Source organism: Hyaena hyaena, unplaced genomic scaffold, assembly GCF_003009895.1.
Source record: "Hyaena hyaena isolate Hyena2069 unplaced genomic scaffold, ASM300989v1 scaffold_1455, whole genome shotgun sequence".
Lineage (NCBI taxonomy): Eukaryota > Metazoa > Chordata > Mammalia > Carnivora > Hyaenidae > Hyaena > Hyaena hyaena.
Window position 1 is genome coordinate 1 of NW_024082087.1, and position 71,857 is coordinate 71,857.

General features: G+C 42.0%; 2 protein-coding genes across 5 annotated transcripts; both read right to left on the bottom strand.

The window, feature by feature from the left end:
• Nucleotides 1-626: 626 nt before the first annotated feature.
• LOC120225624 (acyl-coenzyme A synthetase ACSM1, mitochondrial-like) lies at nucleotides 627-27,269 on the bottom strand. 4 transcript variants are annotated; one of them, XM_039223809.1, is made up of 11 exons: nucleotides 27,211-27,266; nucleotides 22,624-22,862; nucleotides 19,771-19,981; nucleotides 17,420-17,627; nucleotides 15,276-15,416; nucleotides 12,866-13,025; nucleotides 9,079-9,158; nucleotides 6,141-6,264; nucleotides 3,887-3,967; nucleotides 3,240-3,341; nucleotides 627-766 (listed from the first exon to the last, which is right to left on the bottom strand). In XM_039223809.1, the coding sequence occupies exons 2-11, from the start codon at nucleotides 22,813-22,815 to the stop codon at nucleotides 635-637; spliced, it is 1,431 nt and encodes a 476-aa protein (XP_039079740.1). In that variant the 5' UTR covers nucleotides 22,816-22,862; nucleotides 27,211-27,266; the 3' UTR covers nucleotides 627-634. The 4 variants fall into 4 exon arrangements, 3 of the variants coding, with proteins under 3 accessions (XP_039079740.1, XP_039079738.1, XP_039079739.1); XR_005526843.1 differs by lacking the exon at nucleotides 627-766 and having other exon boundaries at nucleotides 3,312-3,341; nucleotides 3,553-3,967; nucleotides 27,211-27,269; XM_039223807.1 differs by lacking the exons at nucleotides 3,240-3,341; nucleotides 3,887-3,967.
• Nucleotides 27,270-46,669: 19,400 nt separating this feature from the next.
• On the bottom strand, nucleotides 46,670-70,872 carry ACSM5 (acyl-CoA synthetase medium chain family member 5). Its single transcript, XM_039223813.1, has 14 exons — nucleotides 70,574-70,872; nucleotides 68,238-68,456; nucleotides 65,427-65,637; nucleotides 62,638-62,845; nucleotides 60,494-60,637; nucleotides 57,521-57,674; nucleotides 55,070-55,149; nucleotides 53,233-53,356; nucleotides 52,557-52,637; nucleotides 52,310-52,411; nucleotides 49,369-49,496; nucleotides 49,184-49,283; nucleotides 47,187-47,306; nucleotides 46,670-46,813 (listed from the first exon to the last, which is right to left on the bottom strand). Exons 2-14 carry the CDS (start codon nucleotides 68,439-68,441, stop codon nucleotides 46,703-46,705), a joined length of 1,767 nt encoding a protein of 588 aa, XP_039079744.1. The 5' UTR covers nucleotides 68,442-68,456; nucleotides 70,574-70,872; the 3' UTR covers nucleotides 46,670-46,702.
• Between the last annotated feature and the right edge of the window lie 985 nt (nucleotides 70,873-71,857).

A 71,857-nucleotide genomic window follows, 5' to 3' on the forward strand; every position in this document is an offset into this window, starting at 1 on the left:
ATGGGCATGGAGGAGGGCACTTTGGGGATGAGCATTGAGTGTTATGTAGAAACTAATTTGACAATAAACTATTTGTAAAAAATAAATAAATAAATAAATAAACATTAAAAAAAAAAAAAGAATAAGCTTCTTCAACCAGTAGATGCCAAAGTAAAGTCTACCTGCCAAATCCTTTAAATTGTATAATGACTTTTTTTAATGCTCTATTTATTTCTGAGAGAGAGACAGAGAACAAGATAGGGAGAGAGAAGAGAGAGGAAGACACAGATTCTGGAGCAGGCTACAGGCTTCAAGCTGTCAGCACAGCACCTGACATAGGGCTCAAACTCAAAGACTGCGAGATCATGACCCAAGCAGAAGTCAGATGCTTAACCGACTGAGATACCCTGGCGTCTCTAAATTGTGTAATGTCTTATGTTCCCCATGAAGACTTTGCTGAACTTCACTTAGATTGATTCTTCTGGATGCAGGGCTTGGGGAAGATACACAGATATCCCCAGAAGAGGACCTCTTGACAAAGCTTTGTTCAGAATTAGCTTGAAGGTCAAATCACCAATGCATGGACAAACGTCTGGATAAGCTGGATGCATTCAGGCATGTGAGGGTGATGCTTCCAGGCACAGGTCAGCGATACCTACCCAGAGGCATGGATGATGTCGTCATTCCTCCCAAGGAACCAGATGTAGCCCTCTTCATCCATAGTTGCTCTATCCCCGGTGTTGTAAAAGTCCCCACACTCCACTTCGGCAGTCTTTTCTGGGTTGTCCTGAAAAGATAACGGCACCCCTTTGTAGAAGACAATTAGTTTAAATTAAAAAAAATTTTTCTTTTAATGTTTATTTTTGATAGAGAGCGTGAGGGGGGGATGGGCAGAGAGAGAGACAGACACACAGTGTCCGAGGCAGGCTCGAGGCTCTGCCTGATTCGGGGCTTGAACTCACAAGCTGTGAGATCCTGACCTGGCCAAAGTCAGATGCCCAACGGACTGAACCACCCAGGCATCCATAAATAGGCAAATTCTTGAAGATAAAAAGTACATTACAGGTTACCAACTTCTAGGAATATGAAGAAGAGCAAGATGTCTAATGAAAACAGAGTTTCTGGTTGGGTTGAAAAAAATTTTCTTCAGATGCATGGTGGTCACTGCTATACAATATCGTGAATTTACTCAATGCCACTGAATTGGGTGCTTAAAAATGGAGGAATGGGTAACTTCTGTGTTATATATATTTTATCTCAATAAATGAAAAAAAAAGGAAAAGAGCAAACAAAACTCAGTGGCTAGATGACAACCTATATCGTAAGAGCATGTGAAAAGAGGTACATACATAGGTGTTGGCATTGACTCTAGACACCTTCATAAACAAAATATGTTATTTCCAATTAAGAAAAAAAATGTCATTGATCTGGACATTTAATTTAAACAGAATCTCTGTGGTTGGATCCCAAAATTAATATTTTTTTAAAGTATTTTTTTTTAATTTTTTTTTTAATGTTTTATTTATTTCTAGGAGAGAGAGAGACAGCGTGAGCAGGGGAGGGTCAGAGAGAGAGGGAATCACAGACTGAAACAGGCTCCAGGCTCTGAGCTGGCAGTCAGCACAGAGCCCGACGCGGGGCTCGAACCCACGAACCGCGAGATCATGACCTAAGCGAAAGTCGGACGCCCAACCGACTAAGCCACCCAGGCGCCCCCCAAAATTAATATTTTTAAATCTCCTGAAATGATTCTAAAGTGCAAGACGGGCTGAGAACCACTGAACTATATATGTGTTACTCTCTGTTTCGAGTTTCCTCTTTTATACACAGTTAAAATTGTGCTACAATGAATAAAGACTAGGGTCTGCATATTTGCTTTTGGTCAATAATATCACAAAAGGAGCAGTGCCCCACTTCCCCCGCCACATTCATAGAGTGACAACAGTGACATGAATGGTTGCTACTGTGGAGAAAGGACATGGGTCTGAGATCAATTTCAAGGTCTGCCACTCTCCCTTGGCCAATCGTGGAAGCTGAGCTATTCTTCTTAGTGGTCACAACTAATCAGGCCAGGGTTTGCCGGGGTAAGAGTTTCAGGTATTCTTAGAGCTATCACAGTTTTATGTAATCCCTGGAATTCTTATATAGGGTTTGGGGACCAAATAGATGTGGAGCTGAATCCTAGAGCTGCCATTTATTTGACATGGGGAAGATATACAACTCTTCCAAAATGCAGATTCTTTCTTTGTGAAGTATAGACAAAGGTGCCCCCTGGAGGCTCAGCAATATTCACAGATGTGCACACCACGTTGGTAAGTGGGACTGTTAGGATGTGAATCCAGTTAAAGCTTACACTGTCAACTGTAAAAGATCATTGGAACCCAAGTATGGTACTTCTGGAACCAGACTTCTATTCTCCCCCATCAGCACTGAAATGGCAGACGGCTTAGGACAGGAAGGGATGTGGGAACACTAGAGATTAATTATAAGAGGCTTCACTGGAGCACTTGGGTGGCTCAGTTGGTTACGCTTCTGACCTATTCATAAGCTCAATTGGTTAAGCTTCTGACCAATTCATAAGCTCAAGTCATGAGTTCACGATATATGGGTTCAAGCCCCTTTCTGTGGCTCTGTGTGGACAGCTCACAGCCTACAGCCTGTTTTGGAATCCCTGTCTCCCTGCTCTCTGTCCCTTCCTTCCTTCTCCTTCTCAAATAAACATTAAAAAAATGTTATTTTAAGAAGAAGCCTCACTGAGAATACTACATGGCAATGAGAAAGAATGAAATCTGGCCATGTGTAGCAACATGGATGGACCTTGAGGGTGTTATGCGGAGCAAAATAAGTCAGGCAGAGAAGGACAAATATCATATGTTTGCACGTATAGGAGGATTAGGAGGAACTTAACGGAGGAACAAGGGGGAGAAGAAGGGAGGAAAAGGTGGGGGAAAGGGAGAGAGGCAAACCATGAGTGACTCTTGAATGCTGACAAAAACTGAGGACTGATGGGCACAGAGGAGGACACTTATGGGGATGAGCACTGAGTGTTATGTGGAAACTAATTTGACAATAAACTATTTGTAAAAAAAAAAAAAAAAAAGAAGAAGAAGCAGCAGCCTCACTGAATTGGAGTGAATGACAGAAGGTACGAAGAAGGCTCAGGGTGCAGAGTTGAATTGTCCCCACTCACTCAGCACCCACACCACTCCCTGCAGGGATTTTCAGGGCCTGGAAGGGGCCAGGTGAGGGTCACCACTTACTTCATAGCACATAAAGAGGCCTATGGGCTTGGTGGGCTTGATCCTGATGCCAACGTTGCCTTCAGTGTTGAGCGGCAGGATGTTGCCCTTGTCATCAATGATCTGGAGCAAGAGGTCTGTGAATCCCACCCAGCAGGGCCACCCCAACACACCTGCCCCACCCAAAAAATAGCTGACTATTCATGTGAACCTGGTGAGAATAAGTGGGGGGAGGAGCCCTGTCAGAAATTAAATTACAACTGTCAAAAGTCTTTGAAATCAGCGAATGGTGAAGCCAACATTATTGGTCTATTTGTTTCATGGATATACAAACATTGCAAATGTGTCAGCAAACTGGAAGGCTCAGGTGAGGAAAAACTAGAAGCACCAGCTGATGGAGAGAGTAGCCAGGTGCTCCAGGTGCTCTGGTCCCAGCTGTTGTGTGTGAAGCTTCCAGCTGCCAGGCTCAGCTGCATTTGTGCCCAGGATACTGCAGTTCTCAAAAGAAGTCTCCCGAGGAAATCAGAGGGAAAATAGGAGGAGAGGAGAATGGATGGCAACTGGGGCGGGGGAGTGGGGTGGGAACAGCTGGTTTGGTCACCTGGTGTCACAACTTCTGATCCCAGCTGAACCCTAACTATTCCCAGCCAATGCCTTTAGGACCAAACCTGGATATCGAAGGGGAGGATGCTTTTCCCCATGGAACCTGGCTTGATCTTCATTCCCCGTAAAGTGCCACAACTTATTCCCTGTTTACAACAGAAGAAAATGGTGTTGAACAAAGAGTCCAGACTGAATACAAAGCATCAAGAAATATCCACAGAATCATTGCTCACCAAGGTCATTTGAGGCTGTGCAAAGAGCCCTTGTGGGGAAGCTAGAAGGCCCAGATTCAAGGTAAGGTGCAAGGCATTGACCCAACTCTGGTCAGCAGATGTTCACTGCACCTGTGGGCATGTAATGTGAGGTGTGGAGTGCCCACTGTATGTCAGATATGTGTCCGTTTGCTAGTGTAAGGCCATGAAACCATTAGCATTTATTGGGGCTGTTGAACAGTGACATGAACCTTGTCTCAATCACTCAGCGCTGTGTTGAAGGTATTCTGATTATTTGTGTTGGTCCTTTGGTAAAAGAACTGCCCCATCCCATTTATTTTCCTGATGACCAACATTCCTCCTTTATGGTACTCTAAAATATCTTTTTTTCTAAAGTTAAGTAGGCTAGGATTTGTTTCATGGATATGAATCTTCACTCCAGTTGTGTGCCAATTAATCTTCTTTGATTTCTCCTCCTAAAGGTGGGTAATTATAACACTTATCTCTCACAGTACCTGGGTGTGTGGAAAACTCTTCACCCAGCGCCAGGCACATCAGGTTAATTCAATAAACAACCACTACTAGCTATTATTCAGCCCCCAGAAAAGTCTGTTGGGAGATTCTCCTTCTGCAGTATTTCCCCCCATCCTTCCATTACAGTCATCAGAGCATTATACTTACTTTGCTTGTGTGTTTCTTTCAGTGGATAACAAGCATCCTGATAATAGAGATTGCCCCATTCATTTCTATACTCCATCCCCCTAGCATTCTAGTTCAACACCTGCTTAAACACAAGAGTAACTGCAAGGTGAGCATATACTAGTAGTTGGACATTGTAGCCAGAGCCTCATATACATCCTTTCATTTCCCTTAATACAACCCAGCAAGATTGGGTTATACGCCCATTCTGGAGATGGAGAAGCAGAGACTCTAGAAGGTTCAATGCTATGCATATGGTCTTGAAGCCTGTGATTGGCAAGGCTGATATTTGAACTCTTGTCTGAGTTCCTAGGAAGGGAAGCTTTTCCCCCTTTGCTATGCTGCTGCTCACAGTACAGGCATATGTAAAATGTTCCTTAGCAGAGTCAGTAGGTATAAAAGTACTTTGAGATATAAAGCACCACTCAGATATAAGGGGGTGTTCCGTCTGTTGTTGCAAATAATTGATGTCATAGGTGTAGGTACTTCCCATTCTACCACCCTCCTCTTTGTCCAAATATAAACTATGAACCTTACAGGACAAGGGTGGAATCTAAATATTTCTCAGGCCTGGAGGCAGAACAATTAACTGATTATTTCACATGAATTTTTTTCCCAAAAAAAAGTCAGTGAAGTATGTGCACTGAGGCTAAAACAGCCATTTTGCTGCAGCTCCTGAGATGGCAGTCATCCTTCTGTCAGCCTTGGGGATAATAAGGAAGTTGGGGAAGTGGCCCTGTCCAGCAATAGAAATGGCTTGAGAATGTGTAGGAAGAGAGACATGTGCCTCTGCTGTCATTGATAAAGTTTTTATAGTTTATGACATGCATGATACTGAGTGCCCTACCACATGTCTGCTCAGTGATGCCTTTGAGAATCATATTCTGTGTGTGTGTGTGTGTGTGTGTGTGTGTTTGGTATATACAGAAAGTCTCTGCTCCCTCCTCCACTCCAGCTAGTGTGCCATGATCAAACCTGTGTGCTGTCCACCTAAACACCCAGAAATGAAATACTGGGGCTGACTCTTGGTGTTGTGGTTGCCTCCCTAGGAAGGGATGGTGAAGTGGGCAGAACTTGAGGTTAGTGGCCTCCCTGTTACTGGAGAGAACCTCCCATCCCACCACCCTTGATGATCTCCATAGAGCTTAATGATCACACACACAGTGGCATCATGTCCTTAGACCCCTTTGAAAGTCTTCATCCAATAGTTTCCAGCACATTGGCCTCTTGACAAACTGATTAGCTGTGAAATGTCTTTGTACAAATTGATTTGGGGCAAATTAGTAAAACTCTGAAGCCTCCCATTGTCTTCAGGCAATGCTGTGAACGGGGTGGGGCCTCTGCACACACATGCTGGGCTCCATGGCTCAGCACACACTGATAGGCCCAGAAAGGACTGTCTACTTACTGTTTCTGACTGTCCGTAGGCCTGGTAGAGCAGAAGGCCCGTGCGTCTTTTCCACTCCTCTTGCTTCTCTGGCAGCAGAGCCTCCCCACCAGTAGCGCAGTGCTCCAGGGCAGGAAACCTGAGACTAAGGGAAGGCAAGGTATCAACAGAGCTTGCATTCAGGTCTTGGATGCTCTACCCCAAGCCCAGAGTGTTAAGAGCTCACTCATAGCCTTGTCATCTGGATCATTTATCCTTTTGCTACCTCGTGCTCTTACTTGCCTTCAGAGCAATTTACTGGAGGCCAAAGACAAGGGAAAGTCATTCATTTCCTGCTGGTTCATGTTAACTCTTCTGGCAAGGGGTGGGTGGTGGTGGTGAGGCTAATGGATTTGATTAAAGGTTTGAATCAAATGTGGAAGTTGATATAAAGAGATATCAAAGACGTATTTATCAGACCTTGTCTTAACATCTTCTGTGGCTAAGAAGAATATGTTATAAAGTATAATGGATGGTTGATAAGACCCCCCCATAAGCATGTTAGGATAATAATCGAACTGCACTGCCTTCTATGAAGAGTGGGGTCATGTGAACTAAAGGGCTTTTGTATTTCTGAGCAGAAATTGCACGTTAAGGGGTGGAAATGATTGCTCAGGACATCAAGAGAGACCAGAATGAGTGTAGGAAAAGAGAGAAGGGTTGTGGGTAATAGCCCTGAGAGAAGGAATTTCAGACAGAGCAGAAAAGTTGGCTGTGAACATTTCTAGTAGGTACATTGTGTGACATAAATCCTCTTTTTCATTTTCCTCATAAAATTTTCCATAAATAAGAAAAAACAGCCACAAAATAATGATTGATTCCCTGAAAGGCAAGGGGAGAAGCAATTGAAATCTGAGTACCAGCTGGCCGGGGGCTGAGCCAGGTCAGCTCTTGAGGATCAGAGAGGCAGCAGTCACCTAGTCCTCCTTTCCATCCTCATCACCCTGCCCTGGTACATACAGAGTCAGGGGAGATAGATGGACAAGAGGGTGGGTTTACTGAGGTGTCTTTTTCATTCTTCTGCAACTTTATTCCAAACAGATCACATGGGCAGAGTCTGATGCAGTCATTAGTTATGACTTGGGGGAGTTATTGGATTTGGACAAAGATACTTATCTGAGAAATATTTCAAAAAGTTGCTTCTTATGAACTTTGAAACACAAATGGAGTCCAACCAGCATGAGACTTCATGAAAAACTCAAGTTATGTTTCAGAATTAGCTTCATAAGGGTAGTCATTAAACACTTTAATATTTTAATTCTATATTTAAAACTTGGTTCCTCTGATTTTTGGAGCAGCCATCTTAATTTCAGAGTCTTTAAAAGATTCGTAAATGTTCATACATTTCAAAGAGCAGATTCCAGTTTAGCTAAAATGAGCTCACAAACATGGGAAAACGCAAAAAGAAAACTATAGTAGAGAACACTATACATCAGATTGACAAAAATTAAAAACTGACAATAACAAATATTGCCAATGTTATGGAACAATGGGAATTCCCCTACCCTGTTAGTGGGAGCACAGCTCAATATTTTTAAAAAATCGGGTGGTAGAATGTAGTGTCAGAGTGACCTAGAAATTCCTCTTCAGAAAAATGTTACAGAAATTCGTACTTATATGCAGCAGGGTACGTGTATAAGCATTCAATGTAGCATTAATCATCAATAACCCCAAAATAAAAACTACCCAAGTGTCCATTAATGGTAGAATTGATAAAAAAAATGCAAATTTTTAATACAATGAAGTATTACACAGCAAAGGAAATGAACTACAGCAATATATAGCAACAAAGAGACTTCTTAAAAACATAATGTTGAAAAAAGCAGCCAGATATTACAGAATAATGTATATTTACATGTATAAAGTTCAAAGCCAAGTAAAATGTAATAATTTGTTTAGAGTTATTTACTTAGGGGCGCCTGGGTGGCTTAGTCGGTTAAGCGTCCGACTTTCGCTTAGGTCATGATCTCGCGGTTCGTGGGTTCGAGCCCCGCGTCGGGCTCTGTGCTGACTGCCAGCTCAGAGCCTGGAGCCTGTTTCAGTCTGTNAATAATTAATAGTACTTTACCTTTTTATAATCAAAAAATTATAAAGGCAATAATTGTTTGGTATTCACAGAAGATAGGATACTTTTATAATGAATGAGAATTAAATTACCTTCATATAACATTACCAGAAATTATGCTAATAAGAACTCTAGGGGCGCCTGGGTGGCTTAGTCGGTTAGGCGTCCGACTTTCGCTTGGGTCATGATCTTGCGGTTCTGGGTTTGAGCCCCGCGTCGGGCTCTGTGCTGACTGCCAGCTCAGAGCCTGGAGCCTGTTTCAGTCTGTGACTCCCTCTCTCTCTGACCCTTCCCTGCTCACGCTGTCTCCTCTCTCTCTCTCTCTCCTAGAAATAAATAAAACATTAAAAAAAAATTACATTTAGAGTTATTTACTTAGGAGGTTTTCTACAACAGAAAATAAGGAAATTAACCCCAAAAAAGTCAAGATATGAGTTTCTTTTGGGAAGATAGAGAGCCATGCAGGTATCTCTGGGGTGTGGGCAATGTTCTATTTTTGTAACTCATGTGAGTGGTGACATAGGTATTTTATTTTCAACATTTCATTAATCTATACATTTATGTGTTATATCTTTTTCCGTATGTTTGTTCTTTCATAAGAAAAATGTTCACAAAATAATAAACCTACAATAATGCACGGCCCACTGAGCATTTCATTTGGATCTCTGAGTCCCACTTTAATTAATTAATTAGACTGACTAGTGATAATTATCAACACCAACACTTAACTTACCAGTCACACACTCACACAACCCCTCAAAGAACCACAGTTAAAAAGTCAGACTGCAGTACACTGGATTCCTTAAATTCCTAACCAAAGATTGTTATGACCAGCTCCCACCACTTCTACCATACCTGGTAGAAATCTGCTGTAGAGTCATCCGATACACAGCTGGAGCAGCAACGCACTGGGTGATGGGGTATTTGCACAATGTCTAGAAAGTGAGGAAAGAAGGAATTCTAATAGTAAAGATTTAACATATCAGTTATTACCACTTTAATTCTGATCTCCTCTGTAGGAGAGCCCTATTCATTTGTTAGTTCTTTCAATATGCCTATATCGAGCATGGATTTTCTATGTGGCACGGATCAGGCACTGTTGGGGGAAATACAAGAGTTAGACAACATCGCAACTGGGAGTGTCTACTAATACAGGAGATAAAACAGGACTCAACTGGTAAGGCAGAAACTGGGAGATTTCTCTCATAGAGTCTCATAGGAGAGACTGGAAGGAGAACTTATCAGAGGGAAATACTCCTTCTGATTGGGTGATCCAGGAACCTCATGGAACAGGTGGCATTTATCTAGCTGAGGTATTTAAGAAATGGATATGGTCTCCACAGGCAGAGGAATGGAGGAGGTTCTTGCAGATAGAAGAAGTAACAGGAGCAAAGTCTCCGGAGTTGAAGAAATATTGAAGGATAGTCGAAATATGGTTTATTTAGACAGGAGAGGAACAAGAAATAACTTTAGGAAGACTGAAGTTAGATACAGACAGGAGAAGTTCAGAAAGACTGAGGTTCATTAGAGATCAGATAGAGTCTAAACTGTCTGGTAGTCACCCTTGTTTTGCTAGAGGTGGGAGTCTTTCAGCTTAGGATCAGGCTGGAGATACCCTGGGAGAGCAACGAAGACTCAAGAGACAGAATGTGGGTTTGGGGTCTGCCTGCCTGACTTCAATCCTGTTATTTGATTCCTCTGCGACTCTGTTCCCTCATTTGTAAAATGGGAATTATCTATAGCTTCCATACATAACCATAGGGAAGAGTAATGGGCACATGGGGGAAATCTGCCTACTCTCTCTGTCGCTCTTTTTATTTTTTTGAGAGAGAGACAGGGAGAGAGAATCTCAAGCAGCTTCTATGCTCAATGTGGAGCCTCAAAGAGGGCTTGACCCCAGAACGCTGCAATCATGACGTGAGCCAAAGTCAAGAGTTGGTCACTCGGCTGACTGAGGCACCTAGGTAACCCAGCCCCTCTCTTTATGAGTCCAATCAACTTCCTATTCCATCCTTCTCTCCTTCTTTCCTTCCCTTCTCTCTTTTTATTTCCAGTATAATTAACATAGAATGTTATATTAGTTTCAGATTTAAAATATAGTGTTTCAACAATTCTATGTACGACTCTTGCTCATCATTATAAGTGTATTCTTAATCCCCTTCACCTATTCCACCCATTACCCCCACCTCCCCTGTGGTAACCATCAGTTTGTTTTCTATAGTTAAGAGTCTGTTCTTGGGTTTGTCTCTTTCTTTGTTTCTACTGTTTCTTAATTTCCGTATGAGTAAAGACATATGGTATTAGTCCTTCTCTGACTGATTTAGCATTATACCCTGTAGATCCATCCAAGTTGTCGAAAATGGCAAGAGTTCATTAGTTTTTATGGCTGAGAAATATTATACACACACAGACACACATTATACACACATATGCATATACCACATCTTCTTTAATCATTCATCTATGAATGAACACTTGATCTGCTCCATAATTTGGCAATTGTAAATAATATTAAAATAAACACAGGGGTGCATATACCCTTCTGAAATAGTGTTTTTGTATTATTTGAGAAGTAACTCAGTAGTACAATTAATGAGTCATGTGGTAATTTTATTTTTAATTTTTTGAGGAATCTCATGCTGTTTTTCACAGTGGCTGTACCAGCTTGCACTCCTACCAAACAGTATATGATGGTTCCTTTTATTCCACTCCTCGCCAACACTTGTTATTTGTTGTTTTTTGGATTTTAGCCATGCTGAAAGGTGTGGGGTTACATCTCATTGTGGTTTTGATTTATATTTCACTGATGGGGAGTGATGTGGAGCATCTTTTCACATGCCTATTGGCCATGAGGATGTCTTCATTAGATAAATGTCTGCTCATGTCTTCAGCTCATTTTTTTAAAGTAGGTTCACTCCCAGCATGGAGCCCAATGTAGGGCTTGAACTCACAACCCTGAGATCAAGACGGGAGACCAACACTTAACTAACTGAGCCACCAACGGCCCCACAAGTGAAAAATAATTAAAATAATTAAACTTTTAAATGCTAGTGTTTGTGTGTGTCTATGTACATATGTATGTAAATATGTAGAATTAATAATTTGAAATAATTCAAGCTTAAAATACACTGAGACTTTGGAGACACCCATGTACTTAGTGGAGGGGGGAGAGGAAAGGTAGATTCTGTGTTCTTTGTGCAGCGTTAAGCCTCAGGGACTGGCAGGATGTGAGCAGTGAACAATGATGGAGAGGGAGATATTGACAGGTGGGGAATGAGAAGTGGGAAATGTAGTCTGATGTGCTGGAGGGATCATCAGATGGACTTGGGGTAGATAACCAAGGGGGAATTTGCATGGAGGGTGACTAGACCCAAAGTACAGTTTTGAGAGCCCTTTGACTGGATGCCCATGCTGGTGAAATGGAAGTAGAAGAGACTGTTTACAAGGAAGAGGAACGGTGAGGATAGGCTGTTGGAGGACTGCAGTGTTCAGGGGTAAGAAGGGTGATGAGGATGTGTCTTCAGCAAGTAGAGAATGTTCTATAGAGAAATTTGATATTAAAGGAGGAAAGACTGCGTTGGTCCACTGTCTACCAGGGTAAACTGAAGGTAATATTTAGGATGAGGAACTATGAATATGTTTATGGACTAAGGGTGAATACAGCTAATGACGAGGAAGAGGTTGAAACATGGGAGAAAAGATTTAATAGACAAAAGATTAGTGGGCAGGGGGAACGTGAGAGGTTGAAAATACAGGAGAAAAGGTTTCATGGATGGAAGATGAATGAGAAGGGTTCCTAAGAGAAGGACACAGAAAAGAACAGGATCTGCAGGGACAGTGAGGGAGGGGCTGGACTTGGAGAGGGGGGGAGGCAGGTCTACCTCTGAGATGGAAAGCAAAGATGAGCGTGGAGAGCATTTTCAGGTGAATGGAAGTACAATGAGAGGGTTCACATGGGTGCCTTGAGTTATAACCATGAAATACACCTAACAATACCAGCCTCCACCACTGCTTCCTGGGTACCTCTCATGTGCCAACTCAGGGTTAAGCACTTCACCCACTTCTCCTGTACCATCTCATGTATATTTCAATGATTTTGTGACATATGAGTTTGTAAAACTCCCATTTTTACAGATGAGGAACCTGAAGCTCAGAGTAGGAGGTAAACAACAAATAAATGTCACACATGGGATAAGAAGCTAGATTTGCATTTTCTAAGAGCTCTGTTTTGAAACTTCATTAAACTGAACAGCAACCATAACAACAAAAACAACAACAACAACACACACACACCAGCCACCTGTCTCTAGCAGATCCAGGATCCAGGATCCTAGAGACCTGAGCTTGCTCTCATTGGGTTAATTTCTGATAATGTTTATTCAGGGTCTCAAGCCCATGAGGTCTGTTTCACAGGGCTGGAGGAGGGCTTGGAATATGCATTTTCTTCAAGGTTTCATGTAACGTGATTCTCATACAGTAACTAATTCAGTGCTCCAAACTTTGAGAAACCCAGAACCAGGTTTATATTATGCTAATGAGACTTTCTGCTAAATAAAATATTTCTCAGCAGGCCCAGCTTTTGAGTTTGAAACGTTGAGTGTCTTCTAGGAGTTTGTTAGTACTGGAAGGTTTATCTTCTTACCTGTTGAATGACCTTTGGGTCAAACTTGGGCAGATGATGAACGAAGGCTGTAGATCCTGCTGTCCATGGTTCAAACATGCACGCCCAGATAGCCAGAATCCAGCCTGGGTCCGAAAGGCACCAGAGGACATCAGATGTCTTCAGTTGCAGTAATTGCCTGCTAACTCCAAAACACAGTGGCCTCAGCTAGGTGAACATGAGAGGATGTGATCGAGGCCTAGGGACTCTGATTTTCAGGGTAGACCCAACTCTCATTCTCAGTGCATGTGGTTTGAGGGGGATCCAGACACACTCTTGCCCCAGGTCCCTAAAACATGCCAAATTCTATTTTCTGGTCATGTGTGATTTCAACTGGTTTCATTATAATGATCCTTAAGCCTGGGAATTGACTCTGTTACTTACACAGTCCTAGGTTATGCTGGCAGCCATTTGGGTTAACAAGGGATACGCCTTTCTGAGAAGTGCATCAAAACACAGCAGATGGAGATTTGAAAATCTGACCCAAAGACTAGCTATGTCAGAAGCCAAACCCTGAAGTGCCCTGTCTCACGATCCAAAAAAATTCCTTTTTTCATGCTTAGGCCTAAGGAGGGTTAGATTGGGCTTTCTGTCATTTGTGATGGAGAAAGATAAAGGGAAAGAGAGAGGAGCACAAGGAGAGAGATACAAAGAGAGGGAGAGAGAAAGAGAGAGCATGCACTAACTAATATCCCATCTTGGCGAAGGACTGGAAACAATTATTCACTAGGGCAATAATGAAAAGCAGGGTGGGAAAGGTTTCTCATTTCTCTATCCTATCTTACTGCTTTTGAGGGATGTCTGTGTGTAACTCCTTGAGAAAACACAATCCTCCCATTAGCAGACTATGGCTCTGAGGAGCTTTACTGTGAGCAGGAAAGGGATTGGATAAACAATCCACCCTCCCTCATCACAGCCCTCTTAGGATTGTGGCTCACCCACAGAATATTACTAGCTAGGAAGACCTGTCTTCTCAGCTTCACACCCAAGTACCCACTGAACATCTCTTCTGCAGTGTCCCTCAGGAACCTCAAACCCAGCCGATCCTAATCCGTCCTGCCTCCCTTCATCTTGCAGCCACAGTGATCTTTTGAAACACAAATCTGATCAGGTCTTTCCCTAGCTGAAATACATCCCATTGCTCCAATACCTCCCCATCATTTGCCTAAAAGACTCTAAATTCTATACTAAGGCCACTAGATCCTGGGCCCTGCTCACTGGTTCCCAACTCCTTCCATATGTCCCTTATCACTTAGGCTGAGCACGAGATATCCCAGAGTCTTTGTAGTTTATAATACCAATTTTATTTTATTTTATTTTTTTTTTAAATTTTTTAATGTTTTATTTATTTCTAGGAGAGAGAGAGAGACAGCGTGAGCAGGGGAGGGTCAGAGAGAGAGGGAGTCACAGACTGAAACAGGCTCCAGGCTCTGAGCTGGCAGTCAGCACAGAGCCCGACGCGGGGCTCGAACCCACGAACCGCGAGATCATGACCCAAGCGAAAGTCGGAGGCTTAGCCGACTAAGCCACCCAGGCGCCCCTATAATACCAATTTTAATAACTTTGTCCCTCTGCTGTAACTAATCAGACTGCACAGAAAGCCCTTGCCTTCCTTCCACCCCCATTCCTCCAGGGTTTTCCTATTCAACTGCTACCACTGCGTAACGCTACATGTGTACAGAGAGCCACTGTCAATTAAAAGCCTGGTCTGCCCTCTGGTCTGATAATAAGTTAGAAAGTATATAGAACTTTTAGGTCTGAATATTATTACCTGGGGTAGGGACAGAGAGGAGAAGAGGCTCGGTTGAAAATGGATTAAATGATTAACCCAAGGCTACAGCTTCAGCCTCTATGATTGATTTTCTAGATTAGGAGCAGTGGCATGTTGTTGCCTGGTTCCATTACCCTTTTTCCCAAGAGCTCATGACTAAGTAACTCCACGTTTCATTTGTTCATAATTGGGAAATGGAAAGGACCGGTCACTTCAGGTGACATTGTTAAAACATTCTGTCTTTTGCCACCAAACCCTGAGTCAATTGACAAGGACACAATGGCTTGTCATTTTTGTGGTTTGCTGAATGCCTGCTGTCCCCACCCACAATTCCTATACACCTCTTGTAAAGGTGCTCAGGCAGGACCTAAATGGGCCTCCTTTGTGTCCAGAGGCCTCTGTCAGCAAACCATTAGGATTCCCAGTGTCTACCTCTCAAGATTCTCAGGAGTCTAAATTAAAGAGCCCAGACAGAAGAAACAGGTTGGAGTCAATTCTACTTAGAGCTCTTTTACCATCCCACACATGCGTTCACATCCATGTACACACACATGTACACACATATACACACACCACCCCTGGTCTGTGGCCCAGCAGCTAAGTCAATGCCTTCTTTCCTACCATGAAGGCAAAGAAGATCGCAAGGCAAGCCCATGACTGTGTTTTGCCATCTTGGGAAGGCCTGTTGTCCCACTGGTGAAGAAGATGGCCATTGGGTCCAGCGTCTTTGACTTAATACAGGTGTGATCTGGGGATGCTGATCTGCAAAGGGATTCAATACAAAAGGAGACATGTCACATTTCCTTCTTTTGGATCCCAAGGGATCCAATGTGAGGGGTTTGGAGTCAGAAAAATGGAAGTTTACAACACTGGAGGAAAAACTAGTTCTCTTTGTATGAGGAATCAAATGGAATTTGTGAGTACTTGGATAAACAGACTGACATTTCTTGATTTAAATAAGGGAGAAAATATAGTGGACTACTTTTTAATGTAATAAACATTGAAAGTGATAGTAAGTGATAGCACTTACTATCAGGCAGTGCTCTACGTGATTTTCAAGTAGAACTCATTCAAACTTCAGAGCAACCCTAAAAGAGGAAGGAGTTCTAGTGTGCCCATTCTGCAGTAAGAAACTGAGGTTCAGAAAGTATACATTAGTTACCTGAAGACATATAGCCAGCAAGTGGCAGAACCAGGACTCAAATTCAGTCCGATCCTCAGACTGTGCTTTTAAACACACTTCTAAACTTGTTTTTTGTTTTTTTCAATTACGAGCTTTATAGGATTTCACCCTATAACCTTGGCCATGAGGAGTGGAGAAGAGAAAATGAGGGAGAGTAAAATAAACATAAATGCACACCTGCCCTGGAGTAAACTTGAGATGGTAGGTATAGCCTGGAGTCCCCCCAATGTACCTTGATTCTTGGGGGCTTCCAGACTGACAGACAGTTTGTCCCTTGGGTCTGCTTACAAAATGCCAACTCCCTATGGTGTTCAATCAGAGAAACTGCAAATGATCCCCAGGCTGTAGGTAACACCAACTCTTGCTGAGAAATGGTACCATGTTGATTTTGGTGATGTAAGTGAGTCTAAAGAATATTCTTTTTTTAAATACTATTTTAAAGAGAGACAGAGAGAGAGACAGACAGACAGAGTCAGAAAGCCCGAGAATCTTAAGCAGGATCCACGCTCAGCAGAGAGTCCGATGCGGGGAGTGGTCCCACAACCCTGGGATGATAATCTGGGCTGAAATCAAGAGTTAGATGCTCAACTGGCTGTGCCACCCAGGCACCCAAAGAATATTCTTAATTGAAGCCATTTTCTTTTAGTTCTCTGACTTTAAAATCCAGCAAAGATGTGACTTCAGTGTAATATTTGCCTTTTGAGGCTGAAGTAAAGAACTTTAAATACTAGAGGTTACTTTAAGAAAACAAACACTGCATGCTTTGCAGGTGATAAAAAAATGCCTGAAGGTTTACAGAGTCAGAGTGATTGAGGTGGAAGGGGTCTTTCCTACTTTCAACATTTCCCTAACTTTCCCTGAAGGTGTCGCTAAAGGTACACAGCACCTAAGAGATGGAAAGTGTTTACTCCTCCAGCTGCCTACCAGCCCCAGCCTCAATTTTTCTTGCAGTCTCTAGTTTTCCCTTAAACACTCATCTTAAGAGAGCCTGGGTTGCTCAGTTGGTTTAGCCTCTGACTTCAGCTCAGGTCATGATCTTGTGGTCCATGAGTTCAAGCCTCGCATCAGGCTCTGTGCTGCCAGCTCAAAGCCTGGAGCCTGATTCAGATTCTGTGTCTCCCTCTCTCTGTGCCTCTCCCCCGCTCATGCCCTGTCTTTCTCTGTCTCTCAAAAATACACAAACATAAAATTTTTTTTAAAAAACTCATCTTAATCTTTCACTCAACCTCTCCATATATTTGTTTGTTATGTAAAAATAATATTTCAGATTCCCTACCTACAAGGAAGATTCAACACAATAACCCTCTAACTCCTCTCCATTGTACTAAAGTGCTTATACTTTAGTGACAGAGCACAGAAGTTCAATACTTTTATTTTACAAAGAAAGCAACTGTATCCAAGGAAGGGGAAGGAACCAGCTCAGGATCACACAACAAATCAGTGGCATAGCTGGGAAAGGAAGGCTTCTGGCATCAGTCCACGATATTTTACTCCGACGGAATGTCTGTCTACCAACACTTGGGAGTGAATGGTCTTCACCTGCCCTTCCTTAGAAAACACATTCATCAGAACAGAAACTCACTTAATCAGTGATCGGAAGTCTAGCCATCCTTGATGGCTATGGTCAGACACCAGGAGCTTTGTTTTGAGAGCAGGGCATTCCGAAACTAGAGCATCCACCTCTGGGGCAAGTGTATCTATGGTCATGATGCCTTGGGCTTTAGACATTTGTAATCGGTAGAGAATGTCCTTGGCCTTCATCTGGGTGGTTCCTGGCATGAAGATTATACCTGCGGATAAAAAAGGAACCTTTGGGTTTCAAGTCTGGCTTACCTGCATCGAAAGCTGCTAGCTTCTTCCTGTGCCATGTATGGTCTGTGGACCAGTACCATCAGCACCACCCAGGACACAAAATCTCATGCCCCATCCCAATCCTACTGAATCAGAATTTGTACTTTAAGAAGCTCTCCAAGGGTTTCCATGCACACTGAAATTTGAAAAGCCTGTCCTAACCTCTTCTCTGCTAGATGGATCAAGCCAGTAGACAGTCAAGTCCTACTTTACACGGTATCTGGGAATATCGACATAAGTAGGATAGTGTCTTTGACATCAGGATTAGCTGCATCCTTACCTCCATTTTTCTCCTCTCACTTCCTCCTCTTCCAGTCCCTTGTGTCATCTTGAATCTCCTCTCTTTTCTTCACTCCTCAATCCAAATTTAAGTACATTATCCTCTTAACTTTTCTATATTCCCTTCCATCGTCCATCCCCAACAGTTAGTTCAATTATTTGTGTGCCCCTGTTGGGTTCTAATCTTTCCACCAGATGCCTCGTCCTGAACCTTGCTACTACCCTCTTCCATATTATTACCTGTTCAGGTTCCACAGAACACTGACTTTCCCCCCTCCACTTTTCTGCTCTTCACCAGCACCTGGGCCCTCTCTCCAGGAAAGCATCATACTCTCCACCCAACACTGAAGGCACTGCCCACCTTCCACCTTTTTCTCTTACAAATCTATTCCCTATTTCAATATGGCTATTCTCCACACAGGCTTCTCTTGACTCTAAGTCTTTGCATGTGCTATGCCCATTGTTGGAATTCCCTTCCTTTGCTCCTATTCTTCTTTTATGCTACCTATCCCAGAGGGCTCAGTTCATATCTTGGATTTCCATTGTACCATCTCTTAGCTCTACAGATGATACGGCTTCTCTATACTCTCTCTGTTGTTGCTACTAATTCCTGATTCCACATGACCTGATGGATTAATGGAGTATTTTGTTTGTGTGGAAATATATGCATTATAAAGCATTTCAAAAAAGAATTCAAGAGTCCCACACCAATTCTAAATTATAGAGATGAATAGATAGGCAATTAAAAGGGAATTGGAAATCTCCACAGAAGAATGCTAATAAGGGTAGAGGGAATAACATAATTAGAAAATTCTCATATAAAACCACCATAATAATATCCAAATCAATCAAGAATCATCAATGGATTCTCAAGTCATAGGGAGAAAGACAGTTGGGGGACAGGATATTCACACAGTCTCATAAGTATTAGAGCCCAGGTTACTTACTAATTCCAAAGGGAAACGGTGCCTTGTAAGGCAAAGTGTTTATCAATAATATCACCAATGATAGGACAAACTGACTTCAGGTATCTCCTGATGTAGAGCACTGAGATAGGCACGTTGTCCTTCTAGAGCTCCTACTAAAAATGCTTATCTGAATATAATCCTGAAGAATGAGTCGGAAATACAAATTTTGTGGGAGCTTCTGCAAAACAACTGGTTTAGACATTTCCAAGATGTTGTCATGCAGAAAAGCCTAGATTAATGGAGACTGAGGAGACCTGACAACACAATGCAATGCATGATCCTCTATCGGATTTTGGATTTCAACAAAAAAAAATTGCTACAAAAGACACTATTGGGACAATTACAGAATTTTGGCTATGGCTATGGATGTATATTATATCAAAGTTACGCGTCTTGTGTGATAACTCTGTTCTGGTTATGTGAGGAGAATGTCATGGATCAAAGCAGATACATGCTCCAGGTCTTAGGTGTTTATCTGGTGTTTATGGATGTCACAATGTCTGCAACTGATACTTAAATGAGTCAGTGCGGGAGGGGGGCAAAATGTTAGCAAATAGATTGATTTTTAAAAGCAAAAAATGAGACTGCAAGAGAAAGTGTGTGTATGTGTGTATGTGTGCGTGTGTCTGTGTGAATTAGAGAGTTATGACATTGTGTTTAAGGGTGTATAAGTATGAGGGACAGAGTGAGAAGGAGTAGAAGAATATTTGAAGGAGTCTGTGAAAGAGAAAGAATATGAAGGATAAGAAAAAAAGGTCAGGGAAGATTATTATTTCAGGACCCATCAGCTCTAGGTGAGACCTAAAACCTGTTAGGGTCTCTTTGAGTTACCTACCTGCTCGGATGCAGCCTATGACCGCCAGCCACCACTCAGGCACTCGAGGCAGGATCAAGGCTAGGCGGTCTCCTTGTTGCAGGCCACAGGTCTGGGTGAAGACGTTGGCTGCACAGCAGGATAAGTCTGTCATCTCTCTGAAACTCCACTTCACTTCATCCCCTTGGTTATTCACCCACCACAGGGCTGGGTTTGGACCTCTCTTTCCTTCCTGGTCAAGATCAAATACCATGTGTTACTTCCTAGGTTAAAGGAAAAGGGCACTTATCTGGCCAGTCTACCACAGTTACATGAAAATGTAGCTCAAGAACTGAGATCTAATTTAGAAGCATTTCTAGAACCAAGAGAAGTGGGTAGGGTATGATCCAGCCTACTTCTTCTGGTCTACTGAGCCACCTCCTCTCAAGTCACATAAAACCAAGAAGAGCTCCATGTCACCTGTTAAAGCCTTAAAATTTCATTCCTCCATGTGTCTGTCTTAGTTCCATATGGACAGTATGTTCTCCTCTGTGCCTCAGTTTTATCATCTATGAAACAGGTATATTTCTCATCTATGAAATGGGTACAGTACTACCTAGAAATTAGTAAAGTTTAAATGAGTTATTTAAACAGGTAAAGTGTATATGATAATGCCTGGGCACATGGTAGGCACTGAATGAAATTATTAAATAACATTATTGGGGCACATGGGTGGCTCACTCAGTTGAGCACCTGACTTTGTATCAGGCCATGATCTCATGGTTCATGAGTTTGAGCCCTGCACTGGGCTTGCTGCTTTCAGTACAGATCCTGCTTGGGATCTTGTCCCCATCCCTCTTTGGCCCTCCCCTGCTTGTGCTCTCTTAAAAATAATAAACACAAAAATTTTTAAAAAGATTATTTTATAACTAATTCACACACATATATAATAAATATATAATAATAATGTAATATATACTTATAATATATAATAATGAAATAATATATATAATATAACACACACAAACATAGACACACATACACACACAAACACAGACACATTTTGAAGATTTCACATAAAAATACTGGCTTTCTAACTTATATCTTATAAATAAAATATATTGAAATGTGGATTAAAATAAATTCTATCACTCTATTATGGTTTGTGTGGCATTGCATCTTAGGCCATGGATCAGTGCTTGGATGGTGCATGTTAAGTTGTATAGGGAGGTCCAGGAAGACACAGTGGACTACAGTCGACTCTATGGAGGGTCTTTCAAAGGAACAATGTCAAACCCTGTGGGGCTTGTAAGGCAGGTTTCAACACTGTATTCCATCAGTGTGTACTGAGCATCAGCTCGGTGATAGGCCCCATGCAAGTTGGGGCTAAGTGGAAACAGACAAGTGAGAAGCGTTGGGAGAATAAATATTATTGGCATGAGGATGCTGGGGACAGGGAGAATTTGGATACATGAAGAAATGGACAAGGATCAACTATGGTGATATAAAACACAACAAAGATGAGGCACCCCTGGGGTAATACTTATCTGGAGATTATCTCCATGAGTTGATGCATTAACTACCTATTAGGACTAGAAACAGGGGGAATGTGATGGTATCACTTCTTGCTCTCTACCTCTTCCCTCTCCAGCTCATCTCATGGTTCAAAAGTTCTTAACTACATTACTGGTCAGGTCATGATGAAAGTCAGTTTAGAGTCTGAAGGAAGAGAGGTTTGGTATCATCAAATTGTGAGACCAGGCAAAATAATGTATTGCAGAATCAGATAGCCTGGACCCAAATCCTGTCCTTTCCCTTATTAGGTATGTGCTGGTTTCTGTGTGTTATTTAAACGCTTGGCTCCTCAGTTCCTTCTTCTAGAAAGTGGGGATGATGAAAATGCTCATCTAATCATTGTAGTAAATGCAAAGTGCATTTTAAAAAGTACATATTAAAAAATGCCCTCCCTTGGTATTATTATGGGAATTCAGAGAAAGGAAAAAGAAGGAGATGGGGAGGAACCCCCACATTAGTTTAATACTAACATATCAATGCAGGTTCATGGGAAATTTAAAAATTATATGAACTCTCTGGCTGTATCGCAGGTAACTTCTGGCCACAGACAGTGTTGGGTGAGTTTTCTCACTGTGGACGTCACCAGCTGGGACCCAGTAGCTGGGGCACCATGGACTGTCTACTCAACTCCTAATGGCCCTGTTGCACCTCTCTTGGTCTGTCTCTAGGAGAAAGCTAAACTGAGCACTTGGGTTTTTCTGTAGACATGCATAATCTCTAGAGACCATAGGAGCAATTTTCTCTGGATATACCCTGAAGTTACACTCAAGTATGTAGTTGAATGGGAGGAATCCAGCAGTACAGGCCATCCTCACAGAATGACAGATGACATGATTTACCTACATGTGTCATATGCTCATGTGTACAATCAGGTGATCTGTCCCTTCCCTCTGAGGGTAGCCTGAAGTTAAGTCCAAGAGTAATGAAACATATTCTAGTTAGGCTCATAGTCTCATTGAACCTATGAGCTCAAGGTAAGAATTGAATGAGTTGAAGGTAAGAATTCCGACTGAGGCCAACTTGCAGACCTTGTCATTAGAAAATTTGGTCACAATTATATGACTGTGTAACAGATATTTTCACCTGCTATCTTGTCTCTGAAATGAGACTATCACCATTTCATAGATAAAACCACTGAGGCTCAGAGGACTGAGAAAGTGACTAGGCTGAGAACTGAACCCCCAAACATTAGGTTTTCCCACAACACTGCTAAGCTGAGGCAGAAGCCATTACTAGTTCTGTGCCCCTCAGTCTATTAAGATCATGATAAGGTCAGTAAGGCCAATCCTGTTCTCACATCCATCATGAGTGCCTCCTTACCTGCTCCATTTGAGTCCAATAGTCCAGGACATCACTTGCAAAGTTAAATTCCTCAGGTCTATCATGGTCATTCCATCTCAGGGCTCCAGCTCCTGGTGAAGACTGGCAGCAAAGATACCACAGGGCAGGGTGAAAGTCATTGTAGGATTGGCGGTTGCCCCTGGGGTCTTGGAACCTCATCAGCCTCTCCATGGTGGCGCAGGCGTCAAGAAGCAGGCACAGAATTCTCAGGTCACCACCTGCCTTGGGAAGAGATGGCCACTAGATTGGTCATGGAATAGTAATTTCCTCCATAAAATGAATAGAGTAATAGCTTTGTTTCAGCTCACTAGAATAGGAACAACACAAGACCCATCAGCATCTCTCCCCCCCTCTTGTTAATATCCTCTCCTGGATTCCATGAGCCAATAATTTTTCCTGCCTGAGGTTGGTTTTCTGTCACTTGAGACTATAAGGATATTGATAAATATACAGCACCATACTCAGGACCGATGAGGGTAATATCACAACACCTGTGCTAGAGGACTGAGCTCTGGCCAGGCCGGGGCAGGAATCATTCCCAGGACAACATTCCAGGCAGCTATCACCAACCCATCAGAGTCGACCCATGAAATGAAACTGTTTGCCACTCCAGATCCCAACAAAGACCTCTTACATGGGAGCACAAAGTTCACTTGTTATTATTGATGATTGTGAAAATTGGCTTAAGCTAGAACTATCTATCCAAGAGAATGCGGACTGAAGGAAACCATTTCACAAACAAGCTTTGTGATCTCAGCACTATATGTCTATAAACAATAGTCTCCTCGCCCTTGATTTCAGCAGTCAGATAATACCTGCATGATGAAAGTCCACAGACTAGATCAATAAAACCAGGCTCAATTTACTTTCAGGCACTTTAGACAAATAATCTAACCCCAATTTTGATGGTGTCCCTAGAACCCTAGTAGGGGAGGCACTGCTAAATACGCGGTTGAATGACTGTCTGCAGAAAAGAGGATAATTGAAAAATTTATTCCCTAGAGTTTGCTTGTATGCGCGGATCCTTGGGCCACATGAACTAAGTAAAGTATGCCCCATTTGTTTTTAGCTTCTGTCAATCAACAGTACCATCTTTTGTTTTATCAGAGCACTTTTGGACTAGAAAGGCTCTAAGAGACCAGCTGGTGTAGACCTGGCCCTTAGACATACTCCTGTTGGCTCTTGGTTTTGTAGGGAAATTTTAAAAGATTTTTAAAAAATTAATGTATATATGTATGTATGTATGTATGTATTTATGAGAGACTGCGGGGGAGATAATGAATGAGCTTGAGTGGGGAAGGAGCAAAGAGAGAGAGAATTCCAAGCAGGCTCCTCACTATCAGCACAGAGCCCGACCCCAACGTGGGGCTTAAACTCACAAGCTGTGAGATCATGTCCAGAGCTGAAAACAAGAGCTAGATGCTTAAGTGACAAAGTGTCCCTGGAGGGAAACTTTAAATGCTCAACATTTAAATCTTGGGAGGTTTCATTTAGAAGCCTTGAAGGTTTCTCTTGAAAATGTAGGAGGTCTGGCAATACGGGGTCTTTATTTCAAACTGGCACCACCTGACTGAAGCTGAAAATTGTATGCTTCAGTTAAATGGAATGTTCTCCCATTTGAATCAGTTTCTGCCACACATTATTTGATCACACCTGCTTGCTTCTCCACTGACTGTACCTGTCAAGCCTGTGCATTTTGAGCTTAAAATTGTGAATTTAGTCTAACATCTGCAAAGGGATAGGAATTTCCCCAAAAGTGCACGGCAAGTATAGTGGCAGAGCTGGGTCTAGAAGCCTGCCTTCCCTGTTCTTTCATCCAATACATACCTGCCTCCACAAATAATTGATTAAGAACAAGAATACCAGACTCATTTGAGGTTTTCATGCACAGGTATAAATGACCTCAAGAACTTCCTTAAAATACTCAAGGTCAGTGCAAACAACCCCTGAATAAGTGGCTGAAGACAGAAACACAAGGAAGAGAAATGATGAGGAAAATAGCTAAGCCTTTATTAGGGGCTGGATTGCATCCCCTCAAAATTCATATGCTGTGGCTAAAATGAGCAAATCAGAGCACCCTAGATGCTGGTGATGATGTGGAGAAATGGGCACCGTCCTACACTGTGGGCATGCAAACTGGTGCAGCCCCTGTGGAAAACAGTGTGGTGATTCCTCAAAAAATGAACAATAAAACTCCCCTAGGACCCAGTAATAGCACTGCTGGGAATTTACCCAAGGGATACAGGAGTGCTGATGCATAGGGGCACATGTACCCCAATGTTCATAGCAGCACTCTCCACAATAGCTAAAACATGGAAAGAGCCTAAGTGTCCATCAACAGATGAATGGATCAAGAAGATGTGGTTTATCTATACCATGGAATACTACATGGCAATGAGAAACAATGAAATCTGGCCATGTGTAGCAACATGGATGGACCTTGAGGGTGTTATGCTGAGCGAAATAAGTCAGGCAGAGAAGGACAAATATCATATGTTTGCACGTATAGGAGGATTAGGAGGAACTTGACGAAGGACCATGGGGGAGAAGAAGGGGAAAAATAGTGGGGTGGAGGGAGGCAAACCATGAGAGATTCTTGAATGCCAAGAAGAAACTGAAGGCAGATGGTGGGGGGAGGGGCAGGGGAGTGATGGGCATGGAGGAGGGCACTTGTGGGGATGAGGACTGGGTGTTATATGGAAACAAACTTGACAATAAACTATTTAAAAAAATTAATATGTTGAAGTCCTAACCCCCCAGTACCTCAGAATGTAACTCTGTTTGGAGACTGAATCTTTACAGAGGTGATTAAGTTAAAATGAGGCCATTAGATGGACCCAAACCAAATATGACTGGTGTCCTTACAAGAGGAGGAGGTTAGGACACTGACCCACATAGGGGGGAAATGACATGCACATGTGATAAAAGGTATCCACAAGCCATGGAGTGAGGCCTCAGAAGAAACCAACACTGCTGACAGCGTCATCTCACGCTTCTCACCTCCAGAACTGAGAAAAGACATTTCTGTGTTGGAGCCCCCACAGTCTGTGGTACTTTGTTATGGTATTTCCTAGTAAACAAATATATCTCTTGTAATCAAATAAGAAAGAAATGACTTTGGCATCACCTTAGAAACGTGTTTGGAATTCTAATTTAATCTCCACATGGGAAGACCAAACACAGTGCCCAGCTGAGGACTGTGGTAGCTGAGAGTGTGTCCTTAGGACTCAAACATCATAACTTCGCATTCCAGCCCATTCACTCACCACCTAAGTAAGTGGGCAATTTTCCTAACCTCTTTCTAAAATATGGAAATATTGGCAGCTCCTGTTTCCCACAGGTGTGGTGATAAATAAATCACATACCACCGAAAGCAGTTAGGCAGGACTCAGTGCAGATGAGAGCTCCAGAAACAGAAGCTTATTATTAGCTGTCACTTTCTCTGGGGGAAACTCACTTGCTTAATCTTTGGAATTGGTCTAAAGACAAGGAACAGGAATAAATTAATGAAACACTTTTGGAAGTGCTTTCAAGTGTATCTTGAAGTCACTATGGAGTTGTGGTGTTGAGAGGTGGCTAAGCTCACTATTATTTGCCCAAGAGTTCTTGCTATAGAGCTGATTTCACAAGTCTTTGGACTGAAAAAGCTATTTAGCTTATGAGGCAATACACTTAGTGTGGCAAAGGGGATCCTAGAGGTACAGAGCCAACGTTAGTTGCACTGCCTACCAGCTTAGTACCCTTGGTCACTGTTTTTGTATCTCTGGAATCAACAGCACACTAATAATACCTACTATGGGGCTTCCTACAAGGATTAGTGAGATAATCTATAAGTTAAACTGCTGCCAGCAGTGTTTCTTTTTTCTTTTCTTTTTTTTTAAATGTTTTTATTTATTTCTAGGAGAGAGAGAGAGAGACAGCGTGAGCAGGGGAGGGTCAGAGAGAGAGGGAGCCACAGACTGAAACAGGCTCCAGGCTCTGAGCTGGCAGTCAGCACAGAGCCCGACGCGGGGCTCGAACCCACAAACCGCGAGATCATGACCTAAGCGAAAGTCGGACGCTCAACCGACTAAGCCACCCAGGCGCCCCATGCCAGCAGTGTTTCTAATATACAATAAGGGCCAAATAAATATTGACATGCTAACTCTCAGCAAATTCTGAAGCCAACTGCCCGTTAGATATTAAAAATATTTTTTTTAATGAAAGACATTCCCTTTATATAATATGAACTAACTTCTCCATAGTGGAGTTTTCTTTCAAGGGTTCGCTTTCTGGGTCATTCTTACTTCCCTCTGTACCCTCTTCCACAGCCCATCACATTCAGAGTTGCCTAAGATGACACAGATCACCATCTATGCTGGCTACTGCACTTGGTGTATCACAGATATATTCTCATTTATCCTTTTCCTCCATATCACCATTCTCCTTTTGCACTTAAGGAAATGAAGAGTCAAAAGAGTTACGAGCCTTGCCCAACGTCTGCCAACCCTTAAGTGACATAGTCAGAACTTGAAATTGGGTAGACACACACACACAAACACACTTCACAAAGAAGCTGTCACTCACCTGTCTTACCTGGTACTGTCTAGGCAAGAGCTGGGCTTAGTCTTGGATGGGTAGAGAAATGGGAACTTGGCATATTCAGTTCTCTCTGATCAGAAAAGTCCCCAGAACTATATACACAAAAAAACTTCCCACCCCTTGGGGCGGAGAACTTGGCAAGATTTGGACAGTTTAGAAGTAGGAGGAGATGCTCAGAAAGAAAAGGGCAGAACACAATCACAGCCCTCCATGGAGAGATAATCAGTTGGATAAACAAACTATACAACACCAACCAAGTTCTTGTGGGATGATGACCTGTGGTGGGAGTAAATACATAAAGTCAAATGGAGAACTCTCACTAGCTCTCTGTGGCTAACCTGCTCTCTTTCCCAGCCCTGTGTCTCCAATGTTCACATTTAAGTGACAGCCAAGTGGCAGTGTAGGCTGAGTTACAGCCTTGCTCTGGAAGCAGAAAGGTCTGAGTTTAACTCTCCAATCTGCCATCTACCAACTATCTCTTTGACTTTCACTACCTCCTTTAGCTACCCTTGTTTCCTGACCCAAACTGAGGCTTTCTCTTTTTAAAATTAATTAATTAATTAATTTTTAAGCATCTTATGTCTTTTATTTACTTATTTTTATTCTCAAGGTAGTTAACATACAGTGTAGTCTTGGCTTTAGTAGTAGAAATCAATGATTCTTCACTTACATTTAATACCCAAGTGCCCTTCTTAATGCCCATCACACATGCCCCTTCCCCATCAACCCTAGGTTGTTCTCTGTATTTAAGAGTCTTTGTGGTTTGCCTCCCTCTCTGTTTTTATCTTATTTTTTCTTGCCTTCCCCTAAGATTATCTGTTAAGTTTCTCAAATTCCACATGAGTGACATCACATAATGTTCTTCTCTGACTTGTTTTAATTAGCATATAACCCTCTAGTTCCATCCACTTTATTGCAAGTAGCAAGTAGAAGATTTTTCATTCTTTTTCATTGCCAAGTAGTATTCCATTGTATATGTACATCACTTCTTCTTTATTCATGTATCAGTTGATGGACATTTGAGCTCTTTCCATAATTTGGCTATTGTTGATAGTGCTGCTGTAAACATTGGAATGCATGTGCTGCTTCAAATCAGAGTTTTTGCATCCTTTGGATAAATTCCTAGTAGCAGAATTGCTGGGTCATAGGGCAGTTCGAGTTTTAGTTTTTAGTTTTTTGAGGAACCTCCACAGTTTTCCAGAGCAGCTGCACCAATTTGCATTCCCACCAAGAGTGCAATCCTCACCAGCATCTATTGTTTCCGGAGTTGTTCATTTTAGCCATTCTGACCAGCGTGAAGTGGTATCTCATTGTGGTTTTGATTTGTATTTCCCTTTTGATGAGTGATGTTGAACATCTTTTCATGTGTGTGGCAAACTGAGACCCTCGAGTTGACTTAAATGAAGAGAAACAGAAAGGGTGACCTCACTCTGGTTCTGGACAAAAACAGGATTCCTTTAGCAAGGAACAGGGTGGTGTAGAGGTGACTATCTAGAAGGCCTCTGAGTAGGTGTATTGGTCCACTAGGGCTGCTAAACAAAACACTGCACACTTGCTGATTTAAACAAAAGACATTTATTTTCTCACAATTCTGGAGGCTGAAGTCCAAGATCATGGTACTGGCAGAGTTGGCTTCGGCTTGCAGATGACCAGCCTCTTGCTACTTCTTCACATGGTCATTAGTCTATGCGAGCACCTCTGGTATCTTTCTGTGTGTCCTTCTCTGCTCTTCTTTTGAAGATACCAATCAAGTTGGATGAAGGCCCTCTCTAATGCCCTCCTTTTAACTTAATTGCCTCTCTGATTTTTTTTTTAATTTGAGACACAAACACACACACACACACAGAGAGAGAGAGAGAGAGAGAGAGAGAGAGAGAGAGAGAGAGAGCATGAGCCAGGGAGAAGGGCAGATGAAGAGAGAATCTTAAGTAGGTTCCATGCTCAGCACAGTTTCATGCATGGCTCGATCCCAAGACCCTGGGATTGTAACCTGAGCTGAAATCAGGAGTCAGACACAACCGACTGAGCCAACTAGGCACCCCTTAATTGCCTCTTTTTTTTTTTTTAAGTTTTATAATGCCATTGTAAGAGCTGTAGCTTTTATTTATTTTTTTATTTTTTTACAAATAGTTTATTGTCAAATTAGTTTCTACATAACACTCAGTGCTCATCCCCAAAGTGCCCTCCTCCATGCCCATCCCCCCTTCCCCCCCACATCCATCAGTCCTCAGTTTTTGTCAGCATTCAAGAGTCTCTCATGGTTTGCCTCTCTCCCTTTCCCCCACCATTTCTGCCCTTCTTCTCCCCCTTGTTCCTCCGTCAAGTTCCTCCTAATCCTCCTATACGTGCAAACATATGATATTTGTCCTTCTCTGCCTGACTTATTTCGCTCAGCATAACACCCTCAAGGTCCATCCATGTTGCTACACATGGCCAGATTTCATTGTTTCTCATTGCCATGTAGTATTCCATGGTATAGATAAACCACATCTTCTTGATCCATTCATCTGTTGATGGACACTTAGGCTCTTTCCATGTTTTAGCTATTGTGGAGAGTGCTGCTATGAACATTGGGGTACATGTGCTCCTATGCCTCAGCATTTCTGTATCCCTTGGGTAAATTCCTAGCAGTGCTATTGCTGGGTCATAGGGGAGTTCTATTGTTAGTTTCCTGAGGAACCTCCACACTGTTTTCCAGAGGGGCTGTACCAGTTTACATTCCCACCAACAGTGTAGGAGGGTGCCCGTTTCTCCACATCCTCGCCAGCATCTAGAGTTCTCTGATTTGCTCATTTTAGCCACTCTGACTGGCGTGAGGTGGTATCTCAGTGTGGTTTTGATTTGTATTTCCCTGATGAGGAGGGATGCTGAGCATCGTTTCATGTGTCTGTTGGCCATCTGGATGTCCTCTTTGGAGAAGTGTCTGTTCATGTCTTCTGCCCATTTCTTCACTGGGTTGTTTGTTTTTCGGGCGTGTAGTTTGGTGAGTTCCTTATAGATTCTGGATATTAACCCTTTATCTGATATGTCATTTGCAACTATCTTTTCCCATTCCGTTGGTTGCCTATTAATTTTCTGGGTTGTTTCCTTGGCTGTGCAGAAGCTTTTAATCTTGATGAGGTCCCAACAGTTTATTTTTGCTCTTGATTCCCTTGCTTTTGGGGATGTGTCAAGTAAGAAGTTGCTGCGGTGGAGGTCAAGGAGGTTGTTTCCTGCTTTCTCCTCTAGGGTGTTGATAGTTTCCTGTCTCACGTTCAGGTCCTTTATCCATTTTGAGTTGATTTTTGTGCATGGTGTGAGAAAATGATCTAGTTTCATTCTTCTGCATGTTGCTGTCCAGTTCTCCCAACACCATCTGTTAAAAAGGCTGTCTTTTTTCCATTGGATATTCTTTCCTGCTTTGTCAAAGATCAGTTGGCTGTATACTTTTGGGTCCACTTCTGAGTTCTCAATTCTGTTCCATTGGTCTATGTGTCTGTTTTTGTGCCAATACCATACTGTCTTGAGGATGACAGCTTTGTAGTAGAGGCTGAAGTCTGGGATGGTGATACCTCCCGTTTTGGTTTTATTTTTCAGTATTACTTTGGCTATTCGGGGTCTTTTGTGGTTCCATACAAATTTTTGGATAGTTTGTTCTAGTTTTGAGAAGTATGCTGGTGCAATTTTGATTGGAATTGCATTGAATGTGTAGAGTGCTTTAGGTAGTAATGACATCTTAACTATATTTATTCTTCCTATCCATGAGCATGGAATGTTTTTCCATTTCTTTGTGTCTTCTTCAATTTCCTTCATAAGTTTTCTATAGTTTTCATCATACAGATCTCTTGTATCCTTGGTTAGGTTTATTCCGAGGTATTTTATGGTTTTTTGTGCAATTGTGAATGGGATCAGTTTCTTGATTTCTCTTTCTGTTGCTTCATTATTGGTGTATAAAAATGCAACCGATTTCTGTACGTTGATTTTGTACCCTGCAACTTGGCTGAATTCTTGGATCAGTTCTAGTAGGCTTCTGGTGGAGTCTGTCGGGTTTTCTATGTAGAGTATCATGTCATCTGCGAAGAGTGAAAGTTTGACTTCCTCTTTGCCAATTCTGATGCAATTAATTGCCTCTTTAAATGCCTTTTCTCCAAATACAGTCACATCCTGAGGTACTGGGGGTTAGGGCTTCAGCATACCAAATTTGAGGGACACAATTCAGCCCATAACAGTAGGAGAAAAGTGATGTTGCCACACCGGTTCAAGTCCCTCCCTCCTCCAAACGTTGCTTCCTGGATTCCGTATCTTTTCTTCTGTTCCTTCCCCTTCCAATTAATGTCTATTGGATAGAGTAGACTACATTAGCTGTTCGTATCTTTTCTGTTACTGATAACCCAAAGCTCATTTTTTATCCCCTTAATCACTCAAGGAAACTGTCTGGGTTCTGTTTGTTTGTTTTCTGGAAACATGTTTTCTAATGTTCTTGCTACCAGATGCAATAGGTTCTTTTCAGTTCTGATGCATGGCCATTCTGGGTGATGTCAATAAACTCCTCAACTGCTCTCTTCTTTATGTTATCATATCCCGTCTTTTCTGGGTCTTCTTTCTCAATATTGTCCACAGGATCCCTTTTCTATTTCTTCTCTTTAGATATTCTTGTTCTCCAAGAACCCATCCTTAGCAAATAGCTCTTCTCATTCCTTATGAACTTTCCATCTCACTCTTTCTTTCTCTATCTGGATAATTTCCTAAACCACATTTAAAATCATTAACTTTTCCTCTGAATTAAAACTTAAATATTCAATTGATTACCAAATGTATACCAACCTCAGTATGACCTATATTAACATGACCACAACTGAATTCAATGTCCCCACCTCCAAACCTGTTCCTCTCAGAAAGTGTTAACAATCAACGACCCCAGGATAACTAATAAAAAACCTAGACATCATCCTTAAGTGCCTCTTTTCCCTTAACCCCATTTGCCTTATTTCATCACAAAGTCACCAAATTCCAAGATGAAATTCTTCAGAGAATTTGTCAAATTGGGGTGCCAGGCCTGGCTCGGTTGGAAGAGTGTGCAGCTCTTGATTTTGGGGTTGTGAGTTCAAGTCCCATATTGGGTATAGATATTATTAATAAATAATATTTTAAAAAAACAGCTTCTCAAATTTACCTTTAACACATTCAGCTCTCAGATACCAAGGTAATCATTTAGATTTGCATTGCTGACTAAATTCATTATTCTTCAGACGAAATCCAAACCTTTTATCATGTGTTCAGTCTCCCCTCCTGTCATTCAAAACTTCAACCTGATGTTGAAATAATATTGGGTGCACTTTCCCCAGGCTTAATTCCTCCTTATAAGTACAAATAATGGCATCAATCCTGGGACATCTTATGTCACAAATATACACACACACAAATTGGTTAGTCTGGGAATCCCATAGCACTAATAATTGCCCCAGGAAATTATAGACATCCCATTCTGGGCCACTGGGATGCAGCAATCCTTACTTCTTCATTCTTGGGGTTACTGGTGAATCGTGCAGGCTTTTACTAGATAAGGACAGGACAGGATGAGGTTATCTAGCTTTATCTCATCCTGAAAAAGACCCTATTTAGTGATTTCATTCTAATCACAGGAAGCCAATCTTTGTGAATAGGACTGGCTAAATATTATGATTACTTTTTATAAGCCATACAAAGAAGGGGGTGGAATGAAGGGAGGAGAGGCAGACTGTTGATTTTGCGTAGGTCAGATATTTCTCCTAAAGATATGGGTCCCCATCATCAATCATTCCTGAGCCTAGAGAAGGTAAGGAGATCCTGGGCTGGACACTGAGGAAGGGGATATGATAAAGAATGATAAAGACAGGAGTGAGAGTGTCAAAATGAACAACCTTCCAGATTTTAAATTTTTGGAAGCTGTCAATTAAATGATACTCCCTTAAACATGGATAAATCCAGATTAAGAAAGACGAAGTTTTGTTACTTGATTAACAGACTGTGCTTCTCTACTTGCTAAACGTAAACTCTATTATCTTTCAGTGGATTGCAGGATATCACAGTATGTACACATAGGAGTGGGTATTTTAAGATGACTGCAAGAGAAGTGCTTTGTCAGGGGTTGGAAGAGAAGGCAAGTGAAACAAAAGGGTACATAGGCGTTGTAGGCATGTTTGAACCTGCTGCTGTCATTACCAGCTATGTGGCTTTGGGAAATGTCACTTAATCTCTCCAAGTCTCAGCCTTCTCCTATGTAAAATGGGGAAAATAACAGTACCTGACTCAGGGGTTCAGGCCCTGGGATAGGCAGGTTTCTTTGTCTGCAGCACTCCTCTAAGAGGGCCAGCAGTGGGAGGTGGCAGAGTTAACTCATGTTTACAGGGGTGTGTGGGCAGGACATTAAAGAGTCCACCACAGACTTTGAGCTGCAAATACATAGTGAGGCAGTCAGTATAGTACAGCCTCTGGAATAAGACAGTTGCATCCAAAATTCATTTCTATCACTTACTTAACAATCTTACTGTGCCTCAGTTCCCTTATCTGTGAAATGGGGATAATGATGTTACCTCTTCACAGGTTGTTAAGAAGAGCTAATATTTGTGAGACATAAGGCACTTAGAAGACAAGCACATAATAAGCATTTAGTATTTTAAAAGGACTAGAAATCTAATCATGCCCAATATATATTGAATTTTGAATTTTAAATGAATAACTTGGATGATCCAGTGGATCCACAATCATATGATTCAATAGATGTGTGTTTTTACAAGTCTTTTCTCTTGAATGCTTATACAGCATTCTTTCTACCTCTTCCCTCCTTCCAGGGCCCAAACACTCCCTGGATCTCCTTTAAGGCTACTTTCTACCCTCTATCTACATCCCAAGGATCAATTAGTAAATATTTCAGCAATTTAACCCAGCCCTTTTAGTGCTAAAACATCCAGAGACCATTGGAAATGAATGGGTGTAGCTGTGTTTCAATAAAACTTTATTTACAAACACAGGTGGAGGGCTGGATTTTGCCCACAGGCTATAGTTTGCTAATCTCTGCTCCACCCCATTGTGATTTTAACAAACCCCTTCATCAACAAAGTCTGTCTTGGTTGATTCTCACATCAGCTGTTAAGAAGGTACCTTCTTCCATATCTATATTTCTATTGTTATTTTTCAAGCCTAAGACCATCTGACTCCAAGACCAAAGTTCTGGCAAAGCTGAGCCTTGTCACAGAAAGTCTCTGTGAGCTGTCTTCATCACCCCTATGGTAGGATTCAGAAATATTAGAGATGGAAGTGTCCTTCACAGCAAACAATTTTTTCCCCTACAGGTAAGAGAAATGGAATTGGAGAGATTTTTATAGTTCTGCCAAATGCACACCAAGAAATGGCTGACCTGGAATTCAAAGTCAGGTTTCCTAACCCTTAAATGTCTGGGGTCTCTAGTCCAGGTTAATAACCACAGCTGATATTTATAGTGTTTACTCATGCCAAGAACTTAGCCTGTGTAATTTTATTTTCTCCTCACAACAACCCAACAAAATTGTGGCTATCCTCCAGGTAACTCAGTGGGGAAACTGTCTCAGAAAAGCCAAGTGACCTGTCTAAAGCCAGGTGGTTTTTAGGGGAGAGACTGCAGCCCCGAGAGTCTGGGGTCAAGTCTCAGGTGTCTGAGGACTGTGTAGTGTTGTGTTTGCTGTGCTGCTTCTCCCGTGTCCTAGAGTATGTCAGATACCATTGAGTAGACATTTCTTTCCCGCTCCAGTCATTCTCTTCTTGTCACAGGACTATATCTGGCAAGAGAAAAGCCTTGGCCCAGGATGGAGAGGGATACCATCTCTAATTGCAGGGCTTTCTTTGGACTGGGGCCAGATGCCCTGGTCATGCACCTGGGTAACTACCTCCGGGTTCGGTGGTAGGTCAGGGGTGCAGTCTGCAGCAGGAGAAACTGGTCCTCTCCCCTGAAGTGCTTTGGCACAGGACAAAAGCACATATTTGGGGACATAGGGAAGCGCTTCCCCAGTGCCAGGGCATATGGAGTGAGGGTTTAAATACCAGCCAAGTGGTGGGGCACAGGAGTCAGTGAACCCAGGAAGACCCCCCAGTCTGTCCCCGAGGCACAGTGAAGAGGCCTAAGGAGTCCACCAGTCTGTGAAGAAAAGACTGGGGGATTGCCATTTCCCCACCACCACCACTACCACTACGGCAGGGACTCAGAAATCAGTCCAGGGGCTCACAGTGGAGGTGGGACCCACCTACACCAAGCCACATGCCTCCACCCAGGACTGCATATCTACTGGAGTGAGACAAATTCTGAGGAACCAAACAGTCCCCTCCTCCAGACCAGTACTGCGGCATTGTCTGGATTATTTCTAGGACAATTCCTGTTATTTAGATATAGTCTCTCTTTTCTCCTTCCTATCTCTTCCCGCCTTCTAGGCTGGTTACTCTAGTTACTGACTTGCTTAAACAGACATATCTAATCCATCCTCTTGATACATGTTCTACACGTTCTTCTTTCCTTTCCTTTCTCTTTCTCTGGCATAATCAAACCATATATTTTCTCTCTCTGGGTAACTTTGATCTTCATTTCTTTTTCCTTGCCTTCTGTCTTACTGTCCTTTCTCTCTCTCTGAATTAAGCCTTTTAGTCTCTCTGCCTGGCCAATGTTTATTTTCTCTTTTCCCCACCCCTGTCATTTCTCTCTTTGTATGTACTCTCCCATCAGCACCACCTTCACCCTGTTCTTTACTTGTAGCTGGTGTTGCTGGTTTTTTGCTTGTGGATAGTTTTTTTTTGTTTCTCTTGTTTTCATTTGTTTGATTGTTTGTTGGGTTTATCTGTTTGTGTGTTTTTGTTTCCTGTATGTTTGTCTGTTTTTTTTTTTTTTTCCTTTCCAGGGCTACATCAAAAACAAATCAAAGCACACCTGGTGGAGAGTCCATAACATCACTACGAGTAGGGAAACAAAATAACCAAAGTCACAACAACAGAGAGCAACTAACACTCTCCAAAAAGCAACTCCTGAGTGGCCAGGCCCTAGACAGTGTATGACCCCCACTTAATATACTGGTGCTTGCAGGTACAGAACACATAACAAGCTTTTAAAACTCATAAGGGACAGGGGCGCCTGGGTGGCTTAGTCGGTTAAGCGTCCGGACTTTCGCTTAGGTCATGATCTCGCGGTTCGTGGGTTCGAGCCCCGCATCGGGCTCTGTGCTGACTGCCAGCTCAGAGCCTGGAGCCTGTTTCAGTCTGTGACTCCCTCTCTCTCTGACCCTCCCCTGCTCACGCTGTCTCTCTCTCTCTCTCTCCTAGAAATAAATAAAACATTAAAAAAAAAAAACAACTCATAAGGGACAGAAAACTACCCAAAATGATAAAAAGGAAGAATTCTCCTCCAAAGAAATTTCAGGAAGAAGTGACAGCTAAAGAATTGATCAAAAGAGATATAAGTAATATAACTAAGAATTTAGAATAATAATCATAAAATTAATCACTAGGCCTGAATAAAGCATAGAAGACAGCAGAGACTCTATTGCTGCAGAGATCAAGGATTTTAAAAATAGTCAGAATTAACTAAAAATGCTATAAATGGGGTGTAAAATAAAAATGGAGGTGGCCACAGCACGGACTGAAGAGGCAGAGGGGAGAATAGGTGAATTAGAAGATAAAATGATGGAAAAAGAAGATGCTGAGAAAAAACAGAGAGAAAAAAAATCCAGGAGTATGAAGGAAGAATCAAATGGAAAAATATCCGAATCATAGGAATTCAATAAGAAGAAGAGAGAGAAAGGGGCTGAAGAGGTACTTGAACATATCATAGCTGAGAACTTCCCCAATCTGGGGAAGGAAAGAGGCACAGAAAACCCCATCAGACATAACTTGAATCTATCTTCTTCATGACATTCATAGTGAAACTGGCAAAACATAAGGACAAAGACGGAATTCTGAAAGTAGCTAGGGATAAAAGGGCCCTGACATACAAAGGGAGACCTATCAGAGTAGTTGCAGACCTATTGACTGAAACTTGGCAGGCCAGAAAGGAATGGCAGGAAATCTTCAATGTGATGAACAGCAGAAATATGCAGCTAAGAATCAATTACCCAGAAAGCCTGCCATTCAGACTAGAAGGAAAGATAAAGGTTTTCCCAAATAAACAAGAACTGAAGGAAGGAATTCGTCACCACTAAACCAGCCCTACAAGAGATCCTACGGGGGGCTCTGTGAGTGAAATGTTCTAAGGACCGAAAAGTACCAGAGACATAGCTACAATCATGAAACCGACTAATAACAGTCACTTTAAACCCATATTTATCAATAATAACACTGAATGTAAATGGACTAAATGCTCAATTAAAAGACAGAGAGTATAAGAATGAATTAAAAAACAAGACCCATCCACTTGCTGTCTGTAAGAGATTCATTTCTCAATCTGAGAACACCTTCAGATTGAACGTGAGGGATGGAGAAATATCTATTATTCTACTGTAACTCAAAAGAAAGCTGGAGTAGCCATACTTATATCAGACAAACTGGACTTTAAATTAAAGGTCATAACAAGAGATGAAGAAGGGCATCTTCTACAATAATTACAGGGTCCATCAATCAGGAAGAGCTAACAATTATAAATGTCTATGCACCAAATTCAGGGACACCCAAATACATAAAACAATTAACCACAAACATAAGCAATCTTATTAATAAGAATGTGGTAATTGCTGGGGACTTTAATACTCCACTTACAGCAATGTACACATCATCTAGACAGATGATAAATAAAGAAACAATGGCTCTGAATGATACATTGGACCAGATGGACGTGACAGTATATATGCGAAAGTAGAGGAATTTGTTTCCTTCTCAAGTGCACATGGTACATTCTCTAAGATAGATCACATACTGGGTCACAAAATAGCCCTCAATAAATATAAAAGAATTGAGATCATACCATGCACACTTTCAGATCACAATGCTATGAACGCGAAATCAACCACAGGAAAAAGTCTGGAAAATCTCCAAAAAGATGGAGGTTAAAGAATATCCTACTAAAGAATGAATGAGTCAACCAAACAATTAGAGAAGAAATTAAAAAATATATGGAAACAAACGAAAATGAAAATACAACAATCCAAACTCTTTGGGATGCAGCAAAGGCAGTCCTAAGAGGAAAGTACATTGTAATCCAAGCCTATATCAAGAAACAAGAAAAATCCCAAATACAGAATCTAACAGCACACTTAAAGGAACTAGAAACAGAGCAGCAAGAATACCTCAAACCCAGCAGCAGAACAGAAATAATAAAGATTGGAGCAGAAATAAATAATTTGGAATCCAAAAAAAGAATTGAACAGATCAATGAAACCAAGAATTGGGTTTTTGAAAAAATTAACGAAATTGATAAACCTCTAGCCAGGTTTCTAAAAAAGAAAAGAGAGAGGACCCAAATAATAAAATCATAAATGGAAATGGATTTATTACAACTAATCCCTCAGAAATACAAGCAATTATGAGGGACTACTTTGAAAAATTATATGCCAACAAACTGGACAACCTGAAAGAAATGGACAAATTTCTAAACACTCCCACAGTACCAAAACTCAAATAGGGAGAAACAGAAAATTTGAACAGACCCATAAAAAGTGAAGAAACTGAATCAGTTATCAAAAATCTCCCAACAAATAAGAGTCCTGGACCAGATAGCTCCCCTGGGAAATTCTACCAGATATTTAAAGCAGAGTTAATACCTATCCTTCTCAAGCTGTTCCAAAAAAAGAAATGGAAGAAAAACAGACATTTTCAAGTGTGTGTTCTTTTAATAATAACAGTAACAAATCATTCTATTTCACCACAAATAAAATGTTTTAATAAAGAGGTTAAGTATACTATCTTTAAAAAATAAAAGAAAGAAAGAGAGGCTTCATTTTACATTTCTGCAAATCTCTTTCATACTATCCTTAATAGAGGACAGTTAATTTTTATTTGTATCTGTCACTTAGTTGCACAGTCACCTGCCATGTAGCCTCTGAAATAACCGCTGTCCTTGTGAGAGCATGAGAGTGAAAAAGGCAAATGTTCTCTTACATTTGTTTGTTTCCCACTCTCTCTTTATCTATTTTTGTTTTTCTTTTTTATTATGGTCAAATATATATACCATAAAATTTATCATTTTAACCATTTTTAAGTGTACACTTTAGTGGCATTAAGACCATCTACATTGTTATACAGCAATCACCACAATCCATCTACAGAACCTTCTCATCTTTCTACACTGAAACTCTGTCCCCATTATGCAAGAACTCCCCAGTTCCCCCTCATCCCAGTAGCTGGCAACCAGCTTCTAATTTCCGTCTCTATGAATCTGACTGCTCCAAGAACCTCCTATAAATGGAAACACACAGCATTTGTCTTTCTGTGAGTGGCTTATTTCACTTAACACAATTATCTTCAAGGTTCATCCTTGTTATAGCATACAACAGAATTTCATTTTTTAAAAGGCTAAACAACATTCCTTCATATGGATATACTGTATTTTGTTTATCCATTCATCCATTGTTCCTACCTTCTGGCTATTGTGAATAATCCTGTTATCAGCATGGGTGCACAAATCTCTTCAAGACCAGGCTTTTTGGGGCACCTGGGTGGCTCAGTCGGTTGGGCATCTGACTTTGGCTTAGGTCATGATCTCACAATTCGTGGGTTTGAGCCCTGCATCGGGCTCTGTGCTGACAGCTAGCTCAGAGCCTTGAGCCTGCTTCAGATTCTATATCTCCCCCTCTTTTTCTGACCCTCCCCTACTCATGCTCTCTCTCTCTCTCTCTCTCTCTCTCTCAGAAATAAGTAAAACATTAAATTATTTTTAAAGACCAGGCTTTTCATTTTCACTTTTTTCCATGTATTTTTTAAATTTCTTCTTTGATTTCCTGGTTGACACATTCTTTGTTTAGTAGCATGTTGTTTAAACTTCATGTATTTGTGGTTATTCCAAATTTTTTCTTGTGGTTGACTTATAGTTTCACAATGTTGTGGTCAGAAAATATGCATGGTATGATCTCAATCTTTTTGTACCTGTTGAGGGCTGATTTGTGACCCAGTATGGAGAATTTCCCATGTGCCCTGAGATGAATGTGTATTTTACTGCTTTAGGATGGAATGTTCTGAATATATCTGTTAAGTCCACCTGGTCCAGCGTGTCATTCAAAGTCATTGTTTCCTTGTCGTTCCTCTACTTAGGCGATCTTTCCATTACTTTAAAGTGGTGTTAAAGTCCCCTACTAGTATTGTATTATTATCAATGAGTTCCTTTATGTTTGTTATTAAGTGTTTTATATATTTTGGTTCTTCATATTAGGTGCATCAATATTTACAACTGTTACATCTTCTTACTGGATAGTCCCCTATGTTAAGATATAGTTCCCTTCTTTAGCTCTTGTTATAGTCTTTGGTTTAAAATCTGGTTTCTCTCATATAAGTAAGGCTACTCTAGCTTTCTTTTGTTATCCATTTGCATGATAAATGTTTCTACATCCCCTCACTTTCATCTGCAGGTGTCATTAGGTCTAAATTGAGTCTTTTGAGGAAACCATCAAAATCCTAGAGGAGAAAGCAAGAAACAGCCTCTCTGACCTCAACCACAGTAATTTCTTACTCAATGGATCTCCAAAGGCAAGGGAATGAAGAGCAAAATGAACTATGGGGACCTCATCAAGATAAAAAGCTTCTGCACGGCAAAGGAAACAATAAAACTAATAAGCAACCAATGAAATGGGAAAAGACAGTTGCAAAGGACATATCAGATAAAGGGCTAGTATCCAAAATCTATAAGGAACTCACCAAACTCCACACCCAAAAAACAAATAATCCAGTGAAGAAATGGGCGGAAGACATGAACAGACACTTCTCCAAAGAGGACATTCAGATGGCCAACAGACACATGAAACGATGCTCAGCGTCACTCATCATTAGGGAAACACAAATCAAAACCACACTCATGCCAGTCTCAGTGGCTAAAATGAACAAATCAGGAGACTATAGGTGCTGGCGAGGATGTGGAGAAACAGGCACCCTCCTACACTGTTGCTGGGAATGTAAACTGGTGCAGCCCCTCTGGAAAACAGTGTGGAGGCTCCTCAAAAAATTAACAATAAAACTCCCCTATGGCCCAGTAATAGTACTGCTAGGAATTTACCCAAGGTATACAGGAGAATCCCATAAGAGGCAAACCATAAGAGACTCTTAAATCCTGAGATCAAACTGAGGGTTGGTGGGTGTGGGGGAGAGGGGCAAACGGGAGGAGAGCATGAAGGAGGGGACTTGTTGGGATGAGCACTGGGTGCTATATGTAAACCAAATTACAATAAACTATAAAATAAAATAAACTATAAACTATAAACTATAAAATAAAATAAATTGAGTCTATTGTAGGCAGCATATAGATGGGTCTTGTTTTTTTATCCATTCTGGTGGACTATGTCCTTTGATTGGGGCACTTAGTTCATTTATATCCACAGTAATTACTGGTTGATATATACTTATTGCCATTTAATTACCTGCTTTTTTTCCAGAGATTTTCTCTGTTCCTTTCTTGTCTTTGTCTTCTCTGATCTTTCCTTTCCACTCAAAGAATCCCCCTTTAGTAATTCTTTCAGGGCTGGGTTTGTGGTCATGAAATCCTTTAGATTTTGTTCATCTGGGAAACTTTTGATTTCTCCCTCTATTCTGAATAACCTTGCTGGATAGAGAATTCTTGACTGCAGATTTTTCCAATTCAAGACATTAAATATATCATGTCAGTCTCTTCTGGCTTACCAAGTTTCTTTTGAGAGATCTGCAGCTAGCCTTATGGGTCTTCCCTTATAAGTTAGGGACTCTTTTGTCTTACTGCTTCTAGGATTTTTCCTTTATCACTATATTTTGCAAAATTAATTACAATATGTCTTGGTGTTGGGCTGCATTTGTTTATTTTGATCAGAGTTTGTGCCTCCTGGATTTGGATGTCTGTTCCTTCTCCAGAATAGGGAAGTTCTCAGCTATGATATCCTCACACAAATTTTCTGCCCCCTTTTCTCTCTCTTCTTTTTCTGAGACTCCTATGATACAAATGTTATTATGTTTGATAGAGTTGCTGAGTTTCCTAAGCAAGACTCTGCTTTTCATTCTTTGGCGTATATACCCAAGAGTGAAACTGCTAGTAATTCTATTTGATTTAATTAATTAATTTTTCTTAGAGAGGCAGAGAGACAGTGAGTGCACAGGTTGGGAGAGGGGCCGAGGGAGTGGGAGAGACAGATTCTCATGCCGATTCCACGCCCAGTGCAGAGCTCAATGTGGGGCTTGATCTTATGACCCTGGGATCATGACCTGAGCTAATATCAAGAGTCAGATGCATAACGGACTGAGCCACATGGGTGTCCCATATAGTTATTCTATTTTAAATAGTTTTGAGGAGCTGCCATAGTGTTTTTCATAGAAGCTTTGCCTTTTTAAAAAAATATTTTATTTATTTCTGAGAGAGAGAGTCAGCGTAAGCAGGGGAGGGTCAGAGAGAGAGGCAGACACAGAATCTGAAACAGGCTCCAGGCTCTGAGCTGGCTGTCAGCACAGAGACAGACATGGGGCTTGAACCCACGAACATGACATCATGACCTGAGCCGAAGTTGGACGCTTAACCGACTGAGCCACCCAGGCACCCCTACTTTGCCTTTTACATACCCACCAGTGTGCACAAGGATTCCAGTTTGTCTTAGTTTTATTTTGAAATAGTTTTAATTTCACAGATTACCCTGAAAGAGTCCCAGGAACCTCAGGGGTTTCCATATCATAGTTTGGGATCAGTAACACAAAGTCGAAGAAAAAATCCATTCCTGCTCCCTGCTACTCTCCCTGCCTTATACATCTCTCTTCTAAAGTCTGGATTAAACATCTGTCTTCTGAAGTCTGGATTTGTGCTTTGTCCCGCACCAGTTACCTCCTCTTCCCTCTGGTTCTTCAGCCCCAGTGGTTAGGAACATTAATCCATGACGGTAAAGCTCAGCTATATAGGAACAATACATATAGAGGAGCTATATATGGTTAAGGACTGAGGACCTGAGTCTGTCTGGATTTGAATTTGGCTTCCACTCCCACTGCATTGTGTGCTTTTGAAGAAGCTGTTACTCTTGCCCATGTCTCATTCTCATTTGTAAATGAGGGATAGTCCTAGAAAACCATTTAGATGAGTGAGGATTGAACTTTTAGTGCATATCAAGCACCTGGCCACAATAAAATATTTAGAATACCTCTGGTAGGGAGCACTATAAACTGGTTACCTCAGTTCTCCTGGAGAGGGAAGCTAGTTTGACTTCAAAATGGGTCCAAGTGAGCTTTTTTATTAATTCATTCAAATTAAAGTTTTATTTATGAAAGAGGACTTCAACCATCTCCACTTTGACCCTCTGTACTTGCTAACTGATAAACTTCTTTCAAAGTTACCTAACTCAGGTTAATGACCCTGTGGACAAAGCGTCCCTTGCAAGAAATGAAACTACTGCCTCAAGCAAAAATGACTGCTCTGATTTAGCAAGACCTGGGGGACTGACCCCAAGGCAAAGACCCCACCTGACCTTTACTGCCCTGCTGCCTATACTCACCAAGCTTTGTCCTATATTTTCCTTACAAAAGCCTGGAAATATTTTCAACACTTTGGAGACAGTGTCTGAGATGCTAGTCTGCTGTCTTCCCCATGTTGACCTCACTGAAATACATTCCTTTCTTATTTGTCACCACTTGCCTCTCTGCCTTTGAATTTTGTCAGTGCTGAGTGGCCAAATCTGCTCTGCTTGGGACCCCAGAGCCAGGTGCTCTTGCATCCCTTCATACCAGCTACATTTCCTTTTTCAAAGAGTAAACAAGTAAAAGTTTTTCTTAAAAAATAGATTCTCATATAGGAAACTGTAAATTATAGCAAAACTAGAATAGAATGGGAGACTTGGAGAATAGTCTTTGGACTCGAATTCACACACCTGCATGGACAGAGAGGGTTTGGGAGTGATTGATCTTTCTTGTTGATCACCTGGATGCAAGAGATCTGGGGAGTGAGGGTTGTGGTCCTGGAACAGCAGTTGAGGCCTCACAAATAGAAGGAAATTCAGGAAAAAGTAATTCTTCTTCCCTGAAAAAGGGGCGAGAGAACCCCCAGACCTGTGTGGTTGGGATGTTCTGAGGCAGGTTCCTCTAGATAAGCCATGGAATACAGTTCCCCCCTGGAAATATCTGGTTTGGCTATTAGTCAAAAAATATTTATTGACTGCTTCCCTCAGATGGACACAAAGATGATTAAGAGAGATCTCTTCCAGTTTGGAGTCAAGACAGCTAAAAGTACGGAAAATGATTCAGTTCATTTTAGATTCTGTTAAGGGTGGTCAGAGGTCAAATCATGTCACAGCTCTGCTCAGTGCCCACCACTGAATCCCAATTTCATGCAAAAGAAACTTCCAAGTATTTACCACATTATCCAAGTTCCTGCATGGCTTTCACTCACATTTCTGTCCTCTGTGGTTTGATGTCCTGCCCATTTACCACATACTCACTGCCCATTCAGATCCACTGGCACACCCTGCCAGGACCATTGACTTTGCTGTTTCTTTTCAGACCACTTTCCCCCACATGTCTATGGATAACCCCTTCTCCTCCTTCAAATCTTTGACACATATTTTCCTTACCTTCTCAGTGAAGCTTACCTTCATCACCTACTCCAAATGGTAATCCACCTCCAAAATGGTTCCACCTTCCATCCCCTTTATGCGGGACTACTTTTTCCTTAGTACTCAATACTTCCTAACATGTTAAAGAATTTACTTATGCATATTTTTTTGCCTCTGTCTCCTTCCATTAGAATCTAAAGTGTATGAGGGAAGAAATCTTTGCCTGTTTTGGAGGTGATTTAGCTTGAGAACTTATAACAGTATGTAGCACACAGTAGGTTCTCAGTAAACATTACTGTGAATGAATAATGTCTATGAAGAAAAACAAAGATTGCAGAAGTAAGAAAAAACACCACACGCACCCTGGGTAAGGCTGGGCTGCAGAAGTAGGAGCAGCTTTAAGCTGGTTAAGTTTAGATTTAGATTGTTAGACTAAACATTTTAGTGCCTGAAAATGATGTGTGAGAAGGAATAAAAAGATAAAGAATCTGTCCCGGGGTATATACAGTCCTTAGGGTGAGGCAGAGAGGGTGGACATAGTGGGTCTGGGTATCAGGAGCAAGAGGAAAAAATCTACACACCCATTGTCTGACTGAAGACCATCAAGCCCAGCCCACTCACTATCTCTATTATTTCTGCACTATATTGTTAGGGGGTGTCCTGGGATACCCCCCAAAAGATCCTTAACATCAGAGAAAGCTTTTCAAATAAATGACTTAAGAGCTAAGCCTCAGTAGAGTTGAGCCCCCCAGCCAGGGAGAAGTTAAGTGGGTGAACAAAGATACTATTTTCTCACAGCATGCACAAAAAGAAATTCAAAATGGATTAAAGACCTAAATGTGAGACGTGAAACCACAAATATCCTAGAAGAGAACACAGGCAGTAATTTCTTTACACTGGCCACAGAAACTTTTTTCTAGATATGTCTCTAGAGGCAAAGAAAACAAAAGCAAAAATAAACTACTGGGACTTCATCAAATTAAAAGGCTTCTGGGGTACCTGGGTGGCTCAGTGGGTTAAGTGTCCAACTCTGGGTCAGGTCATGATCTTATGGTTCAGGAGTTCGAGCCCTGCATCAAGCTCTGTGTTGACAGCTCAGAGTCTGGAGCCTGCCTTGGATTCTGTGTGTGTGTGTCTCCCTCTCCCCCTTCCCCACTCATGCTACATCTCTATCAAAAATAAACAAACATTAAAAAAATAATAAATAAATAAAAATTAAAAGTTTCTACACAGTGAAGGCAACAATCAACAAAGTGGGCTTTGAGCAGTCAGCGCAGAGCCCAGCACGGGTCTCTATCTCATGAATAGTGAGATCATGACCTAGTGAAACCAAGAGTTGGATGCTTAACTGAGCCACCCAGGCCCCCCTTATTCCTTTCTTTTGTAGTGATTGCCAAAGACAGAATTTCTGAGCTAAAGGATGTGATGAACTTTTCACGGCCCTGGATATAATTACAAAATGGATTTATCAAAAGCATCGAGTGGTTATACTCCCACGGGCAGTGAATGAGATCACAGGTGCCCTGACTCTGTGATGACCTGTCCTTCAGAGAGCCAGATGGCAGTAAGACCAGTGGGCAGCTGCTGAGAATGTCTTCAGACAGAGGAAGGGGAAGTAAAGCCATCAAATAGAATGTGCCAGTCTAGAATGTAGACTGTCAGTGGATGTGCACTCTGAGTTAGTGATGTTCTTCTGCTCTCCTTCCAGGGTCCTCCAATGATTTTGGAGATGCCCATTTGGACGGAAAGCCTCTGATGTTGTAAGGTGGAAGGACTAACCAGTGATCGCACCAGTTCCTCTTAGAAGCTTCAGAGGCCTATGGGACATTTAGGGGGCTGCCTCTTGTCTCCTTCCACTCTTGGCTTCTCAATTTACTTCTTTGGATCTTCCCAGAAACCGTCTTGGGCAGTTCTGAAACAAAGGCCACCTAGTAGACATAAAACAAAAACATTTTGAAATCATTATTTCCCAGAAAGACCTTCTGCCACTTCACTGGAAAATCTCCATGATTCATAGTTTTCTCCAAATGGCAAAGACCAAAATGGCTAGGGCCTGGGGCTTATGACCTTGCTAGCAGCGATTCAGCACCATCCCCCCCAAATCTGGTTTATGCCACTTTTTAGGGTAGGAACAAAATGTGGTTTGAGGTGAGCCCAGTGCAGAAACAGGGAGAAAAGGCTGAAGCAGCATCTAGAGTTATTTGTATCTTCATCCCCCAGCACCTGACCCTGAGAGAGCCCACATAGTGTGCACTCAGGTGATTTCCCAGGTCGTCATGTCCTAGAACCCCTGATGTTTACCTTCCTGGGGTACTTGTAAGGAGCAGTCACCCTCTTCACGTGCTTTTGGAGCTCATGAGTTAGTTTCTCTGGATCTTGAGAGGAGTAAGTTGGAGAAAGGACTATAAAGGCCTTCACTACCTGGCAGAAACAAAACAAAACAACACAAAACCCCCCCAAACCACAAAGAATCAGGCCCTGTATACCAACTCTTTTCTCCTAACCTAGCCTTGCCAGCCCAGCATGAAAATCCTACCAGCTCCTTGAAGTCAGCCAGCAACATGGATGACACCATTTTTTTTTCCCCTGTTGCCTCCTTTCCAGGAACAACTATTGGAAGCACTGGCTTTTGTGGAATGATTCCAGGATCCTACCTATTGCCCAAACTGCTCTCCTTTCCTGAAACGACACCATTAGCAGTCAATGCACTTCCCTTTCAATAGAAATACTTTGGAGTGAAGAGCTTCACAAACTCCTTGGGGTCCATTACTTCCAGGTCTTCCTGACTGGAAAGGTAACCTGCCTGGAAAGGCAATGGCTCAGAGGGGCGGGAATGGGGAAAATGCTGACCATTCCCAAGGGGAGGTAGGTCTTTTTGAGCCTGCATATGTGACTGTTTGCAATCAGCAAAGGTTTTCCTGCACAGCTTCCATGCCAGGGACAAAATGCACCTCAGTTGTTTCTGCCTGAGTCTTTCTTTGCAGGCTTCTTCCTGCCAAGGAGGAGAAGCCCTGAATTCAGGCACAACGGGACATGGTTTCTGACAGGAATGGAAGAGTTCAAAGGCCAGTAGGTTGCTTATCCACCCCAGCATATAGCTCAGTCAACAACGTTAGGTGGTAAGTTCACCTTCCTTGCATACTTCCCAAAGGCAGGTATCTCACTACCATTTCACGTTCAAACATCTGGTTATTAGGAAGGGCTTTCTCTGACTGTTAAAGCCACCATTTATTGAGTACTTTCTAAATGTCAGCCTGTTCTGAGTACTATATGAGGATTAACTGTGCACACAGCCATTTGTCAAAACCCCAGTTAATTTGTGGCATACAAAATTAGATTTACTTTTCCAGGTATGATTTCTCTAATACATACATAGGACTCCGACCTCCTTATTCTAAATTAATGGCTTCAAAGGTTTTTTTATGTTAATTAATATAATTTAAGATGGGGGAGGGGCAGAGAGAGATGGAGACAGAGAATCCCAAGTAGGCTCTGTGCTGACAGCACAGGGGCCGACTCTGGCCAATCTCATGAACCATGAGATCATGACCTGAGCTGAAATCAGAAGTCAGATGCTTAACCAACTGAGCCACCCCGGTGCCCCAGGCCTCAAAGATTAATGGGCTTCAGGATTACCTGGATAGGGGCTTCTGGTTAAAATGAAGATGCCTTGGGCTGCATCCCCAATCACTCTGATTCAGCAAGACTGACTTGAGGTTTAAAAATTTGTATTAAACATTTTTAATGTTTATTTACTTTTGAGAGGGATAGAAAGACAAAGCATGAGTGGGAGAGGGGCAGGGAGGGAGTAAGACACAAAATCTGAAGCAGCACAGAGGCTGACGTGGGACTTGAACTTACAGACCACCAGATCATGACTTGAGCTGAACTTGGATTCTTAACTGACTGAGCTATCCAGGCACCCCATAGAAATTTAAATTTTAAACAAAATGATGCAGCTGTGACTAGTCTAGGGCCCAGACGAGAATCACTCTTCTGGCCCTGATGCTTCTAAGAACAGAGGCTGATTTTGCACTAACTTTCATAAGGTAATTACACGATACTGTAGGACTATGTTGGATTTACAGCCAGTGAAAAACACATAGGTCTGCCTGAGAGTATGTCTCTAAAGACATGAGGGTAATACTTAGCCAAAAAGAATATGTGCCTGATGGTGGCATTTCAGACTTTGTAATATCTGGAGTTGGCAGGGGAGATATGGGGGAACTTCTCTCTTACTCTGCTGGGTGCTAACAGGTACAGAACCAGGAGGAAATGTTCTTGGATGGACTAGTTACCTCCCCTCTGATGGGGTCCGGGCTGCTGACCACAGCAGCCTCCAGAACAGCTGGGTGCTCGGCAAGGGCACTTTCCACTTCAACAGGCCCAATCCGGTAGCTGGAAGAGAAAAGCAAACTCTTCCAAGTAACCCACCCGCCCGCACCAACCTTCAAAGAGAGATGGAAAGGGTAGACAGCTTTACCTTGAGGAATTGATCACATCATCATTTCTTCCCAGGAACCAAAAGTAGCCATCCTTGTCCCTGTGGGCTCGGTCCCCTGTGATGTAAAAGTCCCCTCGTTCTGAAGCCTCTGTCTTCTCAGGATTGTCCTGGAAGACAAAATAAGTCTGTGAAGGACCATCTCAGCACAGCCACTAAAGCCAGTTATGGCCTTAGCAGCCCCATGCTGGAGAGCAGGGACTCCTAAAAGGAAGTCTAGAAGTTCCCAAAGACCAAGTTGGCCAGAATTTACCACTGGACAAGGAGCTATGAAATGTGTGTATTTTCTCTCTTTTAAATGGAAGGGAAATGTCAGGAAATGATTAAGGACAGCCCCTCACTACCATTTTTAATAGGGTCCAAGGTAGTATAGTTGGAACACAGGAGGGTGGTCAAAGGGTCACTGGCTCTGGGGTTTTTTTGTTTGTTTGTGTTGATCTGTTTTGTTGTTGGTTTTGGTTTTTTGGATAAAAGAACACTCTTTGTACTCAGGAATTACTGAAGGTACAAAGTGACGGTGTGGCCAAAAAGCAAGGGTAGAGGAAAAAGGAAAACTAAAAATCAAACTCTGATTTTCAAAGATTTAAAGAAGCTACTACTCAACAAGAAAATAAACAAATTACTGTTGTATGCAACTATCTAGATAAATCTCAAAAACATTATGCTGAGTGAAAGGAACCAGACACACAAAAATTAGTACTTTATGATTCCAATGATATACAGTTCTTCAAAAAAAAAAAAAAAAAAAAAGGGCAAGGCGCTTAGGTGGCTCAGTCGGTTAAGCATTCGACTTCTGCCTAGGTTATGATCTCATGACATATGGGTTTGGGCCCCGCATCGAGTTCTGCACTGACAGCTCAGGGCCTGGAGCCTGCTTTAGATTCTGTGCCTCCCTCTCTCTCTCTGCCTCTCCCCTGCTCACACTCTTTCACAAAAATAAATAAACAGTAAAAAAGAAAATTTTAAAAAGATAGGCAAAATTATTCTATTAGCAACAAATAATTTAGCAATTGCCTATGGCTTGGGAACTGACTGCAAAAGGGCAAAGGGAATTTTCTGGGGTGATAAAAATGTTCTATATCTTGATTGTGGTGGTAGTTACATAAGTGTATACATTTGTCAAAAGTTATTGACCTGTACACATAACATAGATTACATACATTTTACTGTATGTAAATTATGCCTCAATTTAAACAGAGCATTCTGAAAATAAAGAATAAAGCTAAACTGTCAATACCTAAAAATAAATCTCACACAAAACCTGAAAGAAGTATATGGAGAAAAAAACTACAGAACGTTAAAGAAGATATATAAGTAAATGGAAAGACAGAAAGACTGAATTTCATAAATATGTTCTCTCCCAAATTGATCTAGAGCTGTAATGACATACATTAGAAACTAACAAACATTTCCCATGGAATTTGACAAGTTGGTTCTACAATGTATATGAGAGAGCAAAGAGCTAAGAGTAGGTAAAACATGTCTAAAGAAGCTGAAGAAGAAAGAGAGCTTTACTCTACTAGATAGTAAGACTTTGGAAATGTTTTCCTGGATAAGGCTCTATGGTATCAGCACAGGGATGAAACAAACGACCAATTAAATAGATGAATCTGCTAAAACTTAGCTATCGATATATCAAACTTTTATTTCTGACCAAGCTGACATGACAGACCACTTCTTTCTGAGATTTAACTTTTTCTTCCTTAGTTAAAAAGGACTCAAGAAGAAAACTAACAGTTGGTGCTAGAAAGAAAAAGTTGAAAAAGGTAAAGATTCTTAGGCAGCAAGTAACTTTACAAATTACTTGACTCTCTCAATGGGATGATCACAGACCCAAAAAGGTCCTGCATGTGAGCTCTGTGAGGACCAGGGTCTTGTCTTTCCTGCCCACTGTTGGATATTTAGTGGCATGAAGTAGCCATGCAATAAATAATGAATGAATAAATTATTCAGAAAAGTCAAGGATTTGCTATTGCTTACAAAAACGATTAGAGAAATACATTAAAAATTTAAATTATCTCTGTTTCGTGTATTACTATTTTATTGTTTGGGGGCTTTTTAAAAATTTATTCTGGTAGGTAAGTTTCTGTGATTTTAAATGAAATACCACCAAAGACTATTTCTCTTGTAGTCACAGAAAAGCCACTAAAATACATATACACCACTCTAAAAACAAATGGACTGATTTTTATCTGTTCCTTCCAGTGTTATAGCTGACTGATGGCTTTGCATACACCCCAGATGGAATTCCTAATAAAGCCATGGTTCTCAACCTTGGCTGCACATTTGAATCACGAGGGGAGCTGATCTACATCCTCAAAAAGTTTGATCTCACTGAGTGGGGCTTGGGTATCAATAGTGTTTTGAAGCTTCCAAGGTGTTTCTAATGTGCAGCCAAGGTTGAGAACCATGTCAACAGAGCTTTATAGAGAAGAGTCTGGCAAAAAGAAAGCCCGTAACAAACACCAACAAAAGTGGGCACAAGGGAGAGGTAATTACTGGATTATCATAGAAACTTAGACTAGAATTCTTAGGCACAAGCCCTGCCTGCAAACCCCTGTCTACACAAGACTCAAGACAAAAAGAATCCTGAAAATTAGGCTCTTGACACAAATTGCAGTTTGACTCTTGGGAAGTCCCTTCCTTTTTCTTGAACCACAATTTTCTCATCATTGAAATTATGGGGTCTCCCCAGTGTTATAAATTTACACTCTCAGACATACCCATGTTCAAATCCATGTCCTGCACATGCTAGTTGCTTGAAATTAAAGATGCCACTTTATCATTCTAACCTCTTAATAATAATACCAACCTACCTCATGCAGTTATTGCAAGGGTTAAACAAACAGGTGTTGATAAATCTTGGAACACAATGCTCGGCACATAGAAATCATTGTGAAAATGGTGATTCCCTGCCACTTACCAAATAGCAACTGAAGAAACAGAAGGGCCGGGTGGGCCTGACTCGGACAGCAACATTTCCCTCTTCTCCCGGAGGCAGGATGTTGCCCTCATCATCCACAATCTGGCAGAGAGATCATAAGGCAGTGTCTGGATATCTGCACAGCAGGGCCACTCTGCCAGCTAAGCCTGCTGTCGCTAACCCAGAACATGCATTTTGTTCTCCTCGTTGAACCACGCCTCAACAACAGTTATGGGAAGCTGCCTACCTGCACATCGTAAGGTGGGGACGCTTTCCCCATGGATCCAGATTTGATTTTCATGCCTTTTGGATTGGCACAGATTACAACCTGGAGAGAAAGTAGTATCAATAAGGAGGAGACTTATTCCCTTAGCTTCCTTCCTGGTACCCATCTTTTCTCCTATTTTGCCTTCTAACTCTTCTCCCCTCTCTCCTATTCCTCCCTGTCTTCCTTTCTGTCTCTTCCTCATCCCTTCCATCCTTCTATCCTTTCCATAGTCAACAAAGATTTATTGAATGGCTACTGGGCACTCACACATAAAGAATCAAATGTGTCGCTAAGCCAAAAGACTCAATTGACCACCAATCTCTGCTGCCCAGGTGGCTGTGGGGAATACTGTCTAAGATCCCGGGCGCTGACCAGAAACAGAGGTAGGCTGTCCTAGTGGACACAAACAGCACCCTTGGCCATGAGAGTTGGTTTGCTGGCTGTGGTGTCATTGTGAAGTCACTTTAAATTGTCTTTAAACAAAAAGGAAGAAAAGATAATGGGATTTTGTTATCAGCTTCTCCCAGTGGGCAGGGGAGTCCCTGTCAGGTATCTGGAAAGCAGGAGGCTCGGTGGGTCGGCCATCTCCATCTAGTGGCTGAGGGCCCCGGTGGAGGTGACCTGTGGCAGGAAGCCAGGCTCCAGCAGCACTCACTGTTTCAGACTGGCCATAGCCTTCGTGCAGCTCCAGACCCACTTGGCTCTTCCATTTCTCTCTCACGTCAGGATTCAGGGCTTCTCCTCCCGTCAAGCAGTGCCTCAGGCTCTGAAACTGGTACCTTTCTCATTTGGAAAACAAGGCCACCTATGTCAGGATTCCCCTATCCCCCACCTCACCCTCCAGTACTGCTGCTCAGGTCTAGACATCTAAAGGTACTGGAAGGTACAATGAAGGCTTTATAATCTGTTCCAAGTACCCTATTCTCTGGCTTTGCAGGCATGTTCCTCATGGGTAGATAAGCTTATAAAAAATCAATCCTGTCTGATTCTGAAAATCAGAACCTCATATAGCAGGTTTTGGCATAACATGGTGAATTGGCCAAAATAACTTTGTTGAAAACAAACTGATAGTAAATTGGTTAGGAAAGCCATCTGGTTGTAAATTGATTACAAATTTAAAAGGTAGAAAGTAACCTTCTAGGACTCTGAAAATTCAGAAGAATGGGCCAAAAATTCTTATAGATATTAAATATGTTGCAAATCTACCCCTCCATTTAACAAATTATTCAAAATGTGAAAAACTAGTGGTTTCAAATACATTTTCAACTATTGTTTCCCCTTTGCATCAACTTGGTTTGACTAATAATTAGTATTACCTAGTATCTTTCAACCAAATTGTTCCTGAACAAACCATTCAGAGTCTGCTTTCTGTTAAAATCAAGATACAGAGATATACACAATGGGTCAATGAATGGGATGAATTCTTACATTAGAGAAGTCCCCAGGAGAATCATGCAAGAGTTCCCTCTTAGGTGCTTTGTGGACAGATACACAGGATGAGGGAAGATGTGGCAAGGGTGGGAACAGCTCCCCATGATTTGGGAGAGAAGAGAGGAGGCAGATCAGAGTCAGTAAGAAGGGTAACAGGTCTCCCTCCACATACCCTGGCACTAGACTTGTCCTGCCAGCAGATGTTGCTTTGGCTTCACCCAGGATGGGAGCCATAGGCACACAGTCACCTTCTGTGGGATACACAAGGCATTCGCTCAGAGGGCAACTGAATGGGGTTAATGGGGCTGAGGGATGGAACATCTATCGTGGCAGGCTTGCTAGTCCTACCTCAGTAAAGGCCCTGGCCACAAACCCCATTCTACAGGTGGCTAACAATTATCCAATAATTTCTCCAACCTCACAGAAGTAGCCGCGGGAATAGCCTATGGGTATATGATGGATAGACAGCCCATCTCAAGTGCTAAAATTCCAGACTATCTTAAATCTATCCAATTCCATCTGGATGCAAATTCCTGGGTGGGGGATGGGCAAGAATTTCATTTATGTGAGGCATCTGCAAAGGATATAGATGCTTATGTGCTTGAGTATGTGTGTGTGAGACAGAGAAACACAGAACTATATAAAATTCTAGACATATATTCTATACATAGAGAATCACAGATGTGTGTGTGTATATATGCATATAAACGTATACATATTTTTACACATATATGTATAAATGTATGTATACATAAATGTTCACACATATATCTGTGATATATATATATATATACATCTGTGCACATATATATACTTACATGTGTATATATACGTGTGTGTCTATATACATTTTACAAATATCTGTGTATATATACACATTTATATGTATATGTGTGTACATATATATATATGAGAGAGACAGAGACAGAGACAGAGATAATAAAGAGGGCAGAGACAAGACAGAGCCAGAGGTGGTATGAGACGGTAGGTGTGCATGTGTACATATACTGCTGTATATTCACATACAAAGGTCCCCAAAGCACCAAACATTAGGGCTGTACCTGGTCAGATCCTCCTGTACAAGCAGCCGGAAGATGGTGGGAACACAGCAGAGGGTGGTGATTGGGAAACTGGAGAGAGTCTAAACAAAAAATCAGAGGTACTAGAATGGGGCTTTGTAGAGATGGAGCAGGTGAACTGGGTCTTCATACTCTCATTACCAGAACGGAGAAGTTGAAAACTACATGTGGCATCCAACCTCCAAGGTGGCTCCAATGGCTTCACTTCCTGCTATTTGCACTCTTGTGCGGACCCTTCCCACGTTGAACCAAGTTTGGTCCATGTGACCAACAGCGTTCAGCAGAGGTGACAGATGCTACTTTCGAGATTAGATTATACAAATACTACAGCTTCTGTTTTGGGTGCATCCCTCTCTCTCCCCATCCTAAGTCATTTGCTCTGGGAAAACAGGCCACCATGCTGTGAGTATACTCCAGTGTATATAGTCAGAAACTGAAACTTTTGGTCAATAGCCAGTGAGAAACTAAAGTCCTCTAAAAACCACATGAGTGGGTTTTAAAATAGATTCTCTAGTCCCAGTCAAGTTTTAAGGTAATTGCAGTAATTGCAGATGTTTTTTTCTTATTATGGTAACATACACATCACATAAAATTTATCATTTTAACCATTTTAAAATGTACAGTCTAATAGTATTACATATATTCACACTGTTGTGCAACCATCACAACCATCCATCTCCAGAACTTTAAAAATCTTCCCAAACTGAAACTCTGTACCCATTACACAATAATGCCCCATTTCTCCTCTTCCCCAGGTCCTGACCATTCTACTTTCTGTCCCCATGAGTTTAGCTACTCTAGATACAAGTATAAATGAACCATACAGTATTCATACTTTTGTGGCTGACTTATTTCACTTAATACAATGTCTTCAAGATTCATCCATGATATAACATGTGTCATTCCTTCCTCTTTTTTTTTTTAATGTTTGTTTATTTTTAAGAGACAGTACGCACTGGGGAGGTGCAGAGAGAGAATGAGACACAACGTCTGAAGCAAGCTCTAGGCTCTGAGCTGTCAGCACAGAGCCCAATGCAGGACTTAAACTCATGAACCATGAGATCATGATCTGAGCCAGTCAGAAGCTGAATTGATTGAGCCACCCAGGTGCCTCAAGCGTCATTCCTTCTTTCTAAAGGCTGAATAATATTCCATTGTATGCATGTATCACATCTTGTTTATTTATCTGCCGGTGAGACTTGGTGGCTTCCATTTATGGGCTATCAGGAATAACAGTGCTACGAGCATGGATATACCTAGCTGACAGCTTGACTACAACCTCATGAGAGGCCCTGATTCAGAACCAGCTGTCAGGCTGCTCCCAGACTCCTGACCACCAGAAGCTGTGAGATAATAAATGTTTGTTTTAAGCTGCTAAATTTAGGGGTAACTTATTACAATAGAGAACTAAAACATTATGTAAGGGCCAGAGGCAGTAGAGGTTGGACAAGGTGCACACTGGCTGATAAAGCCCTAAGTGAAAAATGATGATAGTGAGCTTGATAATGGCAATAATTATCAATATGTGCTAAGAACTCACTCTGTGCCAAGCCAAATGCCAAGTATTGTTTCATCCTCCATAGAACTGTATTATCCTTTTCTTTCTTACAGATGAAGAAACTGAAGGAAGGAAGTTAGGTAATTTGCCCAAGGACACACAGTTAGCAAATGGAAGATGTAGGATCAGAGGTCAGGTCTGACTGATGGCACAGCCTGTGCTATTAGCCACCAGGTGACACAGCTTACCTCAAGGAAAAGAGCACAGGTAGATTGCCCCTCATATGTTTGAATGAATAGTGGTTAGGATGTATAGGGCAGAAGGAAGATGCCCTGTGTCTTCATTGGGGTCAATAATTATGAGAAAACCCAGGGAAAATGGGCAAGAGTCATCAGGATACTTGTGCTGGGTGAAATGTTCACACTAAGTACCATGGATAATAGCACATGGAATTGAGGAGTAGACTATGGATTTCCCCAAGGTTTTTAAAAGTAACTAGGGTTTTGACAGGAGAACAGGGAAGAAAGTGGTGGAGGGAGAGGCACCCAATACAGAAAACACAGAATATGCAAATGTTTAGAGATATTAAATGGTGTTGTCCAGGGATCTAGTTACAGACAAGCAATAACGGAAGGTAGGCACGTGGTCAGGAGTCAGATTACAGAAGGTCCTGGGAGCCATTTTGTTTAATATCAGCACCAAAGAGGACTTGTGTTCACTTATGCCTTTCCTCCTGCAAATTCAAAACCTATACTCCTTTTCTTAAGAAGTTTTATTTATTTAAAAAATCTCTACACCTAATGTGGTGCTTGAACTCACAACCCTGAGATCAAGAGCTGCATGCTATACTGACTGAGCCAGCCAGGCATCCCCAATGCCTATACTCCACTCATCTCATTTACACTTAACACATAAGCCATGTTTTTGTTTCTTACATTCAGAATAAGCTTGGCATCAACTCGGGGCAGTTCATGCACAAAAATGCAAGATCCATGAGGCCAGGCAGAGAAGAGGGTCCAAGCTGCCTTCACCCAGCCCGTGTCTGATGTATTCCAAAAGATGTCTGATTGGGTCAAGTCCACCCATCGCCTGCCAAAAATGAGAGAAAGTCAGAACCCTCAGCAATGCTTCTTCTTCTAAAAAGGATTACAGTATCAGTGTTACCTTATTTGGAGCCTTGCCCAAGGCTCACTAATAACTCACTTATAGTTATCAAATTGGTACACTAACCATAAAGCCATTTTTTATCTCAACAGAATATGGAGCATATTCTGTGTATTTATGCTGTAGGTGAAGGATACAGAATTAAAGAGACAGATCCCATACAACAGAATTCACAGTCTAGTGGAAGGGATCTGTAAAGGAAACACATAATCTCAGTACAGTGTGATGAGGGCACTTCTTTATTCAGTCAAAGTTTATTCAGCACTTATTCTGGACTTGGCATTACAGTGTAGCAAAGAATGATTAGTCTTGCTTTGAGGAACTTACAGTTCAGGAAGTTTTAACATCCAGGAAGCCGCTGGAGAGCAAGCTTTCAAAGAGTTAAACAGAGAGCCATTACACATGTGCGATTATGGAGGATGGGCACCTAACCCAGAGAAAGGATGGAGAGGGAATCTGAGAAATGCTTCCCCAGAGGAGGTAAGAGCTGAGTGAGATGTAAATGATGCATAGGAATTACACGGGGGAGGCAGAGAAGGAAGGACATCCCAGGAAGGGAAGGCAGTGCCTGTGAGCATAGAAAATACACAAGTGGTCATGTACTGCGCTTTGATTCTGGGACACACCGTCTTCCTGGTCCTCAATCTACTCATTGGCTGCTCCTTCTCAGTCTCCTCCTCTGAGTTCTCCCTGCTTACCACTGCACTGCAGGAATGCCTCAGGTATTCAGAGCCCAGGCCTCTTCTCTTCTCAGGGTCTATTACTCTTTGCTGATCTCCTCCAATTTCAAGGCATTAAGTACCAACTTGCTGATAAATCCAGCATGATTTCTCTTTCCCGCTGACTCTATGCATGTATCTCCAACTACCTCCCAGTATCTCCTTTCTTAACTCAGGGTATGGAGAAACCTACTAAGCATCTCAAAGTTACGATGCAGAAAATCAACCCCTCATGTTCCTCCCATTTAAACAGTTCAACACACAGTCTTCCCACTATCAGTTACTGCTTCTGATTTTCAGGCCATAAAATATGGCATCACCCCTGACCCTTCTCAATCTCTCTCACTTCCCAATAAACCTGTCAGCAAATCTTATTAGGCCTATGTTCAAAATACATTCAAAATCTTGCCTCCTCTCACTTCCCCTGTGAAAGCCTCCACCTTTGCCTCTTAATACACTGGCCTCTGAAATGGGCCTCTGCTTCATGCTTTGCCCACTACCATTTATTCTCAACCCAAACTCCTGAGAGATCCTTTAAAAAACCAAGTCAGGGGGCACCTGGGTGGCTCAGTCAGTGAAGCATCTGACTTCGGTTCAGGTCATGGTCTCACGGTTCGTGGGTTTGAGCCTCGTGTCGGGCTCTGTGCTGACAGCCTGCTCAGACCCTAGAGCCTGTTTCTGATTCTGGGTCTCCCTCTCTCTCTGCCCCTCCCCTGCTCTCTCTCTCTCAATCTCTCAGAAATAAAACATTAAAAAAAAACTTAAAAAAAATAAAAATTAAAAATTAAAAAATAAGGGGCGCCTGGGTGGCTTAGTCGGTTAAGTGTCCGACTTTCGCTTAGGTCATGATCTCACGGTTCGTGGGTTTGAGCCCCACGTCGGGCTCTGTGCTGACCGTCAGCTCAGAGCCTGGAGCCTGTTTCGGTCTGTGACTCCCTCTCTCTCTGACCCTCCCCTGCTCACACTGTCTCTCTCTCTCTCCTAGAAATAAATAAAACAGTTAAAAAAAATTAAAAATAAAAAACCAAATCAGAACATGTCACTCCTCTGCTCAAAATCTCCAATGTTCCTCAGAAAATTAAACAGAGAATCACCATATGATGTAATTCCATTTATGGGTATATACACCCAGAAGAATTAAAGGCAGAGTTTTGAATAGATGCTTATATACATATGTTAATAAAAGCACTAGTGATAACAGCCAAAAAGGGGAAGCAACCCAAGTATCCATCCTTGGGTGACTGGATAAACAACACTGATATGTTACATATCTGGCAATATTCATTAATGACCCTTATGAAGAAAGGCTGACACATGCTACAACATGGATGAAACCTGAGGACATGATGCTAAGTGAAATGAGTTAGACATGAAAGGAAAAATGCTGTATGATTCCACTTACAGGTAGTTCCCAGAGTAAGTCAAATGCATCAAGACAGAAAGTAGAACAGTGTGTGTCATGGTCGAGGTGGGAGGGAATGGGGAATTATTGTGTAAATGGGCATAGAGCTTCAGATTTGCAAAATGGAAAAGTTCCAGAGATGGATGGTGGGGATGACTGTACAATAATGTGAATGTCCTTAATGACACTAAGTCTACACTTAAAAAGGTTAAGATTGTAGATTTTATGTTATGTATCTCTTACCATAATTGAAAACAAAAGCAAAAAATCTCTAATGGCTTGTCACCTCGCTCAAAGTAAAGCCCAAGGCCTTCTGATTCTACCTGATTTCCCACTTTGTGAGAGGCGGAGAGAATGAGCAGAGGACAGGCAGAGAGAGAGACAAGGAGAGAGAAAATCCCAAGCAGGCTCCACACTGTTAGTTCTGAGCCCAATGTGGGACTTGATCACACAAACTGTTGATCATGACTTGAGCCTAAACCAAGAATCAGAAGTTCAACTGACTGAGCCACCCAGGTGCCCCATCTTAGCTCTATGACCTCAATCTTGCCAATATGCCTCTTACATTTCTTTGGCTCATTTCTACTTTCTGTTACTTTGGCCAGATAAGCATCCCCTAGTACCTTCCACTGGCAACAAAACCCAGTCCATAGCTGGCCTGGGAGTGCTCAACCATCTTGGGGGCCCCGGTAGTGCCGCTTGTGAAGTAGATGGCCAGTGGATCTTGACTCTTGGTCCTCACACAGTTGTGCTCTTTGGATGCCTTGCTGGAAAATATAAAAATTCTAGGTGGTATTACAAGTAATAAAAATAGTCATAATAATAATGATATTTATAACAATGATACTGCCCACCATATTATTAAATACTACACGTGAGGCACCGTGCTGAAGGCTCCAGCTTGCATTATCTTTGAGCCCTACAATTACATCATGGGCTAGGTATTATCATTATAACCCTGCGCAAATAAGGAAAATGATGTTCAAAACCGGTGAAGCTACTCACTCAACGGGGCCAGTGTTCTTCCACCAGGGCATGCGGACTTTCTGGTGGAATAAGCACATTTCTGGTCTATACCTCTGCACATTTCAGGAACAGCTCCACCCTCACCTCAATTCCAGGTACTTTAGGGCTGAAGGGATCCTTAGATTTAGGGATTTGTGATCTGGGTAATTCCTAAAGTTCTATGATCTGGATAATCTTTTCATCCATCAGTTCTCAATCCTGGCTGGACCATAAGGGCACTTTGTAAGTTTTTAGAAGTAATACCTTTGCCTAGGCTCCACCTTAGAGAAAAACAGAATCTCTGATGGTGAACTTGGGGCTTTGGGATTTTATTTTTTGGTACATATATTTTTTTTAAAGATCATCAGGTAATTCTAATGACAGGCAAAATTGAGAATCACTGGTCTAGGCCAACCTGACAGCTCATCAAAATCATCTGGGCAGATCTTTTACAATACAGATTCCTAGGGTCTTTGCTCAGGTATATCTGGTTAAGTAAGTCAGATGTGGGAATCTGAATTTAAAACAGCACCCAAAGATAAACAGCCAAATAAATAAATAAAATTTAAAGAAACAGAATTTTCCATAATTTTTAGTAGAAAGTTTGCATTCTAATATAGGCAAGAACAATCTAAAGATTATCCACCATGTCCTCAAACTTATAAATATATCTTTTGTACTTGACTACCTACACATGCTGAGTATTTTCTGTTGAAGTTTCTACTGATAATCATTACACTGAAATATAACATAAAAATATATTTGAAAAAATGACATATGTTGGAAAAATAATATTTAGGAACATATAAGATATATTACTTACAATGGATGCTTGTGGGTCTATTATATAATCCTAAAAATTAGTAACACATTTAAGTGAATGTGGCACATAGTTCTTTTTCAAATAAAGCTACTGCTAAGAGACAAATGTTGATATTAGTAAAAAAGAAATAAATAAAGTGACATAACATGCAGGAGAATGTGAGGCTGTTGGTCTGTGGAATGGGCATGTGTGACTTAACGGTGCAGGCCTCTGACAGGGCCCCTTTTTGGTTCTGCCTCTGATCAGGACAAAATCTCAAATGCCAAGGTAGGCTTCCACCAGGGCATTGCCCAAAGGCAGATGGTTTTTTGTCTTGTCCCAACCTTCATGAAACTACTTGTCAGCATCTTACATAAGTCACTTTACTTTTCCCATGTCAGTTTCCTTACCTGTAAAATTGGGTTAAAGTGCACTTCCTACGATTTTCCCCAAGTATTAAATAAGACTATGTCTGATTCATTATTGTGCTCTGAGCACCAAACACAATGCTCATCACAAAATAGATGTTCAGTACATCTTTGGTGCATGAATGAACGTAGGTAAATGCTTACTGAGCACAATGCCTAGCATACACAAGCACTCAGTGCATGGCAGCTATTATTATATTATTAATTGACCACCCACTATGTCCTAAATGCAGCATATGGGTGATCTAGTTTACTCTGGCTACCAGCTCTGTAACCACTAGCACCAGTATAGAAGCAAAAGACACCCAGAAAAGTTAATGACAATTCTCTTACTGCCTAAGTGAGTGACTTTGAAGGATCTTAAGGTGGACACTGGGATGAGGTCTCAGGTCCATCTGGTCTCCACAGTTGAGTGCTCCTTTCTGGTGCACTCTCTTCCTGGTCAATCAGCAATACACTCCATCTCCTATTACTTAAAGGGGAAAAACCTTGGCCTCATCTTTGTGCTGTTCTCTGGAGCACCCCTACTTACCGGAGGAGTTCCCTGAAGTTCATCCAGCCTGGCCGACTACTGTCTGACACCAGTAGCTTGGTCTGAAGGGCAGGGCAGTCAGCAATAATGGCATCGACCCTCGGAGCCAGGGAGTCACTGGTGATAATGGCCTTGGCCCTGGATGCCTGCAGCCGGTATTTGAGGTCCTTCTCCGTCAGCTGAGAGACACCCGGAATCATGACAGCCCCTGACACCACACAGAGATGGGATGTTGACTGCGCAGCAGGAGAAGACCCCGTGAAGAGGTCCAGACCCAGATATGCCCATCAGAGACAGGAACAGAAAGGACCGGGCAGGGTTGGAATGTCTGAACTGGAAAAGGTAACAATAAGGATAATAAAGGATGAAATCCAGTATATGTTTATGGAGCACTTCATGTGCTAAGAACTGTACATGCATTATGTCATTTAATTCTCACAGCCCTGGAGAGTAGGTAGTATTATCATACCTATTTTGCAGATTCAAACAGCAGCAGCAGCAGCAACAACAACAACAACAACTAAGACTTAGACCCTTATGCCTTAATTAAATGAAATAACTTGCCCAAGATCACACAGCTAACATGTTGCAGAACTGGGATTGTGAGTCTAAGAGGTAGTAAACCTAAGGGTCCATGATCTCCAACACTGTATTATGCTGCATTGGAGATGACCTAGCTCTTGGGTTTGCCACACCTTCAGACAAAAGCCTACAACAAATTCCAGTGGTGAGGCTGGGTCTCTTGAGGTAGGTGATGGGAGGGTGATATAGTAGGTGGGAGCTTGTATAACGTCAACCAAAGTCACTTCGGAAGGCAGCTGAGTCCATCTCTTCCCAAGGGGAAGGGATGAGGAAGCAGAAAACGGACAAATTTTAATCAGACACTTAAAAGCCACCTGAGTCTCTCAGAATGCAGGTTGTAAACAGCCCATTGAGCCCAGCACTCTTGTTTCGCAGATGACAAGAAAGAGATCTTAAAAGAATCAGTCATCCTGCTATGGCCAGTGAGTGAGGACAGGAGACAGAGGAAGGGCTCCATCCCAAATGGTGTTGGAGCCAAACCAAAGTTCTCACTACTCTTTGCATTATCTCCTATACTTTTACAGGTTTTAAAACCCAGCATGAACACTTTGGGAGGTGAATGGTATTTCTTCACTTCATCCCTCTGGTTTAGCTATTTCGAGAAGAAGTCTGTCCCACCTGCAGTTGTGTGTAGTGTTTTGGGGGCCCAGGAAGATGGAGGACAGCTGGGGATGTCAGCAAGAGCAATGAGTCTAACACCATAGACTAGAGGATCAGTAATAAGTGCCTATCAGGAGAACACGGCAATGTGGGAATATAAGGACATCCAGCTTGGGTATCCTCTAAAGTGTTGGAGATGATGTGGAACTTGACATGGTCATGTGCCATAGAGTCTTGAATTATTTTATCTGGACATTAAAGAAATGGGTGAATCTGCACAAAAAGGGGAAAAAAGGGACATTTAGGTAACAGGAAAAATTATGAAAATAATACTCCATAAGGAAGTTTTGATCATGCAAGGTGCCTGACAGATAGTAGGTCCTCAAGAAAACACAAGGGCTCCTTTACTTTGGCCCTCATTTAAATAAATCTTATATGTCATGGCAGGATATGGAGAATTCCCGAAACCTGTGTGCCAGTTTGTCTTCCTCTAACTGGGTGTACCATAATGGTGCTCATTTTTATATATTGTGCAAAAATATATAAAAATAGAGTAGAAGTAAGTTCCTGCCTCTATTTTTTTTTTGACAATCCATTCACAAAATGGTTGACTAAACTTGTTTGTTTAGAAAAGCTAATTCTCTGGTGTGAGTTTGTATCCTTCTGTTTTGCAAACATTATTTGTAAAAACCCATCCTTATTTCAGAGTAATCTAAGGACAGAAGTGGAGGGGGTGGACAGCCTTTCAAGTGGTGGAAAGTTCCCAGTGGGTGGAGAAACCAGCTCTCCACCAAAAGGAGTTGTCTTGCCTTTGTAAAATCAGCATAAAAACTCCAGCCTTTTCAATAAGAGCATCAGAGGGTCAGCAGAGGCTCTCTGAGTTCTATGGACAGTGTCCTGTTCCTCCTCTGCTCCTGTGTTGGAAGGATCACCCCAAGCAGATCAATGTCCACTGCCTTGGACATTCATAAGAGCAGGAGGCAGAACCCTCAAGGGTAATCTCATTGCTTTCATTATTTTGTCCTTCTCTTCCTTCCCTTAGGAGTGTAGATGCTCTGGTGGTGAGAGCCATAAGGTCTAAGAGTGAATCTAATGTAGACTGACTATGAAGGTCTCTCATGCAAAATTGCATTACCCTCTACACGCTGGCAGCTCCAAACCATGACCCCAAAAAAGTATGTTTGGTTTGTTCACTTAGATTTTTGTTTTTCTTTTTTAGTTTATTTCATTCTCAACAGTTTTATTTTCCCCCATAAAAATCCAGAGTTTTCTATTACAAAGATAGAAGTGCTGGAAACACTGACCCTCATTCACACATGGAAACATCTGGCTGGGGTTGAGAAGCAGCTGCCCTGTTTGATGAGCCATGTGAGCTCACTCTCCTGCAGGCCCCAGTGCTCGCCACTGCCACACACTGACCTGCTTGCCTCAATTACATTACTACCTGGCCCCTGTGCTCGATCAAGTTTGTGACTGTTGGGCAAAGGGGAAGTAAGTACAACTCCACATAAAGTTCACTTTGCTCCGTCTCCCAACCATGTGGACTCTGCAAAACCTTCTGGCAGGTGTGTCGGGCCCAAAGGGTAGCCTCAGCCCTGCTCACTGACCTGTCCGTATACATGCCACGCTGACCAGCCACCACTCTGGGAGCCGTGGGAGCACCAGCATCATCCTGTCTCCAGGCTGAAGGCTACACATGTCCCTGAGCACATTAGCGGCCCTCCTGGACTGCTCCCCCAGCTCCTCAAAGTTCCACTTGACCTCTGCTCCTGTGCCACTGACCCACCAGAATGCAGGGATCGGGGGCCGGTGTCCAGCCTAGATGACAGTGTAGGCAGAAAAGAAATAGAAAACATTTGTTGAAGATGTTTGTTTGCTTGCTGTTGTTTTATTCAATTCTGTTTAAATAGTCTTCAAATTCCATACAGTGTTCAACAGTGTTCAAATTCAAAACAATATGGAAAGATGCACTGGATGGCCTACTTCCATCCATATGCCCATCTACGCTGCTCCTCACTTCACCTGCTCAATGAATAACCAATTGTATTAGTTTCTTACATATCTGTCCAGTCTTTATTTAAGCAAGCATTAATTATAATCTGTGTTCCATACCACCTTTTTTATGCAAAAGATAGCATATGATTCCCACTGTTTTGTGTCCCCCTTGTTTGAGATATAATTCTCATACCATAAAGTTCACTACTGTCAAATAATTCTGCGGTTTTTATTGTATTCACAAAGTGGTGTGTCATTGCCACTATCTAATTCCAGAACATTTTCATCAACCTAAAAAGAAACTCTGTACATATTAGCAGTCACTTCGTATTCTCCCCTCCGTAGCCCTTTGCAACCACTAACCTACATTTGTCTCTATGGATTTGCCTGTTGTGGACATTTCATATGGATGGAATCAGAATATGTACCAGCACCAGCACCACTAGTTGGAAAGAGTATTCTTTCCCCACTGAATTTACCTGGCACTTCTGCTGAAAATCAACTGACCTTAGATTTATGGGTTTATTTCTGGACTCTCTATTCTATTCCATCCATCCCTATCTATCCCTATACCAGTGTCACACTGTCTTTTTTTTTCCTCACACAGGAAAAAAAATGCAGTTATTCGTGTAACTTTGTAGTAGGTTTTGAAATAGGAAAGTGTGAGTCCTTCAGAGTTATATTTCTTTTTCAGGACTGTTGAGGTTATTATGGGTGCCTTGCCTTTCCACATGGAATTTTGGATAAGATTTCAGCAAATAAATCCCCTGGGATTTTGATAAAGATTACACTGAGTATCTAGATCAATTAGAGATGTATTATCATTTTTCTTGCAACTTTATAATTTCTGCTTTCAAGGACAATAAATTTAAAAACCGTACAGTACAATTTTTAAAAAGGCAGTCTTCAGGGGCACCTGGGTAGCTCAGTAGGTTGAGGATCTGACTTCAGCTCAGGTCATGATCTCACTGCTTATGGGTTCAAGCCCTGCGTGAGGTTCTGTGCTGAAAGCTCGGAGCCTGGAGCCTCCTTTAGATTCTGTATCACTGCCTATCTCTGCTCCTCCCCCACCAGCATCTGTCTGTCCTCCCCCCCTCAAAATTAAACATTAAAAAAAATTTTTAAGGCATATTTCAGGTAATATGCTAAGTGCATACAAAACGTAAAGGCTAACATTTTCTGGTGGTCCTTGTTCCCTAAAAGTTGAAGTTCATCAGATGTGTTTTAAACTTTTCCCAAAATTATCACAGAGGATATGTTATTTTCATATAATGAGGTAGTATCGCAGCAGCATTCTTATAGAGATTCATCCAAATCTTCAATGAGTGTTTCTCTAATAAACACTCCCTGAGCAATTCCAGCCTTTGGTTAGTTTTCAGAATTTTCAAAAGTAGATGCTGATGATTTTTCTAAGGTTTTTCATTGTTGTTGTTTTATAGAGGATAACATTTTAGCAAATCCTTATTCCACAATTTTTGTTGATGTAACCCTGTTTGTATTTATCATTAAAGGAATCTTCTAAGGACAATCCCAGGTTGCAAAAGAACCTAGATTTTGTGGACAGGAAGGGTGCACCCCGGCTCCTTTGTCTACATTTGCTTCCCAAGTGGCAGATGGTATGAATCCCATTTTATACATGAAAAATCTAAACATGAAAAAATATAGAAAAGTATCCAAAGACCTTGGTGCATTTATCCAAGGTCACACTTCAAGTGGATGAACCCTGTCTATCTAACTGCAAAGCCACCGTCATGCTTTACCATACCCACCAACGGTATACTTTTACTGAATCCACTAATGGTATTGGGTTTCCTCACTGTTTTTCTTTAAACAAATTCTTCTTAAAATTAACATAAACCAATTGCTTTGGGATAGTTTATATTCTCATGCTACAAATACAAAGTTAGCACCTTTAACATAAACAAAAAGTGAAGTATAAAATGCTGAGAGAGACACAACAGACACCTAAGAAAGGAAAATAAAGAAGGAAGCATGTGCACACAGAATCGAGATAATCTTCATTCAATTCTACATATCTGCCATGATCTGTGAAAAGCTTGGAGCCTCAGCCAACCTCTCTCCTTATTTAAAAGGGAAGTCCACAACAGTGAGACAGACATTAACGACAGAGTGGATTTAAAACAACACTTTCTCCTTCACTGGATCAGAATGATTGGAAGGGAACCAAAGGGGGCGTAACTGTCTTATTATGTGGTTTGGGTTCAGGAATTTGAGACACATCAGGGACTGGGCAAGGTGTCTAAGGCTCATGAAACTTGGTCATAGTTTTTCCCCCTAAGGCTTAAATGCTAACTGTTTAAGTTGTAGGACTTGCAAAATTCCAAGGTCAAAATCTCCACACTGGGGTACCCGAGGGCAGCCTGTGATGCCCAAGATGGACACTAGGACACAGTGGGCCTCACCTTTTCTAGCTGACTCCACGAGTCCAGTACATCATGGGCAAAGTTGAAGTACTCAGGCACTGGCTGCCTCCCCAGGCTGATGGCTTCCCAGGTGGCCACAATCTTCTGAGGGGCAGGGAGAGGTGGTGGTTGCCCAGGAGGCCCATAGAATCCCCGGGCACTTCTCAGCACCTTGAGGACCCGTCCTCTTAGCCATGGCATCATGCTATTGCCTCTGGCCTGTCACCAAAGAGAAGAGATAGAGCATTATCCTGAATTCTGGGCTTTGTGGAGAGACTGAGCTTGAGAAGAAACATGTGATCAGCCCTGATGGTGACTACAGTACACACTGACCTGTAAACAGAGTCTTGGAACTCAGTCTTAGTTCCAACACATCATTTTGGTCATTTTTCTCCCTCTGAGCCTGAGGTCCATCCCATCCACTTCTCACTGTCTGTGGATCCCTGGCAGTCTGAGGTTAGGAACTCAGAGCCCACTTCCCGAAGCCTACTTTCCCAAGAAAAACCCTGAACCTGCCTGACAAAAACAAGGAAGGCTTTAGGGCAACACTGCCCAATAGAAATGTATTGTGAGCCACACCTGTAATGTACAATCTTCTAGTAGCTTCATTCAAAAAAATAAAAAGGGGTGAAATGAATTATAATATTTTATTTTAATCAGTGTGAATGGTGGAATAGCTGGGATTATTTACATCAATGGGTTTTTAAATGAGCCTGGAGGCCATTCAGGAGATGGGCCTTAATGTGTTCACCTCACCAGTGGTACCATGAACTTTTGAACCGGGCCAAACCACAAATATTCCAAGGACTCAGCCTGCATACCTGTTATAGTAAGAGACTCTGTTTAGTGACAGCCTTAGCAATCAATTATATTCAGTCAAGATTAGTTTTCTGCTGTCAACATCAATCAAAATTCTTTGTTAGCAATATACATAGCATTTCCTTTGTCCTTAAAAATCCTTGCCTTTTGTCCCTAGAGTGGGGTGGGGCACTACTTGGGTCCCTGCCGTAATCTGTGTTCTCTGAATGGTAATTCTGAGACCCCAAATAAACATATCTCTTTTTTGATTTTAGCTTTGCCTCTTTTCTCGGTCAACACCAGCTATATCCGACAATTTCAATACATAACCAATGTAAAAAGAAATTACTAAAGAGGTCTTTTACCTTTTGGTGTGGTAAGGTGGGTGGGTATTAAGTCCTCAGAATCCGGTATGTATTTTTCACTTACAAGCACACCTCAGTTTGGATAAGCCACAATTCAAGGGCTCAACAGCTCCAAGTGGATAGGGGCTACCGTACTGGACAGGACAATCTTCAGTGTCTTGGTACTCAAAGTCTGGTCTAATGGATAGGAGCATCAGCATCAGCTGGTGGCTTGGGACAACTGCAGAACCATAGACTGCACCCTGCACGTGTGGAATTAGACTCCACACTTTATGGGAACCCCAGCGAGTTGTGTGCACTTGAAAGTTTGAGAAGCAGAAGCCTAGAGGCTGCATCCCCAGAAGCAGTTTCTTCACCAAACCCCTCTTGGTCATAATCATAGTAACTACAGGACATGGTAATGTAACTGCCAGAGACTAAAAGTTTGAGTTCCCCACTCCGTGCTTCTTTTATTAAATCCTAACCCCCAATGTGATGGTAGCAGGAGGTGGAGGGGCTTTGGGAGGTGATTAGATCCTGAGACCCCAGAGAGCTGGCTTGCCCCTTCCACCCAGTGAGGACAAAGCAAAGAGATAGGCGTCTGTGAACCAGGAAGAGGGCTCTTTCCAGACGCAGAATCTGCCTGCCACACTTTGATCTTGGACTTCCCAGTCCCCAGAATCATGACAAATAAATGTTTAAACCACAGCTACCAAACAGACTAAGACAATAACCAACAACTTGTCTTATAGTAACGAGAAGAACGACTGTAACTGCCAACTACAGAAGCCTTACCATGTACCTAGCAAGCATCTGGAAGGTGTTTTGTAGATGTTATTTCCTTAAATCCTTACAATTCCATGATGTAAGTTTAATTTTTCTGTTTTACAGATAAAGTGAGGCTTAGAGACAACAAGTGACTTGCAGGTCTGATTTCCCAGAAAGGCCTAGGCCCCAGCCTCTGTTGTGGCCACCAGCCCTGTGGCCTCAGACTCCCCCTCTCTGACCCTTTCCCCCAATTCCTCAACTCTCCTGAACTCTGCCTCAAGCCTTTTCCTATGCTTCCTACACTTGGATTCCTCTGCCCCTTGAGAACTGATAATTATAATTCCCAGGCTTTCCTTCCAAGGGCCCAAGGCCATTTCAGTCATGCCCCTTTGATACCTGCCCCTGAAAGATATCTCTTTACAGTACCTTGCTCAAGCACTCAAGAAATGCAAAAGGGCTTCTGTGTTCTGCTTCAGCGGAATACAGGCCTTAATGCCTATAATCATTCAGGTTCCTCCAGGACTGCTGGAGAAGGCGATCTGCTGACTCAGCCTCCCACGGGGAAGTTTGGCCCCAAATGCAGCCAAGAGAGGGCAGAGCCCAAAGGCAGCAGAGGACAAGGTGACTTTAATTGGCCAGCAAGCTTTAAGCCTGAGTGTGGCCCCTGCCAAGTTTTTCTCAAAGCTCCCAGGGCTGGGAGAGTAAACTCCAGCTCTGGTGGAATGTCTTCCCTGAAAATTCAGGTCACCACGTCATCTGAAAAGAGAAAATGAATTTTATCAGGTTTTAGCAGAAAGGATACAATAGTGACAGTAACGTAAATGGTCGGCTCCAAACCCTCCAAAGCAAAGAGACAAGAAAGTACAGCAGTAGTTGCCTGGGGCTGGGTATGTGAACAGGCAGTGACTACAAATGGATACAGGGGATCTCTTTGAGGTGACAGAAATGTTTTGGATTCAGACTATGCTCATGGCTGCACAAACCTGTAAATGTACTAAAAAAATAAGAATAGTAACAATGGCATACTTGAATGAATTTTATGGCATGTAAAATTAAACCTAAAAAGAAAAGCTTTTTTTTTCCCTTAACCTCCTATGCCTCCCTGTCTGGCTTATGGGTCCAAACCAAAGTCCTGTAAGCAGCTGCAAGGCCCCACATGATTTCCTGGCTCTCCCTTCCTGCCCCCTTGCTAGCTCTGTTCCAGCCACACTGGCCAGCTTGGCCTTTGTTCTCCCTGCTGCTGGTAAACTGGAAATCTGATAACAAGTGCAAAAAATATGTCTTATAGTGTTTGCCAATATCCGTGGTTAAATATCACCACCATGGCCAATTTCAAGCAACCAAAGTTTAAAACCAGCTTGCAAAGTTCCTGATTAACCTTCTCTGGTGTTCCCCTGCCAGCTGGCTCCAGCCAGCCCTGCTTCATGCCTTGTGCTTGCTGGATTCTCTTCCAGGACTTTCCTTCCACAGGGTTCACTGCCTCACCACTCACACAACAGACCCTGCTCAGCGTACCTTCTGCCAAGGCCCTTACCACATCTGGAACCTTGTCCTATCTGACATTTCTCACCTCCCTTCTCTGCTTGATTTTCATCCTTAGTGTTTATCATTTTCTTTTTTCTTTTTTCTAATTTTCTAATGTGTGTTTTTGAGAGAGAAAGACTGCCAGCAGGGGAGGGGCAGAGAGTGAGGGAAGCCCAGAATCCTATG

What these genes read in the sequence shown, in the direction of transcription:
- LOC120225624 (XM_039223809.1), bottom strand. Translation starts at nt 22,815, where the DNA reads ATGGAGAGGCTGATGAGGTTCCAAGACCCCAGGGGCAACCGCCAATCC. An exon ending in ACCCAAAGGTCATTCAACAG is followed by an intron (nt 9,159 to 12,865) that starts GTAAGAAGATAA and finishes CTCACTTTCTAG; the next exon opens with ACATTGTGCAAATACCCCAT. An exon ending in GCCTCTTTATGTGCTATGAA is followed by an intron (nt 767 to 3,239) that starts GTAAGTGGTGAC and finishes TTATCTTTTCAG; the next exon opens with GACAACCCAGAAAAGACTGC.
- ACSM5 (XM_039223813.1), bottom strand. Translation starts at nt 68,441, where the DNA reads ATGATGCCATGGCTAAGAGGACGGGTCCTCAAGGTGCTGAGAAGTGCC. An exon ending in ATGCCAAGCTTATTCTGAAT is followed by an intron (nt 55,150 to 57,520) that starts GTAAGAAACAAA and finishes TTTTTTGTTTAG; the next exon opens with ACTCTCTCCAGTTTCCCAAT. An exon ending in GCTATGGCCAGTCTGAAACA is followed by an intron (nt 52,638 to 53,232) that starts GTGAGTGCTGCT and finishes CTTTCTCTCCAG; the next exon opens with GTTGTAATCTGTGCCAATCC.